At 44.3% G+C, this 72,089-nt stretch overlaps 1 protein-coding gene across 3 annotated transcripts; it reads left to right on the top strand.

The window, feature by feature from the left end:
* Positions 1-24,508: 24,508 nt before the first annotated feature.
* Positions 24,509-61,324, top strand: LOC146340505 (transmembrane protein 45B-like). Of its 3 annotated transcripts, XM_084807270.1 has the most exons (8): positions 24,509-24,569; positions 30,619-30,689; positions 32,168-32,249; positions 45,969-46,171; positions 47,450-47,662; positions 54,482-54,666; positions 57,704-57,849; positions 59,643-61,189. In XM_084807270.1, exons 4-8 carry the CDS (start codon positions 45,988-45,990, stop codon positions 59,755-59,757), a joined length of 843 nt encoding a protein of 280 aa, XP_084663396.1. In that variant the 5' UTR covers positions 24,509-24,569; positions 30,619-30,689; positions 32,168-32,249; positions 45,969-45,987; the 3' UTR covers positions 59,758-61,189. The 3 variants fall into 3 exon arrangements, with proteins under 3 accessions (XP_084663396.1, XP_084663395.1, XP_084663394.1); XM_084807269.1 differs by lacking the exon at positions 30,619-30,689 and having other exon boundaries at positions 59,643-61,191; XM_084807268.1 differs by lacking the exons at positions 30,619-30,689; positions 32,168-32,249 and having other exon boundaries at positions 59,643-61,324.
* The last annotated feature ends 10,765 nt before the right edge of the window (positions 61,325-72,089 follow it).

The following is a 72,089-nucleotide window of genomic DNA, read 5'->3' as shown; positions in this document are numbered from 1 at the left end:
CACATTCCTTTCCTACACAGTGATTCCCCTCCAGTGGGAAATAATGCCATGCATGAAATGGATCTTTGTCCTCCTTTTCCCTCCCACACCCTGCAATGTATTCTGTGGGCATGCAGGTACATCTGGTGGCTAAATGATGTACTGCAGGTAATACCTTGTTTACACACCACAACAGTTTAATCGTGGACATTTTTATATAGGATAAAGGGAAAACAGTGCTCGCTCTTGCTCTCCCCACATGGCCCATTTTTTCCTTAGCCATGTGCAGATGTTCTAATTCCATTTGCCATCAATGATTGAAGGGGAAGTGGGAATGCGGTGGCAGATCCCATTGGCAAACACCATGCACAATCCAGGACTACTGTTTTCCAAGGTTACCATTTCTTCTTGGAAGACAAAGGAACCAGTTGCTGTGTTCAGGGTGAGAGGAAACCAAGGATTCCCTATGCAAGATGTATGGTGGACATATACTATGGGAAATGCACTGCAGCATGGAAACCCACAGGGAAGGGCTCTAGATTAGTGATAGAACGCCTCCTTTGCACGTGGAAGGTCCCAGGTTCAGTCCCCAGCATCTCCAAGTAGGGCTGGAAGAACTCCTTCCTGAAACCCTGGAGAGCTGCTGCCATTCAATGTTCACAACACTGGATTAGATAGACTGATGGTACAAGGCAGCTTCCTATGTTCCTTTGCTCCACTTTGGTCAGAGAGCCTGGTCTATAGTTTCATGAGCATAATGGTTGTTCCAGCCCTGAGTAGCATATTTGATCATTCACAACTGGAAGTGGATGTTGTTTCCCATACATCTTACCATTTACCCACTTTACCGTTTATACAGTAATGTGCATATCTGTGTTTCGAGCTGACTGCACACACGCACATGAATGCCAGAGCTAGCCAACATTTCAATTTCTTTTCCCTAAAAATCAATTCACCACAATTTGAGGTGAAACCAACAAACACAGGATGTATCCAAGGAGTCTCAACTTCACAAATATGTCTTCAACTTGCCGTCAGCATGTTGCGGCAGACAGGCTAAGCCAAGAGGAAATACTTCAGCAGTGACATCAGTTTAGCAGTCAGTAATGCAATGAGATTTGATTGAAGGCTTCTTTGATAAGCAGAGTGACTGAACAATGTTTTTAAAATAAGCAACCAAAGCTCTTAATGCAAAGGGATCGCATCTCTGTCACTCACAGGATTGTTTCTTCTTCATTGAACCGATGAGTAAGCATCATGTTTGGACCCAAACTTTAAAATGACATCATCATCATGATCATCATCTACATAGCACCATCACTGTACATCAGGGTTGGGCAATCTTTTTTCTGTTGAGTGTCACATTCTCCTTGGGTAACCCACCACGAGCCCCATGCCCGCAGTGAATGAGGCTGAAGCCACTGGTGGACAAGGCCACTGCTTCTCCCCGCCCCCCTCTCTTTCTCTTTGCCTTCCCCTCTTCTTCCCCATTGAGCAGGCTACCATGAGAGGGACAGGTCACTCTTACCAGAGATCTGAACTGATCGCTCGCAGAGTGATTTTAAAATCAGACCACAGGTTGCCAGGAATCAGGGTGGCCCTGTGTCCTCTTTTAGAGAGGGCAGTCCTCTATTTTGAAGGCATCCTCTATTTGAAGGGTTGTTTGACCCAAGTCCAGTTTAAAGATAAAGAACCATCAGAAGGAAGAGTCGAGCCTTGAAGTTGCCCATAAACAGATGGTAGGCTGAACAGACAGACACACAGGTCACCTGTTCACAGTTTTCCATGTCAGGGCAAGATGTACTGTATTTCTATTTAAATTATAATAATAATTTCTAAATTTGCATCTATGCATATAGATTAGTACATAAAAATTAGTGTCCTCTTTTGTCCTGGGGGGGGGGGGTAATGCATGGGCTCTTTTTTGGCAATTCACAAGTGGCCACCCTGCCTGCTGTACATGGATGGAGTAACATTAGCAGCAGTAATGCCCTCTTCTGTCCTCTTTTGAGTGATGTGTAAATGGCTACCTGTCAGTACATGACGGTTGTCTCCACTACTTACCTCCATGTCAAGAAGAGCTTCGCATGCTACATTTTTGCGTATCGGGCTGTTGGTAAAGATAAAAGGGGCTGGGCTTGTAAGAAATGGTCATCAACCCTAATACCACCTCACCTGATGGAACCCCTCTGCCTGTCTTATATTTTAAAGTAATCTGTGTTTTATGGGGTCATTTGAAAAGTGGCTGTGGTGGGGAGGAGCTGCTTAAAAAGAAAACCAAAAGCCCTCTCATGTGTTCTTGGATGGCTGCATAATTCAAGAGGAGGGCTTTTCACAAGTTGCCACCCTGCCTGCTGTACATGGATGGAGTGACATTAGCAGCAGCAGCAACTACTACTACTACTACTAGTTAGGTCCCTGTCCAGTGGTGCTTACCATCTAATTTGTATAGGAGGAGACAACAAAGGAAGAGATGGATAGCAAAGGATGGATTTCAGCAAACACGCCTTACACAAATTTAAGCTTGGTTTCAGCTGGGGATGAGAGCTGAAGGGTTTATACAACAGGCTTTATCAAAAAGATAGTCACAGTGAATTTGGTTACATGCAAATTAGGGTGGCCACTTATGAATCACCAAAATAAAGGAAATACATCACCCAAAAAGAAAATAAAAGAGGACAGCAATTGCATAATTTTTGCATATGCTAATGCATATAGATGGATGCACATTTAGAAATAATTTAAATAGTAATACAGAACATCTCACCATAGTGTGGAAGACTATGACCAGGTCATCTGTGTCCCTGCCTGTTCAGCCTGCTGTTCATGTGCCAACTGTAGATGGGGAACAGTTCTTATGGTTCTTTACCTTTAAATTGAAATTGGACAGGATGGTTCTTCAAACAGAGGACATCTTCCAATAGAGGATGGTTCTCTGGAAGCCCTTCAAATACAGGTCTGTCCTCTGTAAAAAAAAGGACCCATGGCCGCCCTCTATCTGCACTCTCTACATCTGTTGTTGTTGTTGTTGTTATAAACATGCCACAAACTAAACCACCATTTGTGGACATGCTGCACTTCTAGTAGCAGTGAGCTCAGAAGATACAGTGTCGCATCCACTGCCAACTACAGCTTTTTGAGGGCTCTTGGGCAAGACGCCCTCAATGGGCTCCCCTCCTTCTGTGAGTCTACCTTTTCACCATCACTGTCACCAGCTGCTATTGCCCCTCATCTTCTCTCTCATTATTTCTACCACTTCCTTGCTTGACAGACTGAAAGCCAGTGAGCATGTAGGCCATGGCATCTACTGGTCTGCTCCTCCTTCTCACCAACACCATTTTCTGGGCCAGAAACAAGTGAACAAGCAGGTTGCAATGGTGAAGAGGAGATGCTACTCCAGGGGGATCTTGTCAGTGGGCCTCAGCAGGTGCCCAACCATGCCTACCCCTTGATCCCAGACCTGATCAAGTCCTGAGATATTGAAACAAACAGAAACTGGTTTAGAAGCCACTGATATGGAGACGAAGAAACAAAGCCAACATTACACCTCTGATTGTTGAAGATGGCCATCCACATTTACAGACCAACTTCATTCTGAATTCTCCTTTTTCCCAGAATGGTGTCCTTATGGGGGTCAATCCATGCCCTCTTTTTGTTCCCAAAGTCTGTTGCTGTGCAATTGATGGCAAAAGTAGGCAAGGTAAGGCAAAAGTAGAGGCAAGGACTATACAGGTAGTCTCCTTTAAACAAGAGTGAGAGAGCTCTATGGCTCTCTCCAGGCTTCCTGAGATGGTTGAGGTTTGGGGCTCATATCTGAAGGAGCCAGGTAATGATCCCCTGCCTGCCTGTCTAGAAAAGACAACCAACCTTCCTTCTTCCTTAACAACCTCTTTTCTTCCATGGCCTAACAAAAAGGCCTGACAAATGGCTGAAATGGTGTCCAAGAGGGAAGGCACTAATCACTGCAACTTCCAAGTTGTGGTGGAGCCTTGGGCAAGATGCTCTCAGGACTCCCTGAGTGCACCCTCCTCCTTGTCTTCCTTTCCTTGCTACTACCCATTTGCTTGCCTCTCTCTCTCTTTCTGGGCCCAAGTGGTACTGTCTCCTAGAGCTGGTGACCCCAACCTTTTTGGGTCAGTGAGCACATTTGGAATTTTGAGAGAATGTTGTGGGTTCCCACACAAAATGGCTGCCAAGTTGGGCATGGCCAGTCACAAAACAGTCATTTCCCAGAAGGCAAGCTGTTGATGCTAAAAGAAAAATAACTTGCCCCGATACCTAAGTACAAAGCAGAAGGGTGGTCTGAGCTCCAAAACACAAAACCCCTCTTTTGAACCCAAATAAAGATGGCACTAGAGGGCAGAACTTCACTTTGCAGCATTAAAAAAAACCCTCAAGAAATAAAATAAAAATTAGTAGGGGCAGGGCATCTGGTGGGCACCAAGAGAGGTATCTGCAGGTACATTGGTGCCCATGGGCACTATATTGGAGACCCCGGTCCTAGAGGGAAAGGACAAGGTGACTGACTGGAGATTACTGCTCCCACTTCTTGCTCCTTGTTCTGCTTGCTTGCTGAGAAAGGGTATATGAACAGGCAGCAATAGCAAGGGGGGACAGAGCAAGAGTGAGGCCCTTGTTGGGGTGTGGGCCTCAGCCAATGCCCAATGATACAAACGCTTGACACAAGTCCTGGCCAATGGAAGTCTCTGATAGCTGCCTTCTTGGCCAGAATCCTGGACCACTGTCTCATTTCTCAAAGAATGGGCTGGTCCTGAAACTAAATAAAGCAGGCAAATATATTTCCTCATGTGTTTCACTTTAGTAATGAAGCTGTCATGGTGCTTGGATGCCTGCCTTTGCAAGGAAAGAAATGAATAACTAAATGATGATCTTTATCTCTTGAAATTACCTAAAATGGCGACAACAAGGTGTCATCTGCCTTGATAGTTATTTGCCAAATTAAATGAAGGCCCCAGAATAAATAGCATTCCTCCTCTCAGTCTCTCAGGTCATGACCTTCATGAATTTATACATACTAAGTTGTTATTTATGAGAATCCTTCCTAGAGAAGTGGTTTTTTTAAAAGCACATATCTCGCATCCCAGTCTGCAGAGCCCCAGGCTTCCATCCAGTCTGGTTTCATCCTCTCACATGAATGAGAGTAAATTCCTCTTTGTCCTCCACCATCCTGTCTGCCAACCCATTGCCAGGCACCTCACTACATCCTCCACCAGGCCTCTCCTTAAAAGTTTGACAATCTTGGCCCTTTGCTGTAGTAAATTGTCTTGGAAGTGTAGTTTATATAAGGGCACAATCCTATGCATGTTTAGACAGAAGAAAGTCCTACAACTCCCAGAATTCCCCAGCCAGCATGGTTGGCTGGGATATGCTGGGAGTTGTAGGACTGTTTTCTGTCTAAACGTGCATAGGATTGCACCCTAAGATCATTACTTTGAGGGGTGGCGTGCATGGAGTGAAAGCTTGCATATCACAAAGAGGGTGGCTATATGTCTTCTTTTAGAGATGACAGTCCTCTCTTTGAAGGGCTGCCAGAGGACTGTCCTCTATGCTGAAGATATCCTCTATTTGAAGGGTTGTTTGATCCAAGTCCAGTTTACAGATAAAGAACCATTAGAAGGAAGAGCTGGGCCCTGAAGTTTCCTGTCAACAGCACCTGGACAGCAGACTGAGTGAGGCACACAAGTCACTTGGTCATGGCCTTCCACACTATGGTGAGATGTACTCTATTTCTATTTAAATTAGAATAATTATTTCTAAATTTGCATCTGTACATGTAAATTAGCATGTGTAACTTTTATGCAAACTTTTAGAGGCTTCTTTTGTCCTCTTTTGGGTGATGTGTAAATGGCTACCTGTCAGTACATGAAGGTTGTCTCCACTACTTACCTCCATGTCAAGAAGAGCTTCGCATGCTACATTTTTGTGCATCGGGCTGTTGGTAAAGATAAAAGGGGCTGGGCTTGTAAGACATGGTCATCAACCCTAATACCAGCTCACCCGATGGAACCCCTTTGCCTGTCTTATATTTTAAAGTAATCTGTGTTTTATGGGGTCATTTGAAAAGTGGCTGTGGTGGGGAGGAGCTGCTTAAAAAGAAAACCAAAAGCCCTCACATGTGTTCTTGGATGGCTGCATAATTCAAGAGGAGGGCTTTAAACTTCCCATGGGAGTAGCCTTTCACAGCTCTTTCCTAATCCTCTGGAAATAGCCTGTTCTCTACAGCTGTTGATTCTCCTGATAAACTATTTGTTCAATTATTCTTGGCCGAGATATTGCGGCCTGCCTCAAAGGCTCCCTTACCCATAGTTCGGCCTACTTCAATAGCACCAGGCTCTGACAAGATGGCCTATGGGGACAGTGGCCTGTTTGAAGCCTTGCTGTATTTGCCTCAAGATTGTATGCCCTGCTCCTACTGCCACCCTTCAACTTTTTTCTTTCTTTCATTTCTATGTGACTAATATACCAAAGTGTCCAGAGGGCCGTCCCGGCAATGGCTGAGTTGTGGGGGAAGAAAGGAAATGCCATGGTCTAACACTGCCAGAGTGCTTGTGTGATAAGATAATTATAAATGAAAGAGAGATTAGCAGAGGCTGTTGGGACAAATGCTTCCAAAATGGTTTCTGAAGTGCTGGCGGTTTGTTCTAACAGAAAAAGTCAGCTGCAGCTGCCGTCTCCATGGTGACAGCGAGCAACAAAGGCCCCTCTGGGATCCCGTTATAAAAATGTAAAATCCAACAAGCAGCTAGTCAGGGAGAAGAGATGACAGACTGGGTCAGACCTGCGTCATATAAATGGACTGGTAATTAACACAATTTTTTTCCACATTTGTCTCTCTCCAGTCTCTGGCCACCCATCTGGGCTTTTGCGGAAACATTAAAACCCAACTAATAAATGGCTTACAGCTGCTGAAAGATGAGCCGTGTCTGGCTGCAACGCTGACGATCACCTGCTGCCCCGTCCCCTCCGCCACCCTCTATTGATCTTCCAAGGGTCCAGCCTGAAGTTCTTCAAGACAGAGACAGGGATCACGACATTGCGCAGAAATCCATACATTGTACGGATTCCAGGAAGGCACACCACATCCCAGATCCCAGACAGTGCAGCCATGGGAGCAGAAAACATGTAATAAAATGATGGCTGCCATTTTACTAGCAGCTCACCGATGTATTTAATGCATATTTCACCTGTGCCGTTTGCATGGCCCACACTTGAAAACTTGTGTAAGGCTATGCAAATTAGCACATTGAAAGCTTATTTCCAGGCTCAGAGCCTGAGCAGGAGGAAAGCAGATGCAGGAGGGATTGCAGAGAGGGCAAGGAGCAGTAGGGCAAAGTGGCAAAACACATGCTTTGCATGCAAGGGATTCCAGTTCAATCCCTGGTTCATCCAGGTAGGTCTGGGAAAGAACCCTCTCTGAAATCCTGATGGCTCACGGCTGACCAGTGTAAACAGTGTTGAGCTATAAAGGACCTCCCTATGTTCCATCCTCCTGCCTACCCATGTACTCCCTTCCAGCCCCCATTCTGTGTTAGTGACCCACCTGCGAAGGCTGGGTCTCTTGCCATCACATATCATTCTGTCCAAAGAGAAAGTGAGGAAAAGGATAAATGGGAAGCAAATTTCTTAAGAGGGTGATTTTTTTGAAACATATCCAAACATTTCAGTTTATTTTATCTTCCAAACCATTATGAGAATTATAAACCACGTGCTTATCTGAATTTTATTGGAGCTCCTCTGACCTAGTCTCTCTACAAAAATAAGGCAAAACATTTCTAAAATAGTATGGCTTTTTGTGGACAATTTCTGGTCCCTGTTGGGAACAACTTGAAGGTTTCATTTGGGACTTTCTGAACAGAGAAAAACAAGCTTTACAGACATATCCTTCAGGAGTTTGCTCATATTTTCAACATTTGAGGGCATCCATTTTCAGCACATTGTAGAAAAAGGGGCACCTGCCATATTCAAGATGATGGGAATGTAGTTTAAATTAATTACAAGGAAATTAGTTAGGGCCCTCTGTCAGGACTGTAACTAGGCGTGGGCAATAGACAATACCCAGTAGACTAGGCTGGATAATACTAGGCTAGATAGATAGTCTGACACAGTTTCCAATGTTCTTCTGTGGGCATCATAACTCTTTTGATTTTCAGTGTCTCACCACAAAGAGCAGCAGCAAGACATTCCTGCATGGCTGTTAGCAGATGCTCCTGACACAATTGGGTTTGGTAGCAGCACCTCCTTTTACCTCAACGGGTGTAGCATTTGGGGCTTTTATTTCCAAATGTTATATTTTAAAATATTTTACATCTTTTTAAATTTCAGTGGTTGTCACTGAGCCCAGATAACGCCAGATCCTGGATTTATATATTCACTGATATTCTGATCTTACAAGTGAGCACAACGGTATCTAGCTAAGACCCTTCCCTCTGCCATTTATTTATTTCCTTATATTCATATCCCACCTTTTTTTACTCTTGTGAGGAGCCCAAGTCAGCTTATGTGATCCTCCTCTTCTCCATTTTATCATCACAACAACCCTGTGAGGTACATAAGAACATAAAAAGAGCCATGCTGGATCAGACCAAGGGTCCATCTAGTCCAACATTCTGTTGACACTGGCCAAGCAGTTGCCCGCATGAAACTCACAAGCAGGACATGAGTGCAACAGCACCCTCCCACCCATGTTCCCCAGCAACTGGTGTACATAGGCTTACTGCCTCTGGTACTGGTAGGTTAGGCTGAAAATCAGTGATTGGTCCGAAGCCACCCAGTGAGCTTCATGTCTGAGTGGGGGCTAGAACTTGTATCTCCTGAATGTCAGGCCAACACTCTGACCACCACACCACGGTGTAGTGACCAGGGTCCACTGAACCAATTGGGTCCACTGCAGTCAGCAGCAGTTTAAAGATGCCAGCATTGACAGCAGTAGATGAAACTGTTTAATGCAAAGAGGGAGGGAGGGAGGGGAGAAATTTAAGACCAGTGGGGCAGCTAGGGCTGGACTATGACGCCAAAGTCCAAGAACCCGCAGCCCAAGTAGATGGCAAATTACCACCCAGAGAATAGGAAGTGATGAGGCATAAGGGCAGCAGAAGCAAACTCCTATTTTATTCCTGTAGTCATGATGGTGCAATGATTTAAGTGAGTTTAGAATGGAAAACTACACATGCTCAGATGATTTTTTAAAATCAGGGTTGGCAAACATGTGAACGTATCAGGAATGTAGATGTGTTATAAAGCATGTAATGGCATTTGTGGGCTAGGGAGAAGAGAAGCATTAGTTGTTAGTTTCACAACTGAAGTAATGCACACACGTCTAAAGGGGGACCCACAAAACCATTAAGTCCAGGATCTATAATTATCTCACTGCAACACTGTTTAAGAGTAACATCCTAGATTTTAAGATCATATTATGACTTTTGAGTGTTAGAAATGTTGACCCTCTCAAATTGGCTCTCACTGGACAGGGCAACCTGTACTAGGGATGTATGAATTGTGTAAAATGTTTCACAGATTGTCAGGCAGCTTTTATTCTGTCCCCACGTCGTCGACAGAGTCAGATTTTTTTTAGTTTTCAAATTTGCGCAAATTCTCACTTGTGCAATTCACACTCGCATAAATGCGCAACTCCCCGCAAATGCACACTTCCCCTCTTTACCCTATGGGGGAAATGTGCATTTTCAACCAGTAATTTTCTATGACAAAATTTGTGCAAAATTCTGGAAAGTTAGAAAAATGGTTTGCGGAATCTGCCCGACTGGGGAGAACCTGGTCCTCTGCAGAATCCAGTTTGGATTCATAAAAATCCAAACGCATTTGATTCTGTTGTGGATTTCTCTGACATCCCTAATCTGTACTTGAATATCCCAGTTGTTATGCCCAAATTCAAAATCTCACCACATCGGAAATCAAGGTGGATCTGGAGTGATTCATCACCATGTCTTTCTGATTTCAAACCTTCACTCCATTTATCATTTCAAAACCCATACGGATGTTAACACACATTCCATTTCCATCACATGATGAAGTCCTGCTGAGAGCAAGGTTGGCGATCCAATTTCATTCTTCCACTGCTGACCTCAGTGTGCAAGAAGCCCATTAGCGGCATCTCCTGTGATTCCAAGATTCCATTTTTCCAACAGGTTCTGTGCTTTGTGTGGATTTGTAACATCAAAAACCTCAGCCGGCCAAGCTTGTGGCATTTGCCGATGGGGAAATAGGCTGAGATCAGATGAGCCATGTTGATCCAGAGGGCAGCATGCTGAAGATTGCTTCAGCATCATTTCATAGGGGGAGCTCCATCTGGCAAGCTGAGTTACTGAGTAACACCTCAACTTTCAGTGACCTCTTGGAAGTGCAAACATAATAATGCCAATCTGCTTTCTTGTTGTCAATATATATACTGTATATATAAAGATTCCTTTGTCACAGGCATGTATATTGCCATCTTCCCTGCCAGATTCATGCGCATGCCACAGCTCTCAAAGACCACCTCGTAGTCAAGTGTGCTGTTTGGGATTATACCACTTTGTATTCATGCAGTCTGAGTTCAGCACCACTTAAAATGGGAGGAAAGCTTTAGAAAGGGGTGGTGGGAGAGAAGGGGGTGGGGGAAATATGAATGGATTTCTTTCTGGAGGCAAAAGACTTCTGAAAAGCAGAGAAGGCATTAAATCTGAAGGTGTCCCCACCCCCAAGCTGTCTAAGGGATATTCAGGCCCAGCTTCCATTAAAATTAATAGGCTGGATCTTCCCCTTAATGTTATAAAAGGTTTTTCTTCTTTCAACTGGTCTTGAGGGAGAACATTAAACCAGATAAATAGAAACTCTTTTCTTCCAGATCAGGAGAGGTAAAATACAGTTCTTATTACAATCAAAAGCAACCTGCAATTGAAGAGCTCTGGCTTAAGAATGAGACACACAGGGGTGATCAGTTTACAACACTTATTTCACAAGTGGCTCTGGCAAACAAACAAAGAAGCAGACACAGTTCTGTGGTTCTCAGAGTGCTGACCCAAATGTGTGATGTCTGTGTGACCATGGGAGCTATCATTGCTCATGCTGTAATAAATGATTAATAGGTGAACCCTCCTCATTTGACTTAATGGTTGACCCTTCAGATTCTAGCAAATTGATAGTTATGCATATTTGGGGTGATCTGTTATTGGTGGTTGGACTGTAAAGAAAGATGTAGTGGCAAGACTAGGCAAGGTGTCACGTATGTCTGCCAAATTTATGAGTCTCACAATTTAGGTGCATCCCCCATTCTAATCACTGGGTGGAACTTTAGTATGACACATGATAGGTTGCCCTTAGATAATAGCAAGACAATTGACAGATCCATCATCCTTACCTGAATATTGTCCTTTATTGAACCAATTTTTTGTTTATTTAAAATGTTCATATCCACTCTTTGATTAAAGAACACAAGGTTACATGGTGGGCAATCACAATGTTTTCTGATAGGATGACCCAAATGTTAATGGTGTCCAGTGAACTAAGCAAACGTTTCCTTTGATGTTTTCCCTTGCAAATCACATTCCTGTATATGGCTGATTCACACCCCGTTGGCCCTGAATGCATGATGAATTCAAAGTGCATTACTACTGGGTGTGTGGTAAAGCAAATCAACCCACTGCTCCATCTCATTGCCAGGTCAAGCGTCAATGCAGGATTTCAAGGACAATGTTCTGATGGGACATCACTTTTGTGTGATGTCCCATCTTGCGGTGATGTGCACATAATAATTGCAAAGATCATGATAAAATGGAAAGCTATTGCACAGGGATGACTCTGCCTCATGTTCCTTGTTACTAACATTGCAGATTGAAGAGACTCAAAGAGACTCAAGAGTTCCTCTTCCTGATCAAAGAAGACTGATGGGCTCTGATACTACAACCCAGACTTCCCCAATCTGGTGCCATCCAGATGTTTTGGAGTGCAACTCTCAGCATTCCTGACCATTGGCCATGCTGACTGGGGCTGATGGGAGCTGAAATCCAAAACATCTGGAGTGCACCAAGTTGAGGAAGGCTGCTACAACCAATGTCATTGAGACAGATTGTTACTAATGACACTTTTGAAAGATTTCTTTAGAAGAAAAGGGAGAAATGTGTGGAACATTCTCCTTCTCTGTCTGCTCACACAGCAATCCGTCATCCAGCCTTCTTTCTTTCATGGACCTTCCCATGTTATCTTGGCTAAGAGTTTTAGCTGAACAAGGCTTCCTTTCTCTTAATGCCACCTGCAAAAGTCAGGTCCTGACCCAACCAAGCTGGAACTCTTCCTAATCATGTCATCACCAGCCTCCACAGTTCTACAAAATGCAGTTGGTTGTCTGAAATCTTACCCTATTGGCATCAGGGTAAGAAATCACTGCATAGTTCAGAAACACGTGCACTGCGAACACACACACATAGACACACACAGTGGTATATGGGGTTTAAAAGCTTATGATGGGAGCCCTCTGCGAACTCAGATGCTCAGCAAACTCCATTGGCTTGGTTATGCCTCTAAAACAGAAATTGTAGGAATAACGTTGTTTGCCAATACATCCATCTTTCAGTCTTTAGAAATAAGCAAAGCCAACCTTATACACAATATTTGTTGCCATTGTTTGAAAATGCCAGGTAGCTTGCAAAAATCCAGGAACAAAGCCAATTAAATAGAACCCCCATTTTACAAATAATAGGACTGGTTTAAAAGAACACAGACCTCGTGCTGAAAAGAGATGAAACAGACTGGTAGAAAACAGCACTAGATTTATCTAGGGTTGCCACATTCTTTTCTCCTATATCTTTAACACCTATATGTAACATGCAGATATTCAACCAGGTAAGCTTTTCCAGGGATGGAGATGCAGTGATGGGCTATGGTGTAGCTGTTGAATTTTTGCCTGCCATGTAGTTGTGCCAGGAGTACAGGGGCCCTGACTATCGAAAAGAAAAGAAAAAAACTTCCCTCTCAAGATATTAAGTTTATCCAGATGACCAAATTCTAGTGTCAAATAGTTTCATAAACCTGAGAAAACACATGATCCGTGACCGTAGAAGAGCAAAGCGCTGATGGCAAAGTTTCTGGAATGTATTTCTGGCATTAAAACCATCTCTTTCCTGCTTTGTAGGAGCCTCTTCCAAGTTGGTCACTCAGCAGGATTTGCCTCTTAACAGTGTCTCATTGCATACTGCCTGAGGCTACATAAACTTTTCACCCCTAGCTTATAAAACTGATGCTCCCTTGTATTGTACATCCAGAAGCATTGAATTTGGAGCCAGGCTGTTGAGAGATTTTGGAAGGATGATCTGGCTCAAAGAATGGAATTAAAGGTGGATATTGGGAGAGGGAAAGATAAGGAGGCAGCTACTTTCTGGTTCCCGCAATGGCTCCTTGCAGCCATTTCTCCTTGGAGAAACAGGAGCTGGCTCATCCACTCTGCTTCCACCCTAACTCTCCTTCCAGTTTAAAGCAGAACAGTAAAGTCTTCCTCCTAGGGTGGCCATGAGTCCTCTTTTACAAAGGACAGTCCTCTGTCCTGAATCTCCCATGGAGCTGGTTGGTGAGAGATTCAGGACAGATAAAAAGAAGTCCTTTTTCACACAGCACACTGTTAAACTATGGAATTTGCTACCACAAGATGTAATGATGGCCACCAATTTGGATGGCTTTAAAAGGGGGTTAGACAAATTCATGGAGGATAAGACTGTCGATGGCTGCTAATCATGATGGCTATAGGCTACCTCCAGAATCAGAGGCAGTATGTCTATGTACACCAGTTGCTGGAGAACATGGGTGGGAGGGTGCTGTTGCACTCATGTCCTGCTTGTGGGTTTACCATGGGCAGCTGGTTGGTCACTGTGTGAAAAGAATGCTGGACTAGATGAACCCTTAGTCTGATCCAGCAGGGCTCTTCTTATGTTGTTCTGTTCTTATTTTCTATTTGAAGGGCTGCCAGAGGGCTGCCCTCTAAGTTAAAGGTGTTCCCTATTTGGAGGGCTTTCCGGGGAAGTTATTCTGTGTACCTCAATCTCCTCTCCCTCCTTAATGGTTAAGGGAGGTAGGCCGGCAGCAGGGTGGAGTGACACCACCCACGAAATAACTGCGCAGGCATTTACTTGAAGAAAAAAAGGTTTTCCCAAAAATGGCCCATGTGACTTCAAAACAACCAACCACTTATACATCTAAAAATAAAACCACTGCAAAAATGAAGAACCCACTTCTCATGTACCTCCTACTTTAGACATGTATTGTGTGCCATAGAATTGCACAGTACAAATTTGGGATGCAGCACGATATTCATTGCCAAATAGATGCTGAGTGATGATTCCACTGAAGCCAAATAGCAACACAAGGAAGCCTCAGAAATGAAAGGGCTTCCAGTGTACACAGGCCAGACTATCTGCCCATCTAGCCCAATACTGCCTGCTCTGACTGGCAGAGGCTCCCCAGTAGCTCAAGGTTTTCTACAAAACCTGCTACTTGATCCTTTTAACCAGAGATGTCAAGAACTGAATCTGGGAACCGTCTACAATTTGGCCTTCCCCAACCTGGCACTTCCCAGATGCACTGGACTACAACATCCATCATCCCCAGTCATCAGACTACTGGTGCTTGCTGGGGATGATAATAGTCCAACTTATGGAGGGCATCAGGTTGGAAAAGTCTGTTCTATATGTGAAGCATGCAGTGGATTTTGACGGGGCTGTGATTCCATTCTAGTTTTTAGTCAGAACCAGCCAGAACTCCAAAGGAGCTATCCATGGTGCTGAACCCTCTCCCCAAAATATGTTCAGCACCTTGGGTGGAAAAGACGTGGAGGAATTTTAAATGGGAAAATGGCAGAAAGAGAAATGGGTAAGCACCCATCCCCTTTTTCCTTGTGCTGTTCTTCTGATCATGAATTGAGACTCTGAGGCTGCTTTTCAATTAAAAAATAAACCCACTGGGAGGCTGTCTGCCCCTGGGTAACACTCATTTTGGCCTTGAAACATATCTGTTCCTCTGGCTTTGTCTTCCCCATCCCACGCCTCCTTTCTAAGGGAAGAATAACGGTGCAGAATGGCTGATTTCCTATTAAACTACTTAACAGTCAAGGGAAAGGCTATCATGTGAAAAGGCATTAGACCTCCCATTAATCTGTACTCCCCTCTGCCTCCATTTCACCCCTCTCTCTTCCATCATCCAGCATCAGGTTCCGAACAGCTGTTTCCGAGCCCTTCCGAGCCACACAAATTGTGCTTGAAGCAATACGTCAAAACACCATTAGCAAGGCCTCTGCTCATTCCCTGGCCAGACCAGCCGCTCTGTTCTCTCCTCCCTGCCCTTCCAGCCAGGACAGGCTGGCGCTGAGGCACCCGCCGTGGTTCTTTGAAGAGTCCATTTGCGTTGGGCTCAGACAGCTGGGCCTTACCAGAATTCACCCCTCCCTCCCTCTCTCCCTCCCTCCTGAACCTCAGGGCTAAACTGATGTTTTAAAATAGCACAACAATGGGGTGACAACTGCACAATTATTTTCAATGCTGTTTGCAGGCTCTTTGGATAAGCTGAACCTCCATGTGATACAAGCAAATTCCATGGAGTAGGAGGTGGGAAGGACTGGTACCCAGGGAGTGCAGGGAGTGGAGGGAGGAAAAGGGGCGCTTTCGGCCCAATTTGCAAACTTTCACTTTTCAAGCTGGCCACTGGTAGCCCATGCAAGCAAATTCTAAAAACAAAACCACTATAACAATGAAGAAATCACATAAAACTGCTCACAGTAGAGCTGTGCACCAGTGGCCTCTTGCAATTCTCCACCCTCTTTGTGGACAGAGAAATTGGGGGGACAATTTCACCGAATTTCTCCAAGGGGAGGAGAAATTCTCAACAACTCCTTACATGTACTCACTAGTGGCAGGGGCTGGCACAGCTTCTTTCTCTTTCTTGTTTTGCAAGGTTTTGCCGGGAGCAGGGGTTGTGCTGCCACAACAGCATCAGCTGTGTTGACAGCCTGACCCACACCCCCTTTTGCATCCTCCGCAATGCAGGCGTGAGGGGGGCAGTGCTGTGTCCAGCTCCAGGGCAGAGGTGGGGCTAGTGCTGTGTCTGAATCTACCCTCCAATGTCCTGAACATTTTCTTCTCCCATGGAAGAGGCCTCCATTGTTCTGCCTCCTTCTCATGATGTTTTGTAATTTAATTTTTGCGGTGTTCTGGAACTTACCAAGTCAATGTGAGGCAGCCAGTGGTTGAGGGAAAGGGGGCATCGCTTTCTGTGGAACTCCAGGGCAGTGGAGGCTGGTGACTCCGATTTCAGTGGGGCTGTGAATCCATTCTGGGTTTCACTCAGAACCAGCCAGAACTCTAAAGGAGCTATACAAGGTGCTAGACCCTCTCCCCAAAATAGGTTTGGGACCTTGAGTAGCTCCCTTAGAGTTCTGGTTGGTTCTGACTGGTCCAGATGGTTGGATTAGGACCCCAGGTGGGCCGGATTTGACTCTCAGGCTCGAGGTTCCCCACCCCTGGCATTTATTTATTTGATTTGTCCCCTTCCTTTCTATGAAGAAATATGGCAGTCAAGGTGGCTATACATACATAGCTTGCAGTCTATGACCCATGGAGTGCATCGAATGTAAAGGCATGAGCTTAAATGGAAGTTCCATCCTAATTACCCAAACAGCTTTTCTCTTTCACGTGGCTTGACAGGTTCAGGAGACCATGTATGCTACTTCAGGGAGAAACGAAGACATATCAGGGCCAGCCAGTTTTTGGAAGAATAAAGTGGTGACTCTTTTCCTGGACTGTAGCATTTTAGGCTTCAGGTCTGTGTATATATGTGTGTGGGGTGCATGTTTGAATTTTCAGCCTTGAAATTAACTCTGTGCACATAGAAATTAACACATAGAAATCTGTGCACATAGAATTAACTCTGTGCACATAGAAATTAACACATAGAAATCTGTGCACATAGAAATTAACTCTGTGCACATAGACCGTGTGTACTAGATCAGGGAGAAATGAAGAGATCTCAGGTCTGGCCAGTTTGGGGCAGAATAAAGTGGTGACTCTTCTCCTGGATCATAGCATTTTAGGCTTCAGGTCTGTGTATATATGGATGTGAAGTGCATGTTTGAATTCTAGGCCATGAAATTAACTCTGTGCACATAGAAAAATAGCATGTTAGGAAGAAAGAGCTTAAAAACCATCAAGCTCCCTGATGCATGGTGTTGTTGTTGTTTTAGAGAGGAGACTTTTAAAACTTGCATTCTCCTGCTTGCTGCCTGATGTACAACAGACCAGGAAAAGTTTTGGTTCTTGCTTCTGCTGAATGTACATGTGGGAAGGACTGTACCATGTGGTAAAGTAAGTCAGGCATCTTAGACAGTGATTTGGGGTTGCCATTGAAGATTGGCAAATTCTCCGTTATTTCATGAATGATTAAAGGCACGATGTAGCCAAAATTAAGTATTCTGAATTTCCAATTTCAATAGTGAGTTAAGCACATGCTTCAGTCTCTCCCATTGAAATAAATGGGTGTTTAAAGTGTCTAACCTTGGTCAGATCATGTCACAGGTCAAGGGTGGGCAGACTTCAAACTTGACAGATCTGTTTTAGTGTTTTTTACTAGAAGCTCAAGGTCCACTGAAATGCAGAATAGTGGCTCAGGCAGGCTTCTGTTCTAAGGACTAGGGTGCCTCTGAGCACATGCTCAGCCCAAGAATTTGCTTTCATTATCAGAACTGAGTTCACAGGCCTTTCATAGACCAAGGTTCAAGCCTGTTTCTCCCCAAGCTTTCTTCAACAGAGCAGCCTAATTTAGGGGAGTGGGGAACCTTTTATTTGTTGCTGTTATTAAGCTATTGGGACCCAGAAACTCTTGCCAATCTAGTGCACCCTGAGATGTACCAATAGATCCCTGCCCCCTGCCATAGACAGACAGAAAGTAGACAGATAGATATTGCTGTGCGCTACCTACTTTCCCAAACAATAGTGGTGTAGTGGTGAAATTTGAAGTGCAGTTACTCATCATGACAATCCCCATAATCATCACTCCATGGAGGGTCCAAACACTGAGGCACCTGTATTGATCCATATCAACAAACCAGTTCTAGCAGTTTTCATCTCCACTAGGAGCAGGTCTTTTGTATTGTTAATGGGTCTTAACTGCCCGTTCAATATCAAGCCACTGCAAAATATTTTGCACTGCAGCAGGGAACAATATGCCATTGTTGGAAAAATTCATTTTCCCCCAGCATTTGTGAGGGTTTCAGCTAAACTCAGAAGGATCAGGGAATTCTGAGCAGGGTGACAGAGGATGCCAATGTCCCTGCTAATACAGAAGTGCCAGCCCTGTCTCCACTACACCTCTGGAAACAATGACCTGGTTAGCATGATCAAAACAGCCCACCATGGGTTGTTTAAGCCCCTATGAGCCTAAGCTCCTGTAAGCCAGGATGTGTGCCGGCATGTGCCAGCCAGCTTTTTGCATATTCAACTCCCAACTAGGGGGTTGTTTTTCACCTGAACCCGGCGAGTGTGGGTTAAACAACCCCCACATAACCCATGGTTTAACCCCCACATAACCCATGCAATGACAAACCCCATTCGGGGTTTGAATATTCATAATGGCGGCCATCATGCATGGTGGCTCCTTGACACTAAGTTAACCCTCAATGGACTGTTGTATCATGTTAACCAGTTCAATAATGGGAAGTTTTAGGGGCAGCACTTCATCAGGTTTGTTTTCTTTTGAAGGAAGGATCATTGGAGACTTAAAGTCTTTATGTAACATTTGGGTTCATCTACAAATATACAGATTGAGCATAGGTAGAGGCTTAAATGCTCTAACAGCAAACCCCACTGCTTTACATCAGATCTTCAGAAAGCAACAGCCCCCCAAATGGCCCTTTCCCAAACCCAAAACAAGCCCTCTGCCTCTTTCCTTGTCCCACTGAAAAACTGGCTGGAGTGGTTACTTCCAGTCATTTGTGTATTTAAAGCACCATCTAGTGTTAATCTCAGCACCAGAAAACAGACATTCCCAACGTTCTTAAAAGGACAAAAGTGACGATTAAGACTAATCATGAATTCAATACGTATGATGCCATATCCAGCAAACTTCACAATAAACAATTTTTCCTTCAATTTCAAATTTATTTGTTTTTAAATGGTGGAATTCAATGTTCCCAAAGCTTTATGAGACAATCAAGTACTGAAAAGCTTCAGGGGCTGAACTGTTTTTATTGGGGAACTTCAAATATATATTAAGGGCACTATCCTATACAGAAGATAAGCCAAGTGAGGTTTGGAATAATCCCTGCTATGCCAGAGGAATGCATGATACCACCATGAAAAATATGCTGGCAGAGCACCCCAGATATGCTGTTAGAATATGCCAGCAAAGATATGGCAGTGGAATAGCTAAAATGGGTGGAGTTGTGTGCAAGATGTGGGTTGGACAGGGGCAGATCACACTTATATCGTGTCATATACCCTAGCCTTCCTCAACCTGGTGCCCTCAAGATTTTTTGGACTTCAGCTCCCATCAGCTGAAGGCAACATGGATAATGGTAATGGATGCTGGGAATTGTAGTCCAAAGCATCTGGAGGGCACCAGGTTGGAGAAGATTGCTATGGCCCTTCAGTCCACAGCCATGTCCCATCAAAGGTGTAACTTCACTCCCGCCCCAGTCCTGGTGCAATTGATTTCCCTCCTGTTGACTTCAATGGGATGAAAATAATTTAAAATAGTCAACCCCGTGTTGATGACCTCCCTGCCACAACAGAGCATAGGATATGGTGTAAGACCCCCTGAAGTACGAAAAGTGAATTGCATTACTTCTTGCACCATGTGACAGAAGAGAAAGCACTAGGCCCTGTCTGGAAGAACCTCTGGATACTCTGTAAAAAGTGAGTGAGCAAAGGGTGGCAATTTCAGAGAAGGGGTCTAATGCATGTGGAAGTACTCGAAGATGGAAGTACACTATGGAATTCACTACCAAAGGATGTAGTGAAGGCCACCAATTTAGATGGCTTTAAAAGGGGGTTGGACAAATTCCTGGAGGAAAAGGCCATCAATGGCTTGTAGTCCTGATAGCTATGTGCTACCTCCAGTACCAAAGGCAGTGAGCCTATGTACACCAGTTGCTGGGGAACATGGGTGGGAGGGTGCTGTTGTGCTCATGCCCTGCATGTGGGTTCCTGGTCGACAGCTGGTTTGCCACTGTGTGAACAGAATGCTGGACTAGATGGACCTTTGGTCTGATCCAGCAGGGCTCTACTTATGTTCCTATGTTCTCAAGATGAGGATGTTCAACAGATTACGGATCTGTTGTTCTTCCTTCTTAACACAAGGTGGAGCTCATAGCACACATCTTGTCCTTCAGGATTCCTTTGCTGAATAGCATGCAGCACCTATCATTTCAGCAAATCAGAGCTTTTTTGTTCACAGCCTCAGTTTCTTCAGCATCCACCCTTTCTCAAGGCCTGTAGACGGAGGGGAGCCAGTTAGGTACACTCCCCTAGAAATATACAACTTAGCACTAAGAAATCAAGTGTTGTACATCAATGAGTGAATCAGCTCTTTGTCTTTCTCTCTCCCCTATTTTGTCTTCTCTTTCTCAATCTCTTTCTTTTTAAAAACTTAAAGAAATTGATGCTGGGGCCACTGGTGTGACCTTCTGCAGTTATTTATTTATTTCTAAGATGTATTAATCACCTCATACAGCTAATAATAACTCTCCAGGTGACATCTCATAAAGACAATAATATAATCCATATAAATCAAATCAAAATCACAATAAAAACAATCGGTGAAAAGCAATCAATAAAAAGCAGCAGAGGCTAAAACAGGCATCAGAAGATAATATAAAAATAGCACAGAGACAAAACTAATTAAAAACATGACAGAGCAGCAGATCCATACGAGGATTAGAAGGCCTGAGATAATAAAATTCTTTTCCTGGAACCAGAAGGATAACATAGTAGGCACCAGTTGGATCATTCTGAGGAGTATATTCCATAACTGGGAGGCTGCTACTGAAATGGTCTGCTTCTGAGTAGCCATCCACTATACCACAGCATTCGAGAGCGCTTGGAGCAGGGCCTCTGATGGCTTGGATAGTTTGTCAGGATGTGCCAGTTTATCAAAGCAATGTCATACTTTGTCACTACAGTTCTACATTGCCAGATGGCACGAAGACAAACTGTGCCTCCATAAATGAGAGCCAGGTATCTTGGGCATGGGTTCAAAATTGAGGTGGGGGTGGTAGAATGGCCAAGAGTCTTTTTCTCTCTCTTTTCTTCTGAAAGAAAGCAAAAGGTTGGTACTACCTTATTGTTAGAGTCTGAATTACTCCCCTGGTTAAAGAGAGCAGTTGATGAAAGGCTTCCCTCCCCATTTGATGTACCATTTTCCTGTGTGTGTGCATTTAATTCCACTTTAATGGGCCATCTGGATAGGTTATAACACCTTCATAGAATGGCTGGGTGCTGGGAAATAGTGTAGATTAAAAAGGAATCCCCCCATCAAATGCTCTTCGACAGGTTTCCAGCTAAGTTGGCTGTCCTTGCAGTTCCTTAATGACTTGGGGCTGAGCTCTTAGCCGCTAAAAATCCCTGTCATACAGATACCTTGGGAATCCTTGTGTCTGAGCTACAGCCCATGTCATGGTCTGTTCTTTAGCTGACCTTACCCCAGTAGAAAGAATTAGTATTTCAGAGGAGTTGGAAGAAGTTCTGATTGTACAAACTTAAGTTTCGGGCGGGGGGGGGGTCCTTTTCCTCTGAAAACCTTGAAATTGTATCATCCCTTTTTGCTCAACTAGGATTTGCATGGAAATAATTTCCCCTCTGGCTCTAATGGAAAACTGGTAACACAGACCCAGTTTGGGGGGGGGGGAGAGCTGGTGTGGCGTAGTGGATACAACCCATTTCAACCTGGCTAGTGGAGGCTGGTGGCTGCGATGTCAGTGGGGTGGAGAATCTGCTCCAGGTTTTACTCAGAACTCTAAAGGAGCTATCCAAGGTGCTTCTCTGGGAATCCTAATCCTTCACACCTTGATAGCTCCTTTAGAGTTCTGACTGGTTCTGACTGAATCCCAGAGCAGGTTCACCTCCCCATTGACATTGGAGCCACCAGCCTCCACTGAACCTGGGTTTTGAAGCTGAACCCACTTAGCAGTGGCACCATCAAAAAAGGACTTTGGGGCATAAGCCAAGAGCCTCACTCAGTAGAATGAGCTGGAAGCAGGGGTGTCAGAGAAACCCTCAGTGGAATCAAGTGAGTTCAGATTTCTGTGAATCTGACCCACAGATTCCACAGCAGAACGGCTTTTCCCGAGTCGCACCGATTCCAGGCTTGCAGGCTGGCTTTTTTACTTTCCAGAATTTTATGCAAATTTATTCACAGAAAAATGCAACAATAACAACAAAAAAACATTGGCTAAAAATGCACAATTCTCCCATAAGCTAAAGCATGAAAATGCATATTTGTGTGTGTGGTGGGGGAGGGAGGATTTGCACATGGGGAGGGATTTGTGCATTTTCACAAGTGCAAACAATGTTCTTAAAGGACAAAAGTAAAGATTAAGATTAATCATGATTCAATATGTATGGTTCCACATCTATCAAACTTTACAAAAAATCAATTTTGTTCTTCAATTTCATGTTTGTTTATTTTCAAATGCTGGAATTCAGTGTTCCCAAAGCTTTATGAGACAACCAGATATATTCCAAACTTTCAGGGACTGACTTGTTTTTATCAGGAAACTTCAAATATATATTAAGCGCACTATCCTATACAGAAGATATCCCAAGTGAGGATTTGGAATATGCCCTGCTATGTCAGAGGAATGCATGATGCCATCATGAAAAATATGCTGACAGAACACCCCACGTATGTTGGTAGAATACGCCAGCAAAGAAATGGCAGTGGAACAGCTAAAATGGGTGGAGTTGTGCACAAGATGTGGGTTGAACAGGGACAGATCACACGAGAATTTGTGCAAATTCAGGACATTGGGGAAAAAACAGGATTCCATCAATGAGCAGATGATGGAACGAAAGGCACCGGACAATCAGCAAAACACAGATGGAATGGATTTTACAAAATCTATTCATCCCTAGGTGGAAGGCCAACCAACATAGCAAGGCTTACCAGCTTTTGAAACAGGTTTTTGAAATAGGTAATAGGCATTACCATATAAAAAGGGAAGGGGGATAAGGGCATTTAGTTCAGAGTCTAACATTATCTCACTGCACCACTGTGCCCTGGTTGATAGTGACTTTCACCAGGACATAGACAAGAGGAATTGAACTCTGTTGATTCTTTTGAGTCAACAGGGTTGCTTTGGATACCATCAACCATAATGTCCTTCTGGCCAGTTACCTGTATTGTGCCTTTCCTCTTCTCCTTCTGGTAAAGGGGAGAAAAGGTTAAGCACCTCCCTGCCTAGTACTGCTATCCCACCTACAACACACTGGTCTCTATTTGGATTCAGTCCACTTCAAACGAGCCCTACTTGGATCTGAAGTTGAAGTTTCCAGACCATTTTTAAAGGAAGCCCCATGTATAATACATTGCAGTAATCCAGATGAGAGGTTATCAGAGCATGGGTAACTGTAGCTAGGATATCTGTGTCGAGATAAGGGTGAAGTTGGTGTATCAGCCAAAACTGATAAAAGGTGCTCTGTGCCACTGAGTCCACCTGTGTCTCAAGTGACAGTTCTGGGTCCAGGAGCATCCCCAAACTTCAAACCTGATCCTTTAGAGGGAGTGCAACCCCCTCCAGAACAGGTTGAACATCACCTAGCTGGGCAGATCAACCACCTACAAACCACCAGCTAACAGTATTTACCACTATCCTTCATATTTACAGAAGCAAACACCAGCATACTTACTAGCATACCTATATAAAGTGTGAAGCAGCTCTGAGTTCTGTCTACATTAATAAACCTGGGAGATATATGATATAGGTGATTAGATAGATAGATAGATAGATAGATAGATAGATAGATAGATAGATTCTGTGTTTTTACTTTCCTTCCATGTTTTGTCTGAAAGAGAACTTTTTGTAAACCTGTAACTGTTGGCCAGTGACATGGAACTAATGATGAGAAGAAAAGAAGTTCCCTGATTCTTTGTCATGGAGTTGACCAGGTGTTCTACTATCAGCTATGGACAGAAGCTTGAGAGAAAACACATCCGGTACTACCAGACTGCATGTAAAGGGGGGAAAGAATGTAAATTAATGTGCAAATATCCAGACATTAGGAGAAAGAAGAAAGGAGAAAGAATTGTCAAAGAAGGAGGAGGAGGAGAAGAAGAAGAAGAAGAAGAAGAAGAAGAAGAAGAAGAAGAAGAAGAAGAAGAAGAAAGTGTAGCTGCTTTTTAAATTAACCAGGAATCCATCCATGCTCCAATGAGTACTTCTTCAGCAGTGGAGAAGTGACTGATGGAGAGCTGTTAGATTTCCTCCTCCCTCTTCAGAAGGTGTGGCATAAACTGTTTTATATCCTGCTGCCTTGCCAGCTGCTGCATGAACAGGTAGATTTTGTGTTCTGCAGGAGCTGGCAGCAGGAAGCAACCACCTTATCCAGGTAAAATCTCTCTGTTTTATATGGGTATGGGACTGAGTGGGATGGTATTTATTTACTGGCTGACTGTATGTAGTATACACTGCCTGATGGGCCCACAGGTGGCTTACCCAAAATATAGTAATCTATATTCCAAAAAGACCCGTTGAAAGTAAAGGCAAAACATACACGAAATCTACTTTGTCATTAACTGCCTACATGTCTGCTCAGAAGTAAGTCCACTGAGTTCAATTGGGCTTACTCCCAGGTAAAGTGGGTAGAGGTTTGCAGCGTCAATCAGTAATGAAAGAACCATAAAACTAAAATGTTAGAACAGAGAAGCAGATAACACATCTTCTGGCTCAGTTAAAAAAGAAGCCTTTGCTATCCAAATAGCTGCATGGTGATTTCAGTAGCAATGAGCTTGTGTTTTTTTGGTTGATTGGTACAAAGGGAGTCTGGGAAAGAAGCAAACTTAGGGCCAAACTACGCATGCATCCAATCACGCAGGACTCTGCTATGTGTGATTGGATGAACATTTAGTTTGGCCCTGCTATGGGTAGAAGGGGGAAAATCAGTCATAGAGTTGTTGTTTTCTTTCTGGGGAGGAAGGTTTTCAACTTCAAGAAAGTATCAGAGAAAATAAATCTGATATAGGGTAGTGGTTAGGAGACTGAGTTATGGTCTAGGAAGCTCTTGGCTTAAATCTTGTCTCCACTTTGTCACTAGGTGGCTTTAGGCAAACCACTCTCTTAATCCCACTGTACTGGAGAATTTCTAGCTAGTCTCTGATATTCCATTTTGGGGCAAAGTGCTCAAGCTCCAGGTTTTCTTGGTTGAAATTGATTAGCTAGACCCATCTCAATCCAGTTTAAGGCCCAGTTTTGGTATCAAAATAGCCTTGGTCAGCTTGGTGGATGGCCTGCACTGGGAACTGGATAGAGGGACTGCACCCCTGTTGGTTCTGCTGGACCTCCCAACAAAGTTTGATACCACTGACCTGGAGATCGTCTGAGCCGATTCACCAGAATTGAATTTGGGGGATTTTATTGTGGCTCAGGTCCATCCTGGAGGGCTTGTTCAGAAGATGGTGCTGGGGAAGTCAGTTTGACACATTGACCATTGGTATCCCACAGGGTTCCCTCTTGTCCCAGGTACTATTTAACATCTATATGAAATTTCTGGGGGAGGTCACCTGGAGTTTGGGGGTTCAATGTTGCCAATATGAAGATGACACCCAACTCTATCTCTCCTTTCCCTCTCAGACCAAGGAGGCAGTGGAGGTCCTGATCTGTTGTCTGAAGGTAACAATGGACTGGATGCAGGCAAATAAATTGCAGCTTAATCCAGACAAGATAGAGTTGCTCATAGGACTACTTTTGAGAGTGCTCAGAAATGACAATTAATCCATAATACAGCAGCCAGGTGTTAATAGGGGACACGTATAATGAGCATGAACCGCTGATGAAACAACTGCTTCTCCAGTGATCTTTAGGGACCATTCCCAACTGGCCAAACAGAGGTCTTGTTAGCAGACCACTTTATGAGTCTGACGCAGTATAAAGAAAGCTTGACACGCTAAATGGGTTACTCTTCAATGTTCCCATATAACATGACTCGACTCTTGGGTTCTGCATGCCTGGCAAGACATACAAATGCAGGAGGGCAACGAAGATGATCAGGGGACTGGAAACAAAGCCCTATGAGGAGAGTCTGAAAGAACTGGGCATGTTTAGCCTTGAGAAGAGAAGACTGAGGGGAGATATGATAGCGCTCTTCAAGTACTTGAAAGGTTATCACAGAGAGGAAGGACAGGATCTCTTCTTGATCATCCCAGAGTGCAGGACATGGAATCATGGGCTCAAGTTACAGGAAGCCAGATTCCAGATGAACATCAGGAAGATGTTAGAGCAATATGAAAATGGAACCAATTACCTAGGGAGGTAGTGGGCTCTCCCACACTTGGAGGCATTCAAAATGAAGCTGGACAGCCATCTGTCAGGGATGCTTTGACTTAGATTCCTGCATTGAGCAGGGGGTTGGACTCAATGGTCTTATAGGCCCCTTCCAACCCTACTATTCTATGATTCTATGAAATGCCTTTTGTGTCTAAACTATAAGTTGGAATCCTGCATGGGACTTTCTGAAAACATCAGGACACCCATAATAGGTTACATAAAAACAATGGGACATTCCCATGCACTTACCATTGGGGAATGCTTTGATACTTACAGCCTAAACTCGTCCCTTGGGAGTTCACTCTTGGGTGCAGCTTAACAGTGCTGCAGAGATGGAATGAGTAATTGCATGTGAAAATTAATGCCTAACCATGATCCTTTATCTGTGTCAGTTCCCAACACTCAGGCTGCAACCCTATGAACACTTCCATAGGAATAAATTCCATTGAACTTTAATTTGACTTACTTCTGAATAAATATGCATAGGACTGCTCTGCAAGTCACAACTGCAGCATGAGCAGAAAAAATGGGACCCAGGAGGGAGGCATGACTGTGAATAAACAAGTGGGGTTGATTCTTAATGATGTCACCAGGGGCAGGGAGCATTCCTTACTCATTCTGCTGCATATATTTCTGTATGTGGACTTTAATGCAGATGTTCAATACATGAGAAATGTGCCAAAACTGTACCTTGCCTAGCATGCCAAAATAACTTGAGATGGTCCTGGGTTCATTTTGTGCCTGTGAGTCCCATCATGGTCTCTTGTCAAACCAATTTTGCAGATGATCATAGTTCATCAAGGTGCACTCTGAGAAAAGCCCAAACAATGTGCATAAGCATTCATGCACGTGTGTGCACATATACCAGAGTGACAACAGCACTTCTGCAATTCTGTGCTTACATTTTGGAATGTTACTGCTGCAAGTTCTTCTGTTAGATATTGCCCATGATGGCTAACACATTCCTACCGCTCACCTAACCACCTCCCAGAGCATTTGTGACACTTTTATTTAATTACTTGATTTCTTCCTTACATGAAAGGAAGCATGTCTATTAACATGCATGCTCATCTGCTCTTGGAGGGGGAAGGTTTAAAGAACTATTTAGTTAACAACATATCAAAAGGCATTGAGTTGGATCCAGACTATGTTAACTGAATTTAGTTCCCACCGAAATCAGTGAGACTTAAGTCTAACTTGTCCCATTTATTTCAATGGGATCTAACTTACTCTGAACCCAGTCCATTTAAAATATCAAAAGACATTGAAGATATTTTAAATAATCAACAATACTCAACAATCAAGCAGTTGAAGACATTACCTGAGGGCTAAACTAAGCATGACTTTTATCATGTTGGGGCCAATAGGAGTTTTCCTCCCATTGCAAAGAGCAGGCTGATTCCAAACACAGAAACAAAGGGTTAAAGCACATTCTTGGACCAGCAGCATGTTTTCAGTGGTAACCATTGCCTGCCAGCCTGAATGTGCGATGAAACCTCTGCCAGTGGCAAGTTATATTCATTTATATATGTAAAAAATTTCTTGGCTGCCTTTCAGGGCAGAAGCCCTCCAAAGGTGGCTCATAGCAACAAAATACATAAAAACAGGTAAAATAATAAAAAGCGCTAAAAACATAAAAACAACAATAAATACCAACAATAAAGCCAGTGACAACAACAATGGCAGTAACAGCAACAACACCAATCATAACAAGAGAAGGCTATGGTAAAATAATACGTTTTCAAGAGCTTCTTAAAAGCCTGCAGTGACGGAGCATGGCGGATTTCTGATGGCTACTTGTTCCAAAGGTGTGGGGCCACTGCGGAGAAGGCCCTCTCATGTGTGATCACCCACCTAACTGCTCTCACGGATGAGCAAATGAGAACAGCCTCTCTTTATGATTTAAAGTGTGGGCAGGCTGATATGGGTGAAGGCCGTCCTTCAAGTCACTTGGTCCCAAACCGTTTAAGGCTTTAAAGGTCAAAACCAGCACTTTGAATTGGCCTTGGAAACACACCGGTAACCAGTGCAGCTGGTTAATGGTCCAGGGGGACTGCCTGATGCCAGGAAGTCTCTTCTATGGGTGGAACCACATGCCATGAGGAAAACACAGGATCTACACTACACTTCCTTTCCAAAGCAGGCATGGATGCTGCCAGCTATATCCCAACACTGGCATTAGAGGGGGAGCAGAACAGCATCTCTCTGACCTCTCTCCTAAAACTTTTGATACGTGTGGACACAGCTGGACTCTCCTTGGGGGTGTGGCTATGCAGACTGTCATGAAGAGTGCCTGAACTTCAAAATTTGCCACTATACCACTGAACAGGGCAGTGAAGGTATAGTTATTATCCTCCAAATCTAACATGGATTGGCGGGAGTCCACTGACAGATGGCATTCATGCCTTCCAGATCTCGGCTGGTGGGAATGGAAGGTACCACTTGCGTCCTGGATTATGTTCCTTTGTGGAACTTCACCCACCCATCACTCACATGAGGCCCAGTGCTCTGTAAGAGGGCTGGGTGGATTTCAGGCTTGTGGGATCCACTTTACTTTTTACTTGATCCCTGAGACCCACCAACTAGAGCCTGGTGCAAAAGTCATACACTTAGAATGAAAGAATTCTGAGCCCAGGAATTTGTTTTGGGTACTAGAACTGAATGGAGTTCAGAGTCCCTTCCCCACAAAATCCAGGCCGGGTGACTCCAAACTTTCATCCTTTCAACAGTATAATTTAGGGGTGGAGGAGAGTCATTTTCTTGTTGCTACTGTTGAATAATTGGGAGCTGGAAATCCTTGCTGATCTATGAGAAGTCACCTGGAGATCTACCGGTAGATCGGGACCTACCTCCTTCCCACCCTTGCTCTATAATAATTGCAAAGCTGTCCATTTTTGAGATTTCCTTATATTTCAGAGCAGGCCTATTGATGATAGGTTACAAATCTCCAGTTCCGCTCCAGCGTACCCCTGATCCCAAGGCAGCTCAGCCACGTTTTTACCACCAGCACCTGCCCCCAAACCCCTATAGCTGGTTCTACACATGTAGTAGAATGAAGTGGTACAGTCCTGAAGGAGTAGAATAGACTGTACCACATCAGACTACAGCTAGGGAAACTACACCTTTCTGAACATTCCCCAATGTAAAACAAAACAAAACCCCTCCTTGCAAGCAGAAAAGTAGCACAGCAGGAAGAGGACTATGGGCAGTCACTCCCACAGACACTCAGAGCTCTGGGGTGTGTTTCCACACTATCACCTTCACTTCTTTTCCAATTTTGTTGCGCTATTTCCCCAAGCGCATTTTCTCTTGCGCATGTTTCCATGTCCCAAAAGGACCCAGTCTATCGTCGGTGTACCCTGGCAGGCTGCGTTGATTCCACGGAGCCCTAATCGTGTTATTCTCTTGATGGCTGGGTGGAGCCTTCTTGGAGTGAGTTGGGTCTGCTTACCCCATCTGTTTTCCCTCCTCCTCCTGTTTCCAGTTCCCCACTCCCTTGCCCCCTCTGCCCCGCTGAAGTTTCCTGCTCTGGCCAGTCTCCTCCTTGCCTTCCCAGCCCTTTTGTTTTGCTTTAGAGAAGGAGAGAAAAATCAGAGCACTGTGTCTGGAGCACCCCCCCCCAAACCTTCCTTGTTGCCCCTGAAACGGGTGGTTAAGATGCTGAACTGCAGACCGGAAGGTCGGCAGGACAGCAGTTTGAGACCCGAGTGCTGCGTGACGGAGTGAGCTCCCGTCTTCAGTCCCAGCTCCTGCCAACCTAGCAGTTCGAAAGCAAGAAATTGCAAGTAGATAAATAGGTGCCGCCTCGGCGGCGGGAAAGGTAACAGCGTTCCGTGCACCTCGGTGTTCAGTCATGCCGGCCACATGACCACAGCGCTGGCTCTTCGGCTTAGAAATGGAGATGAGCACCACACCCTAGAGTCAGACACGACTGGTTGGGGACACCTTTACCTTTTTGTGCATAATGAAGTGGTGGATAATTAAAGCGCTGTGTCTGGAGCATCCCACACCCCTTTAAACTTTCTGTCTTGCCCCTAAAACCGGTGCTTTTGTGTGCATCTTTTCATCTCTGCCTGACTGCTCCCTCCAGGATCATCTCCCCCTCTCCTTCACAGAACTTCAGTGTTCCCGCTTCCTTGGCCGTGTTTCCAGGACAACAGAAGGAGAAGCTAATGGAGGAGTACAGGTTTTTTTAAAAAGGCTTTCCCCTTCTCCCCCCTCCCTTTCTCCTTTCCCTTGAAAATCCAGATGCACTTGCATTTCAGGAGCAAGCTTCACTGAGCACAATGGGAGTTACTTCCGAGTAACACACATATGCTTGTGCTGGGAAAGAGTGCGGGGGGGGGAGAACACAAAGAGGGAAACTAGCCCCCATTTTAACCCAGAGGACCTCACTGACCACAATGGGAGTTACTTCTGACAAGACAGTAATGAATTTGTTGTGGGAAAGAGAACAAAACCAGCCCCCATTTTAACACACAGGATCTCTATTTGGAAGCTGTCAAGAAGCCTCGAGATTGCGCTTAATCACATTTCAAGAACTGAGGGCTTTGATACGTGCCGTGTCAATTGAGGGGCTTCTCTGTCATTTCTGTGGTCATTGATAGGACAAGCCTGATTCTGCACAATGGGAGAAAACACCCCTTGACTGGGGTCATGGGCTGTGTGTTCTAGTGCTTATTTTCAATGATATTTTAAAAGTTGGTCCCTCCGCATCCTGCTCCAAAACAGCAGTGAACAACAGTAGTGGGCTCTCCCACACTGGAGGCATTCAAGACGAGGCTGGACAGCCATCTGTCAGGGATGCTCTGACTTGGATTCCTGCACTGAGCAGGGGGTTGGACTCGATGGCCTTGTAGGCCCCTTCCAACCCTACTATTCTATGCTTCTATGATTCCGGAAAACAGGGAGGGAAAGGGTTGGGTCACTGAGGTCAGAGCGACACACCCACAAAGGCTGGGCTACACGCCCCATGGGCAGGACTATGATACCAAACCCAGTGCAGTTGTGGAAACAGGTAAGTAACGAAGCCGCCATAACCGGGAAAAGTCGGACTATAAGAAGTCTCAGAAGAAGCATTTTTTCAGCGACAAAATGTGACACTGGGGCTGAATGGCCACAACGTCATGGAACCACAGAGATCTCATGGTGCAGGCAGGCTGGAGTAAATCGCTGGTGGAAACACAGCCCTGGTTACTCCCTCTCAGAGCAAACAGCCACCGTTTCCAAAGCTAGCACCTGAAACCCTCCCTCCACAATCAGCTTTTATCAGCAATGCCTGAGCCCTGTCTCTCCTCAGGCTCACCTGGGTCGTAGCCTCCCCCTGCTTTCTACCATCTCCATTGCTGCCCAAACCTGATGTGATAGCTTTCTGTTTTAATGCCAACATGTTTTAGTGTTTCAATTTTATACTGTAGTTTTATTGCTATGATAGTTTTTAATGTAAGCTACCCTAGGAGAGTTTTGCCCTGAAAGGCAGCTTCTTAAAATGTTTGAAATAAATAAGAAATATTACTTGCTGAGAATGTTTACATGGGAGAGCATTAAAAAATAATATTCCCCCACCAACAGTACAACACCTGGACCTAACTAATAATGGAATGATGCGCTCCACAGTTTGCAAACAGCTAGAAAGGAGTAAACTCTTTGTGTCTCTTCAAACAGTTTATGAGAACTTTAGCATGGAGCTCAGCGCATTTGGAAATAAGCACCATGTGCACGTGACAAACTTGAAAAGGCCTTGAAGGTAGAGATTTCAATACAAAATGTTCCAATGCTTTAACATATGTTTCACCTGCAGTTACCATCAGATAAAACTTATCATTATAGCCTAATTGTATCTGCAGATAGAAGCCAGTGAAATGCCAATTAAAAAAAAAAGTTTAGCTCAGCAAGAGTAGGCAGGCAGGCGTCAGCACACTCACTCGCCCACAATTACTCAGGGTTTAAACAGACTACACAGAGTTTAAAGTGTGCTCAGTGATGCAACCTATGAACATCCAATGAGCAGACAGATGGAACCAATCAGGCTGGAACATAGGAAGCTGCCTTATATCAGTTCAAACTATTTGTCCGTCTAGCCTAGTAACACCTACTCTGATACATAGCTGCTCTCCAGGGTCTCAGGATGAGGTTTTCCCCATTATGTGCTACCTGATCCTTTGAGCTGGAGATGCCAGGGGTTGAACCAGGGATCTTCTGCATGCTAAGCCTGCGCTCTCTCACTGAGCCATGGTCCCTTCCCAAAACACACACGTAGGAACAACCTGAGAGGGGAGAGTTGCCCCCTGATTGTAGTCTCCAAGTTTATCAAACCCAGGGTACCTTCAATCCCTACCTTCAGCACAGGACTCACTTTAAATTGGGTATTGCATATGTCCATTGGCCAATGCAGTGGGAGCAAGCAGGACTCCTGAAATGTTAGCAGAAGAGGGAGTTGCAAGAGGGAGTCATTTGCCATGCAGGGGTGAAAATACGTGACTTCTTGGAATCATTTCTGCTGCACTATAATTCAGAAAGTCAGAAATATTCGTAGAGCTGTGCACAAATGGCCTCTCAAAATTCTCAAAAACTTCCTGCTCACTTAACTGAGATCACTAGGGGGAAAGGAGAAGCAGGGTCGATCCACGACATTTTACTGCTGAGGCAAAGTAACAAATGGTTGCCCTCTGCCCCTTACTGCCAGCGCCAAAGTCAAGGCACACAGTACCCAAGACCAGCCAAGTTGTTATGGCACCTGAGGCAGAAAACCCCACAAACAGCCCACTCCTTGGCAGTAAAAAGATACAGTAATAAACTAAATGATGAACAATTAGCAACCGAACTCTGCTGCCTGGGGCAATCATCTCACTCTGCCAAATGATAGGGCCAGCCTTGAGAAGGAGGATTAGCTGCCACCCAGTTAGTATCCCCAAGCGCAGTCCTTTCCTTTTCCCCATATAAGCGAATTGCTGCCTTTCAGCACCATGTAGTTTGCCCAAAGGAAGAGGATATATAGGGAATGGGAAACGTACTGATGAAAGGCTGGTGGACCTCACTCATCCACCTGGTTATGATGACTAACAGTTTCACTCTCCCATTTTGGGAACCAGGAAAACTTGTAAATTAGTCAGATGTTTCTGTATTTTTCTTATCTGGCATCCTAGCAATAAGGTTTAGCTTCTCCCCATCCTACCCCGACCCCTTTCCTCTCTCCTCTCTATGGCTTCTTCTTGCCTAGTGATTTCCTGATCAATTCATCAGCTCTCAGGTAATTTCCTAATCACTGGCCAGACTACCCTGTGAGGGTTCAAGGAGAAATCTTGCTCTTCCTGGTAATTTGAGTCAACCTATATTAGAATGGGGAATAGGTATATTAGCTTATATTAGCATAGGCTTCCCTGATTGGGTGCCTGGTATTATTATAAGCTTCCTAGACTGGCTTTTCCCAAGTCCTGCCTCTAAGTCTCTTTTCTGCTTCTAAAATATTGATTGTTTCATATTACAATGGTTAGGAGCACACCCTTTACCCAGTATTGGTGGGTTCAAGTTTTGTTTTGTTTTTTAAGAGCTGTACCTGGGCACTGCTTTTTTTCCTGCTTATTCTTCCTGATGCTCACAAAAAGAATATGTGTCTTAGCTTGAGCTGTTTCTGAGCCCAGAGCCTATGTGGCTGGTGCCATCTTGGACACTGTGAAATGGCCTGGACAAGGATGTTTAGAAACTGAGCAATTAATGTGTGTATGTACATTGCCTCTTTACACCATAATGGGACAAAGGTTTGTTTGGTTAGTTAGTTAGTTAGTTAGTTAGTTAGTTAGTTAGTTAGTTAGTTATTACATTTCTATTATGCCTTTCTGCCAAAAATGGCACTCAAGGCAACTAAGGGGCAATCTACATTACAACTTTAAACTGGTTTCAAACCTGTTTTTAGTGATTATGGCTACCAAATACAGGAATTCTGGGAATTGTAGCTCTAGGAAGAGGGACTGCTTGGGCAGGGGACTGGGGTCTCTAGCAAAGAATTCTCAGTACCCTCATGAAACTGCAAGATCCCTTTAGATAAACCGGTTTGAAACCAGTTTAAAGTTGTAATGTAGACTGGCTCCAACAATAATAAAATGCAGATAAAAATAGAAATTTGATTAAAGCATAAGACCAGTTCTATTAATACACAATTAAAAACACAGCAATAAAAACAGTACCCATCCAGTTTAGAAGCCCTTGAACAACAAGCCAGCTTACACCCCTTGAGAGAGGTTTCACTTTAAATACCCTCTTTCATTTTACATTATGATTTCCAAGTGAAATTAATAATATTTATTTATTGTTTATTATTTATTCAATTTCTAACCCACCAATATACAAATACTCCAGGCGGTGTACGAAGATAAAAGCAATTTAACAAAAAAAGCCAACAATAAAAACAACACAGCATAAAAGCAGTATATAACAGTCAACAAAGGGGAATGAAAATTCTAAAAAGGGAAGGCCTGCCAGAATAATAGAGTCCTTAAGAGCACAATCCTGTGGCCGCTAGTCAGCGGCTAGACAGCCATAGGATAGGTCAGTTCCCGGGAACCAACTTCCACCCCCTTCCTCACTGCCTTGTAGGCAGCGTGGAACGGCCCCGCACTCTGCTCTCGGAAGAGGAGCGTGGAGCGGCAAAAATGGGGCATTCCTGGGGAGCATGCCAGGGAGGGGGGAAGTGCAGTTCCGACGCTTCCTATGCATCGCCCAGCGTCCCCGTCCCCCCGCTCCAACGTCCCGCAGCTAGACAACCAAAATGGGCTGTCTAGCTGTGAATGCAGGGTGGCTGAAGTGCGGAGGGGACGATCCTCTCCGTGCTTCTCCTGCCCTGCACTGGATAGGCAGTCACCTCCGAGTTCAGAGGCAGTCGCCTATCCCGACAGGATTGTGCCCTAATTTCCATTTTAAAACCTTCAAAGAGGTCAGCAGGAACATTTCAACCAGCAGGCCATTCTATGTCCTCTTGCGTACTATCATCGTCATCATCATCATATACATAGTTTTTAGCTATTCCAGTAAATTGCCTCTGAATTTAAAGCTGCTGTGCCTACATATGCTTAAATCCTGTGCTGCATTGTATTCTATTTGTTATTTGTTTGTTTGTTTATGACATTTCTATACTGCCCAATAGCCAAAGCTCCCTGGCTGGTTCACGAAAATTGAACCCCTAAAATAGAACATGATGAAACATAATATAAAATCTTTACAAGTTTAAAACAGATTAAAACCAGAGTAAAAAATGGATGTCTTCGCTTTATATGAAACTTGAGGCACATCCAGATGTTTAAAGGCAGAAAGAAAATGGCACACTCCTTATGGCATGATGGGAGTCATGATAATTATCACTGTTGCAAATACAACTGTTGGGCATGGGCAAGAAGCTGGTTAAAATTCCTGCTTGGACTCAGATTCCCCATAAAATGGCTAGACAAGTTGTTGGCACAGAGAGCAAATGGTGCAGTGCAGAACTGAGATGCATTTTTGCTGATGGGAGAAAGCAGGGGCAAGCAGCAGCGCTTTGGGCCCACTGCTACTCCAGGGAGAAATGAAGCACTCTTCCCAAGCTTAAAGAGTGAATTGCATCTGCAGTGCTAATGACAGAAGGGGCAAGTAAATGATTAAGCAACTGCATGACATTGTACACTAACATACAGATGACATTGAAAAGTCTCTCAGTGAATGTGGGTAAAGAAATAAAGTGTGCTACAGAATAGATAAAACAATGGACTAAGAACATAAAAGGCCATCGGATCATACCATCTAGCCAAGTATCCTGTGTCCATGATGGGCAACAAGATACCTCCCGGAAGGCCACAAGCAGGACATGAAGGCAATTGCCCTCTCCCATTGTTGCTTCCTAGCAACTGGTGTTCAGTGGCATATTGCCTCTAAACCTGGAGATTGTATCTAGCCTTCAAAACTAGCCTATGCACTTTGAGAGCTTCCGATTCAAGGACAGGGCAAGTAGGAAAGAAGTCCCGTGGCAGGTCCTTTGGTCTTCCCTGCTGCTGCAGCCACCTAATAAAGAAAAATCTTCTGAAAGCCTTCATCTCAGTTCTAGATAACATAGATTGGTGATTTAGAATTATATAACAGGAAGGAGTAGAGAAGCAGCATGGCCAAGGGGCTCCAGGGATTGTCAAAAGGCTCCCTGATGGGATGTGGACCTTGGCCAGTGCCTAGCAATGCTAACCCCTGGCTGCAACCCTGGATAGAAGCAAGAGTGGGTCTGGGATTAACGCCATTGGGTAGAACCCAGTGTACTTTGATGGGTACAGGGTGGAGTCCAGTGATTTGGGATGGATTTGGGCAGAGAGCCCACCTGGTAATTTGCTTTCTAATGCAGCTTCAAATGCAAATCTTAAAGGATGGTTAGACTCTTGCTTTTCTGGCAATTGCTGGCCCCAAAGCAAAGAAAATCATAGAAAAGCAAACCTACTGAAGCTGTTCTTTCCCGCGACCCGCCTCTTCCTTTTATTGATTGGCTTGGCAGTCTTACCTGTTCTGTCCATTAATATATAGCGTAACCTTATCTATAGAAGATCATGATGTTCAGACATGCTTATGGAATCAGCCATGCCTCAAGCAGCAATGTGATGGGACAAATATTGACCCATCTGCAGCCTCCAGTACATGTTGGGATCAGGAGGATTTGATTTCCCCTAGAGGAGACTCCAGGGCAGATCCTATGGATGCACCACTCTTGGGCCCTACTGGATCCAAGGACTCAAGTATATATTGTTACAGAAGAGCTTCAGACACATGGGCTGGCTGTTCATGTGTGCTATGGGTCATCGATTTATTGGACATTACCCAATAAAAACTCAATTGGGTTCCAAAAGGCATAACTGGAATAGCTGCCAGGATCATAAATGCTCTGGAATGCTGCAAGAGTTGTAGGATGCACTCAATGCACACAGTACTGTCTTGATTTAGTGGAAGTGAGTGTTTCCCATGCAGCTCAGAAATACATGCAAATGCCTACCTAATTGCCTACACCAGCTAACCAGGGCTGACGTCAAGGGTAGGCACGGTCGGGAGCCTGCTGTAGGCCCACAATCCAACAGGGATGCAGTGACAAGAGCCCCCTGGAATTGCTCATCCTCTTCACCATTGTAATGTGCTTGTTCTCACTCTGGCCCAGACAATGGAGGTGATGAGAAGGAGGAGCAGCAGATGCCACTGCCTAGTTGCTCATTGGCTCTCTGCCTGTCAAGCAAGCAAGTGGTAGCAATGATGAGAAAGAGGCGGAGGAGGAGCAATAGCAATAGCGGTATCTATAGCTCCTCCTTCTCACTGCCACTGTTGTCTGGGCCAGAGCAAGAGGCAGATGAACAAGCGGGTTGCGATGGTGAAGAGGAGGAGCAACTCTAGAGAGCTCTTGTCAGTGGGCCTCTGCTGGGGTGTGGGCCCTTGGCAGATGCCCAACCATGCCTAGCCTTGATGCTAGCCCTGCATAGGGTCATCACCTGTAATGAAGGTCACACCTCCTGAAACCTTAACAGTTTGGTGCTGAAAGCTGTATCCTTCGCAACTGTGAAGGGAGGAGTGGGTATGCTCTAGCTCCCTACAGTGTAGGCAGGGATAAACAATAACCAAGTAGGCTGCCATCAGCCCTTACGTCCACCACAGCCTGAGCCAGGGGACCCTCAGGCCTTGCAGAACACTCTTGAGGCTTATGAAATTGGGTGTCAAATCACTACACCCTATTTTCAAGCCCCAAGCCTGAAATGATAAACAGTAGCAATTAACCAAGCAGAAGGCTCTTAGCACTAAGGCTTACTTGGAAAGAAGCACACAGCTGTTGAGGTAGGTGTTAAGTTTATTTACAAGGGAAAGGCGAAGAGGAATACAAAGGCATAGAAGAACCAGGGTAACCTTGTGAAACAATATTCCAAGCAGTAAACAACAAAATTGTCCTAAGCCTGCCCTATACATTACCTAAGCATGAGTGTCCCAATAGGACAGGACCCAGTCGAGGATCTGAAGAACCAGAAGCATGAAGGCAAGTTGAAGCATGAAGACGAGGACAAACAGAAAGCTCTGAATCCCCTCCTTTTATGCTCAACCCCCTAACAACTCAAGGAAGATCTCAGTTAGCCAATAACAGCCTGACTAGAGCAGCATTCCCAAACCCCATAGGGGAGGGTGAAGTTCCCACAGGAATGCAGCTGAGATCATTCAGTCCAATTAGCTGAGACCTTCTGGCCTTGAAGACTAGAGACATCTTGAGATAACAGATGGTTGCATCATTATGTGCCACTTCAGCCTGGGCACACAGAGCACAAAAAGAAAATTGAGTTCTTGACAGCAACTACACAGGAGCCCTGGGGTGCACCTTTTGCATTTGATTACCCTACCACCTCACCATTTGGAAATCATTACATCAGTGCACCGCTGTAGCTTATGTACTTATTGGTGCAAAGCAAGTGAACAGACCTCTTAACCATATATTGGCATGTTGTGCAATTCATGAGCAAATTCACACCTTGCCAGTTACTCTTGGTCACTTCATAATGCTGTGGAGGATCTTCAGATATACACTGTGCAGTCCAAGACATGTCTACTCAGAAGCAAGTCCCACTGAGTTCAATGGACCTTACTCCTGTATAAGCTGGTTTAGGATCAGAGCCTTTACAAACAGGAAGTCCTTTTATGAAGATTAGAGAAGTTATTTGTAGTGTGGAAGCCAGCCAGCCAAATGATCGAATTACGTCCATGCGCTCTAGCTGCAGGCGTTCTGAATAATTTTTGAATTATTATTAAATGATTATGATGTTTACTATTTAGGCAGTACATTGCCTAAAGCTGCTAGGCACTGTGCACCACTTTTAAATGTATTATTATTTTATCCTGAGCAACACATTTGATCTATGCCTTCAACAGGCACCTGCCCTCAGGCTTACAGTCTTGCAATTATATAAACTTAGAAATGCACATTCGTCCATGCAACCCAGAGAGTTCACGTTTTCACAGTTGGAAGTCACAAGTGCAGTAGTGGCTGGTGCCCACTGAGGTTGGTCACCATAAGTGGAGACAGGAGGTCACCTTAGATGGACCAAGCAAGACACAGAAAGGGGAAACTGAGGCTCATGAATTTTAAGACCATGCCTGCAAAGCGAAGTGTGTGTGTGTGTGTGGGGGGATATTCTCAGAGCAATACAGACAGCAATAATCAAAAGGCTACCTTCCTCATTCCTCTGGTGACTGGATTTGATGAGCTGGCACTGCTGGCACCTGGCTAGCATGCTGGCGGGCCTCAACACGCACAGGGCATCTCTACATCAGCCTAAAATCCTGCATTTCAAATGGGGTTTTCTGCTTCATTTTCCCTTTTTCACCTGCTTCCTTTCCCCCCACCCCCTTCCCCCTCCTTCTCCCCGTATCTGAGGCTTCCATTATCTTTCATTGATCTCGCTCCTTTTCTTGCTGCTTTTCCTCTTTTCACCGAGGGAACTCAAGCAGAACACAAAAGGGTAATTTGATAGTTCATTATCTGTGATCTATTTTAAAATGGAACAAAGGGCATTTAGGTGCAGGAGACACCTTGGAGGCTCACGGAGTCATGTAAAGAGCCCGCAAACTTCCATGAAGGAGCAATCTCAATTGCGGGATAAAAGCTCCGTGTGAAGGAGCCCACACTCACTGGGGGTAGGGGGAGTTTCAGACTCTCTGTCTTTCACTTTCTCTGCTGCTGCTGCTGCTGCATTGCCTTACTTTGAAAAAGGGTCCAAGGCTGGAGCTTCTTCACCACACCACCACTGCTGCTCAAAAAAATGTGCTCTGCTGCGCTCATCATCATGAAGCAGGGAGAAGGAGAACAATACAATGCCCAGCTGCCAGTTTGCTTCCTCTGTGCACGTGAGGGAGCTGTCTGATTCAAGTAAAAGCACTCACTGACTGGCTGTGGGTGTGCTCCTTGGCACCATTTTCCTCAATGAACCCTTTGGTCCCCTGAATCTCGAGAGGGAGGGGAGTGGGTATGCCCGTATATGGCATCTAGGCAGTGTGGGGGACCCAGTGACCTGCCTGGTGCCAGATCAGATGCTTGGAGCAGAGAAGGAGGAAGGCGGCTGTGCAGAGCTCTTCTTCTTTTGCACATCTGTAGCTGTGCTCCAGAAGACAACATGGAATTCTGGTTGGACTTGGAGTGGTCACTCAGATATGGTATGTGCACTGGAAAGAGAGAGAGAGAGAGAGATGCTTAAACAAAAAGCATCAAAGGATACCCAGAATTTGACATGGGGAACACAAAAGGGGCTGTGCAGGCACACATGCACACACCCCAAATGACAGACACAGGAAATACATTTTCCAAATACGATTTTTTCTCATACATTTTCCAAATTTAAAAATTGGATTCACTGAAGTTATGATAAGAATCCCTTTTGAAGCAAGGTTGGCAGCAGCATGCCAGCCAAATGGGTACACTTGACAGGCAAGTTTTCCCATTGCAGTACACCAAAAGTAAATAAATAAATGGAATAAGAAGACATCCTGCGATCCAAAGAACTGTACAATAGCATTGCATGCCGAGGTGGCCTTTAGGTTTATACCCCCGCCCCCAATGCCACAGTTCAAGCTACTTATGAAACTATGGGAGCTTCTAAAACTTGTTGACATGGCATGCATCAAATATGAATTCTCCAAAGTTGTCAAATACTAAAGGCCATTGCATGTCATCTATGGAATACTGCCAAATATCAAACACAGAAATCAAATAGACTAGGTTGTCAAATACAGATATCAAACCATCCTGGGATGTTTGGCAAATACTTGAGTGTTCAGAGAATAGCTGGAAAATGTTTGACATCAAAGTTCTCAGAGATTAGTTCTGGGAAGCAAATCTATTTCATCTCTAATAGATGCCATCAGTGCCATTTACAGCCATGAATGGAAATCTAAAATAATTGTACCCAAGTACGTACAAAGTCCCTAATATAACATTATCCCAAGTTTACCAGTGTGTTCCTACTACCCATAAATAGGGCTAAGGCAAAGACCAGCCTTCTCCAACCTGGTGCCTCCCAGATGTGTCGGACTGCAAGTCCCACCATTCCCAGCCAGCATGGCCAACACATCTGGAGGGCACCAGGTTGGGGAATGTTGGGAAAGAGCAACAGATCCTTCACCTTACTAGATATAAACGAGGAACCAATTTTCTGGGAACATTTTAATGACTGTCATTAACTTAGTTAACTTTGGTAACTAATCTCAGGACATACAGGGAGCCTCCAAGCCTGTGCATGAGGACTGTGGCTATGGAGCACTTGGCTGCATAATCATCCATCATCTCCATGAACAAGTGAAAACCCTTTCCTAGAATACTAAAACTTGCAATGATGGGTGAAGGTCGAAGCACATATTCATGCTTTTAAAACAAAGAAGCAAGACGATGGTGAAAACAACATCTAAAGCACCCATCAACAACCATGAGTGAGGAATGGTGAAAACACGATAAAAACCTCATCTAGAAAGGCCCTGAGTGAAGACACACCTACTGGCACCCCTAGGCACAGGCCCTGCCATAGTGCACCCCGATAGCCTTCTGAGGGAGGTTCTATCTGCCCCATTCCCCTGAGAAAGGGCAGCAATATAACTCTACCCCTCATTCTGTTCTCCCCCTGGCTTCAGGCTGTATTGACTGCAAAGCTATGTTGTTAGGGAAGTCTGTCCCGTAGTGACTGAAGGTGGTGGTACAGGCTTCAAACACACAGGCACATTTAAATTCATTATGATTATTTAATGCATTTTAAAGCCCAAATAACTCTGAGATGCACACCTGTAGGGTCCCCTTAGCGTGCCTGCCAAGTTCCAGGTGTCTAGGTTTCACCATTTTGGTGTTATGACACTGACAGGCAGACTGACAGCACACATCCTCTATTATTATTATTATTATTATTATTATTATTATTATTATTATTATTATTATTATTATTATTATTGTTCACTGGGGAACACCAGCAGGAGAGGGCAGTGGCCTCCATGCTCTACTTCCCTGAAGCATCTAGCTAGCTACTGTGTGAAGAGGAATGCTGAGCTAAATCATGACACCGCAATTACTGCAGATCTGCTTTGGATCAGAAACAAATCAGGGTGCTTCAGAACTGGTTTAAAACAAAGCAGGAGGTAAATAAAGAGATGAAGTGGCTGGAACTTGAGAAGCAAAGCTTTGTTGCTTCATTGCATTTTTTAGAGGCACTTTTTTTTGCCTTGCCTTGCCTATGCTGAACTTTGTAATAATTTCCAGCCTGCTCTGGAGCCTTTTACATATAAGGAAGATGTCAGGAAGTGGGGCTGAGGAAGGGTGTCTGAGAGAAAGCTAGCATGTAATTGACAGGTTTATTTGTCGATGGAATGATGCCTGATATTGCCTGTACTTAGCTCAAACAAACAAACCAGAAAACAAACAAAGCAGGTCTTGTGACAGCAGAAACTCTCCAGCTTCAAGTGCCTGCCTAGTGCAACCCTACCCCCACCCCAAGACCTATTTGTCCAAAATTTGGCTTTGTCCATCAAAAGAAGCTACCAATACCATCCTTGCAAATTCCACCCAATTCAGTTTTTTACAAATACATTTTCCTATCTAAATCAATGGGAAATGCAAATGGAGCGTTGCTTACAAAGCAAACCAACTGTACAAAGCAGGGATGAAATGTAGCAACATAAGCCCAGAATGTAACAAAACAATGTGGTTCTCCAAACACAGCAACAACTACGGACCAATTCATTCATTTCTTTATTGCCTAGCTCCTACTAGGACCAAAGTTCATGCATTTTACAGTGCAACACTATAGATGCCTACTCAGAAACAAGTCCTACTTAGTTAAATGGAACAGACTCCCAAGTTGCAGCCTTAGCCTAGTACACTAGCTAAAGTAATTCAGTTGCTCATGGACTAAGCTGTGTTAACTGACTCCAGAAAGGATAGCCCCTGGTAAGAATGAAGTTCATGGCTATTCTGCTCTCTCTAGCATTCAGCTGAATCACTCTTCTCCCTTCACCATGACAGATATACTTGGCTATTTCAGAAGCCAAATACTGTCTCAATGAAACGCATGCCCTAGTACTTCGGGGAAGCGTATGGTTAATTGCAAATTATTGAGTCCTGCCCTATTTTACCATTTCCTGAAATTTTCCTACACAATTGAAAGTGAACAGGGTACTTTAAAAAAGGAACACTCGTGAAAATTTTACTCTTATATTGTTCACAGGTAAAGAATTTGTGGTTCTTTTCTCGTGTGTGTAGACAGAGGAGGAGATGTCATAAATTCATCTACTGATGCTAAAATTTGAATATGATAATGTAGCCATGAATACAAACTGCTTGATTACTTTTGTGATATGGCAAATTGATTTCGAAGTGTGTTCTGGATAACTCCAGGGTTATTCAGAAACTTCCCAGGGTTTACTAGATGAGATGATAAGAACATAAGAAGAGCCCTGCTGGATCAGACAAGGATCCATCTAGTCCAGCATTCTGCTCACACAGTGGCCAACCAGCTGCCTGGGGGCAACTCACAAGCAGGGCCTTCCGCCCATGTTCCCCAGCAACTGGTGTACATAGGCATGCTGCCTCTGATACTGAAGGTACCATGTAGCCATCAGGACTAGTAGCCAATGATAGCTTTATCCTCTGTGAATTTGTCCAATCCCCTTTTAAAGCCATCCACACTGGTGGCCATCACTACATCTTGTGGAAGTGAGTTCCATAGTTTAATTAGGCACTGTGGAAGAAGTCCTTCCTCTTTTGTGGAATGCACTGTCTGCTTCTGAAGGCTGATGGTGACAGCCAAGCACCTCATGCAAACAGAGTAGGTGCCCTATAACATTTCCCAGAATCCTGTGCAACATGCAGTGGCTCTGTGGCTGTTGTTCAGACTTTCCTGTGGAGATGACATTTATTTGTTTGTTTGTTTATTACATTTATATCCCATCTTTTTTCCTCCTTAAGAAACCCAAGGCAGCTGAGGCAGAAAGAATCCTGTGAAGTTTGAAAAACACTCTCACATAAATGGGGGGAGGGGGGATGAGGATGGAATCAGCAAATCATGGCAGATAGGGTTAACATAAAAACCAGTGTTGTAGTGGAGCCAGGGCTCAGAGGGTCAAAATGCCAATTCCTTTTCATTAGGAGGGACAATGATATCATCTGCGAACCCTCTCAGACTCCCCTATTCCTTCTGAGCTTCACTGCAATCCTCACAGTAGTGGGGCGGGGGGAGGAAGTATTTTCCCAGCCACAATATATAGTTGTGACTACCCCTATTGTAATGCAAAGATTTTGAGGGTGACTCCATCTTAAATGCGCAATTAAGACTCATTAGCTTTACAAAGGCTAATGAGTCTTAATTTACCTGCTTCTGGTAGAAATAAAAACTGCTAGAATTGGTTTGTTGACTCTGAGATAAAATGCTTCTCCCTGGTGCTGGGTTAAGAAACTTCTGAGAAATCTTCAACACACACACACAGAGACAGAGACAGACAGACAGAGAGAGATGTGGATCAACACAGCTACCTACGTTACTGTCACGATGAGTGCCTCTGCTTTAAACTTTACCACTACATCACTGGTAAAACCATAAGAGCCATGTTGGATAAACCCAAAGCAGGGACCATAGCTGAGTGGTAATAGAGCACATACTTTGCATACAAAAGGTTCCAGGTTCAACCTCTAGCATCTCTGATTAAAGCATCAGGTAGCAGCTGATGGGAAAGACTTCCACCTAAAACCCTGGAGATCTGCAACAAGTGAGGGTAGATAATAGTGGGCTAGATGGACAAATAGTGTGACATGGTATAAATTTGTAGAACTGACATCTGTAGATCGCCCCCAAAGATTCCTGCTGTGAATGTGCACAGGAGTACACAACCCATGTGTGTGTTCCTGCAAGAAGTTGGCAGCACAGATCAGCAGTGGGGCTTTCCACAGCCCCACCAAATGCCTGATACCATCCACTTCTGATGCCAGCTATGTTGTAAATACTTCTAATGCTAAGCTGGCCTTGACTTCCCATGGGGTCTCCTAAATATTCAGCCCTAAAGAGTCAACACAGCAAAGGAAGGCTTACCAAACTGGGCAGAGAGAAACTGTAGAATGATCAAGTCCCAAAAGATCCAGGCAAGAGATTTACTGCAGATTAGCCTTCTCCAACCTGGTGCCCTCCAGATGTTTTGAGCAAGAACTTCCATCATCCCTGTCAATTGCCTGTGCTGGCTGATGATGAGAGGAGTTGTAGTCCAAAACTTCTGGAAAGCACCAAGTTGGGAAAGGCCGCTGTAGACAAAGACTATAGTAAAATAATGTTTCCTTCAAGTCACATCACCAGGAAAAGCAGGGGGGAACCCATTATTTCCCCAGTAAGTTCCTGCTGCCACCAGGTTTAACAGGTCACAGTTATTATTTGCATTCTTTTTATGTAATCTACTTAAACTAGCTTCTGTTTACCCCACTCAGGTTTTGTGAGTTGGCCAGAATGGCAAATTTTAAAGGCCATGCTCTTCCAGGAAGTTTCTTCATACTCTTTGGCCTCTGGTGGTCCGTGAAATACCCGCTGAAATACCACTGCAGGAAGTTCAACAAAAATGGTCAGGTGCACCATAGTGTTGAGAATCTGGAGATTATTGAAGGGTCGGTCAAAGTTGCCTTTTCAATAATAGGTGAGGCTCAAAATATGATGATTTACCAAGCATCTGGGTAGAGATGGATGAATTTGTTACTTTCAGTTTCTCTCAGTTACTTATTTTTCCAACCCTACATTTGGCTCATCCCAAAATGCTGAGAATTTGTAAAATGAAAAACCTATGTGCATTTTTGGTGCACATTTCTCCTAACACATGCATTTTTGGATGCAATTTTGCCTAACAGACCCATTTTGGGGCAAGCAATTTTCTTTATTTATTTATTTATTATTGCATTTACATCCCACCTTTTTTTCCTCTTGCAAGGAACCCAAGGCGGCTTACATTATCCTCCTCCTCTCCATTTTATCCTCACAACAACAACCCTGTGAGGTAGGTTGGGCTGAGAGTGTGTGACTGGCCCAAAGTCACCCAGTGAGCTTCCATGGCCAAGTGGGGACTAGAACCCGGATCTCCCAGCTCCCAGTCCAACACTCTTGCCACTACACCACACTGGCACCACATACACCACATGCATATTTAGCATTATTTTACTAATAGAATTATGTTTGGTGCATTTCCCCTAATATAGACATTTTTGTACACATTTTTTTGATTGGAGAACTCCACTGCAAAATTCTGAGAAGTGTGAATTTCAAAGAATAACTGAATTTCAGTTTGCGTATCGGTTCAAAAGTGCAAAATTAGGTAAGTCTACATTAAAATGAAGACTAGATTAATTTCTCCTGCATCCCTACATCTGGGGTTGTTGCCATTTCTATTAGCTCTGGCATTATGCCTTTTAACTAAGGCTATCACAAGTTAAAGAAATCCTAAGATGCAATCCTATGCATGTTTAGACAGAAAAAAGTCCTACCACTCCCAGCGTGCCCCAGCCAGCACTGCTTTTCTGCTGTGCTTTTCAATTTCTTTTCCATTTTTTTCCTATTTCTGCTGTGCTTTTTTTAAATACATGTTTTGGACTAGATGTTAGCAATTGTTAGCTACCTTATGGATTTTTTTCAATTGAATGATAAGGTGCAGACATTTTAATAAAGTAAAATAACTAAACAGAACATTGCAACACTGCTTTTAAGGCAGTGTGACACACAGAGATGTGGAACGTCTCCTGCCATGGATATAAACGATAGGAGAGTTTGTGCTTGCTTTCAACGGCAACAAGCATGGAGAACTCAAAATGGAGCTTGCTGCACTCTTCAACGCTCCCCAGTTCTCAAATGGCATTGTGACTTTTCGCTCCCTTCAGGAGAATTTGCCTTTGGGCAGATCTGCTCATCTTTTGTCTCTGTTGCTTAGGGATCCTTGCTGAGCAGTTTGTTCCAGATGGCCCTCACTTGCATGTCTACAGTGGAGAACAACATGGTTGGGTGAAGCTGATGAACTGGCAACATTCGACCATGTACCTGTTCTTTGGCATCTCAGGAGCGATGGACATACTCACCTATTCCCCAGCCAAAGTGCCTGTAGGACTGGATCGCCTCATGCTTGCTGTCGCACTTTTCGTTGAAGGTATGTACTCATATAGAGACTTGGGATGCTTCCAGAGAGATGGATCCATGCAAGCACTCCCCATCCAAAGACATTGTGCAGTGGTTCCATCTTTTCCTCCTTAATGGATTCTCTGTGGTAAGGAAAGATGGAAGAAACAGCGGGACAACAGGGGAGGATTACAAATGGATGACATCATTGTCTGGACCTCCCATAAAACTCCATGGATGAGACAGGGCAATTTATCAATACAAGCCTCATCTGGAAGCACCCTTGGAAAGATAACAGGTAGATATAGGAAGCTACTTACCACAAAGGTCAGAAATCTCCTCCTTCTCAGTATTGTCAATATTGTCTGCACTGACTGGCAGTGGCTTTATACCGTGTCAGACAGAGATGTAGGGCACCTGCTTTGCATGCAGAAGGTCCCAGGTTCAATCCCTGGCTTCTCCAGGTAGGGCAAGGAGAAAATCCTGCCTGAAACCCTCGAGAGCCACTGCCAGTCAGTGTTGACAATACTGGGCTAGATGGGCCAACAGTCTGACTCAGTAGAAGGCAGCTTCCTAACCCTATCTGGAAATGCTGGGGATTAAACTGGCACTTTTTGGATACTGCAGATCTCTGACAATATCATTGCTTAATGTTATTGTGGGGGGAGACTGGAAGGAGTTGTGGTCCTCCTAAAAGATCAGGTTCATAGCCTGGGCATGTTCCTTTACCGTATCCTGTCCCTGGATCTTCAGATGGCAAGGAATAGGTTTCCACAAATAAGTTTCCCTTACCAACCTGCCCGGTCACTGGGGTCATCAGTGGGCTCGCTCCTGGTAGCTCCACATGGACCTATGGCCCAATTGGAGTCTACCAGGAGAAGAGCCTTCAGTGTGGTGTCCCCATTTCTTTGGAATTCCCTGCCCCTGGAAGTCAGGCAGGCACCAGCACTGCATTGTTTCCAGCACCTCCTGAAAACAGCACTGTTCCAGGAGGCATTCCTTATTGACCAGTCACAGTTTCTATTGGCATTGTGTTTTTTAAAAAGTATAATTTTACTGTGGTGTTTTAATATTTTTATTCTTTTACTGTTTTATCTTTTGTGTTCACCACTCTGAAATCTGCTCTAGATGTGGAGCAGTATATATATAAATACTATAAATCAATCAATCAGTCAATACATACATACATACATACACTTGATGCACCAGCTGCAACCCTTCCTGAGTTTGTCTGACTTGGCAACAGTTATCCATGCCTTGGCTGCATCATGTTTAGACTATTGCACTGTGCTCAGTGAGGGGATACTCTTGAAGAGCATCCAGAAAAAAAAAAAAAAGATCATTTGTCTGACTCAGTACAGGACACCCTCATGTTTTCATATAGCGACAAAGGTCCGTCTAATCAGAGCTATGGTTTTCCCAGTAGTAATGTATGGCTGTGAGAGCTGGACTATAAGGAAGGCTAAGAGCTGAAGAATTGACGCTTTCGAACTGTGGTGCTGGAGAAGACTCTTACGAGTCCCCTGGACTGCAAGGAGGTCAAATCAGTCCATCCTAAAGGAAATCAACCCTGACTGCTCATTGGAAGGACAGATATTGAAGCTGAAGCTCAAATATTTCAGCCACCTTATGCAAAGAGAAAAGTCACTGGAAAAGACCCTGATGGTGGGAAAGATTGAAGGCAAAGGAGAAGGGGACGGCAGAGGATGAGATGGCTAGATAGCATCACGGATGCAATGAATATGAACTTGAGCACACTCCGGGAGAGAGCGCAGGACAGGAAGGCCTGGCGTGCTATGGTCCATGGGGTCACGAAGACATAACTTAATGACTGAACAACAACTGAGGAAGACAGTGTGGCATTGGGGGTTTTTCAGGGAATTGAAGACAATTTGAAAATGGTATCATTGGTCATGGTCACAAATTCTTCCCACTTTCACCACTGCTTAAAGATTTTGAGTATTGTTTTATAAACCTTGCAAAACCCATTTAACTAGGAATGCCAGACCATGGGGCAAAAGCAACATGTGTGTACGCCTTGGGAAGTGAAGCCTCTTTCAAACCAACTCTCCTAAAATCCATTGCCTGCCTCCAGCCTTAACAACTGTTTCCTGAACTCTTTCAAATTATACTTTCTCTTGCATGACCATTACTAAATATTGGGCAAGCAAGTCGCATGAGTGAATGTAGTGCTCAGACTGTAACCAGCAAAACTGAAGATTATAATTTGACACAAGTCAAGCTAGGGATGCTGGAGAAATCTGCAATCATGGATTCAAATGAGTTTGGATTTCTATGAATCCGACCTGGAGATTCTATCCTGGACTGGTGTTTTCCGAGTCATGCGGATTCCGTGGACTTACAGAATGGTTTTTCACTTGGTGTGTGTGTGTGTGTGTGTGTGTGTGTGCTACATTGTATTAGCACTAATTCACATTAACTAATGCTCATTAGCACATTTGCGCAAATGTGCATTAGCGCAAGTAGAATGAAATTCTGATAAAAAGAATCCGATTCCGTCAATGAGTGGATGACAGAATGAAAGACACCTGCCAATCCACGAAACACTGATGGGATGGATTTAACAAAATCTGTACATCCCTAAGTCAAACAGCTCTTCTTACATCATGTGCTAATTAATGGCAGGGAGCATAAAGACTCCCCAGACAAGCTGCAAGCTGGCTGCTACGGATCCCTCTGGTGATGTAAGGCAGCAGCCTGCTGTCGTGTTACAATAAATGGCTAGCAGAGGTTGCTCTTGTCTTACATCTATCAGTTTTCATCCCTGTGACTTGCTTATCCCCAGAGAGCAATTAACGCCTATCTAGGCAATGTCAGTCTTGTCTGCTTTCACCTGGCAAGTGAGATCAGAGCCGTAGGTTCGCTGACTGACACAGTGAGAATAATGCTGCTTCCTTGATTAATTTCCATGGAAGTCTGCAGCCTCAGTTCCAGGCGCCCCTTGTCTCAAACAGGGCAAGTTGATCAGGGCATGAGAAAGGCTGTTTCTCCTGTAACCGTTCCTCCGTGATCTGCACTCAGTCTCCACCAGAAAATCTTTTGAGGTTTCATGGTGTGGGTGAGGGAGGATGAGGAGAGAAATATTGCAGAATAATTTCACTCCATCTCACCCCAGAAACTTATGGGACAAATAGTAGAGGGTCTTTAGGTCCAACCCAGGCATTTTTCACTGGAGATGCTCCTGCACTGTATTAAGTTTAACCACAATCAGCAATTAGAATATGGATCCAACAAGGGGTTTATAAATGTAAAGAACTTGCCAAAGATCATGGGATAATCTTATATGATGAACTTGCCCAGAAGATGTCAGACCAGAACCCCTCATTTTTTAGGATATACAAATAAAACAGTTTATAGCTAGGATATTCCAACAGCTCCCTACCTTAAGATGCTAATCAATAACATAGAATTGTGATTTACCCGAGTGCAGAATACCCACATCCCTGAAACAGGTCCGCACTTCCTTGGTTTAGATTGACATCTGACCAGTCTTGTGTCTTCTGCTATTCACCACACACAAAAGCACACTCACTTTCCTACTCTCTTTAACAAAGGGTCTTTCCATTCAGAGCTTGAAGCGACCTACCAGAATCCAGGTTATTTAGAAGTCATTATTTATTGACCATGTTCCATCCCACCCTTCCTCCAAAACACTCAGGCAGCAGACATGAGCTGAGTCCATTTCATCCTCGCTGATGTGAGCTGAGTCCATTTCACCTATTTCACCCATGAGGACTGAGAGTTAAACCTGTTCACACCTTCAAAAGTGTGTGGTTGCAACATGTGAAGGACAAATGGGATCACGGGTTGAACAGATCCCTCTGCATGGACATGTAAAGGTCCTTCTGCCCCATGGGCAGGGTCCCCAAGAGCGTGGACATGGGACTGTGCTCAGAACTTTCACTGAATGTGTGTGGGAGGAAGAGAAGAGATCAGGACAGTGGGCATGCTGCCGCTCCCCCTCTGCCTCTTGAGACTGCACACCCTCAAAGGTGTGAACAGGCCTGTGGCATCTTGCCTATCTGGTGGGCTTCAGACATCGTCATGGATTTTAATCCAGATCTCCTCAGTCTGAGTCCTATACTCTAACTGCAATACCACACAGGCTTGGTCAACATTTTAGCCTGCAGGCATCTCTCACACTGAATTTCCCTCAATGTCACTGCCTCTAAAGCAGCAGGGCAGAATTGTTTGGGATGGGTGGGTGGGCCAGATTGCCCCACATGCCAGATGATGTCAGAGGGTATGACCCTGGCCCTGTTGTCATGTTGGGGGCATGGTCCTCCCCCTGATGTAAGAACATAAGAAGAGCCATGCTAGATCAGGACAAGGGTCCATCTAGTCCAGCATTCTTTTCACACAGTGGCCAACCAGCTGCCCAAGGAAACCCACAAGCAGGACTTGAGTGCAACTGTATCCTCCCTCCTGCCCATGTTCCCAAGCAACTGGTGAACAGAGGCATACTGCCTCTGATACTGGAGGTAGCATATAGCCATCAGGACTAGTAGCCATTGATAGCTTTATCCTCCATGTAACCTCCCCTTTTTATTTGTTGGTAGCTGGGTTTGGGACTCATCCAGTCATCCCCATGCACAGGTGAGTCCGAACCCCTCCTGCCTTTCACCCCTGCTGCTACCTCCATGATCGGAGATAGCAGTGGGGATGAGAGGCAAGGGGACTCTCCCATCACACAGGTGACTCCCAACCAAGATTGGAGCATAGCAGCAAGGATGTGCTCCAAGGGGTTTCCTCCAGGAATGGAGCTTGGAGCCTAAGCCCCACCCCCTGGAGGAACCCCACAAGGCAATGTGGAGCAGATTGGGGTACCCTGCAGACTGGATTAGGCCCATGATTCAGAGGTTCTGCACCACTACTCTAAAGCTACAAACCTTTAAATTCCTATTTAAATTTTTGATTTTATTTATTTATTTATGAGATTTATATACCACTTACCGTATTTAAAAATATATATCTCCAAGCTCTTTAAAAGGCTTGAGCACACTCCGGGAGAGAGCGCAGGACAGGAAGGCCTGGCGTGCTATGGTCCATGGGGTCACGAAGAGTCGTGAATGACCGAACAACAACAAAATGCATCCAGTACAGTAAAGTACATTGTGATATACATTAAAATACAATTAAAATACAGAACAATTGCTAAAATATTTATATATTACATTGAGAAAAGCATTAAAATCAACTCACAACACCATAATTTTAGCTGTATTTATGTTGATCTATACATGCAATAAATCTTTGATTTGGCAACCACATGGTGCTGGGCTTTGAAACATTCCTGTTAAAAACCTAAGCCTGCTTTATACCATGACTGCATCATCACTCTTTTGGTCTTTCTAGACATATGCGCAAAGAGTGGTCTCGCAGCCTTGGGCCATTGAAGTCAGGTTGTTGTTGTTGTTCAGTCGTTCAGTCGTGTCCGACTCTTCGTGACCCCATGGACCATAGCACGCCAGGCCTTCCTGTCCTGCGCTCTCTCCCGGAGTGTGCTATATTAGCCTACTGGATCTTTATTGCATACTGGATCTTAATTGGTTTTCATGAGGCTGTCTAACTTCACTGAAAATTCTGACTCATGAATCCACCTTCCCAAACCTGGTACCCTCCACATGTGTTGACTACAACACCCATCACAGTATGGTATTCCAACATAGTAAGGTGAGGTTAAGGTAGTGTGAGGATGGAACCCAGGCGCCTTGGTTTGATTTCAGGTTCTGAGTCAGATTTGGAGGCAATGCTAGATGAAGCCCAGTCGAGACAGAGAGCGGAGGACGAAATTCCTCAAGACTCTCCAGGAGTCAGGGACGAATCTTCCCAGAAGCTTATCGAACAGGAGGCCCAGGTTCAGAGACCATCTTCCCCATTCCCAACCCACTTCACCTGTGTCAGCCGTAGGCAACTGCCTTGCTTTGTTTACCTAATTAGGTTTAGAGGACAGCTCCTAGCCTTCACAGACACTATAGGTGTGACGACGTGTTTAAACTGAATAAGGACTGTGGACTGTTCAGCGAGTTTCTGCTGCCTCACCGTTCAGTGAGAGGGCTTGGGACCCTGACAGGTAGGTACAATAGGGTTTGGATTTGACTGGGCAGAAGTAGCCAGGACCTTGGACAGATCACTGTAAGAAAGCTGGCTGGAGCATTCTCACTCATGGAAAGGAAACTGCTGCTTCAGCAAAGTGCAGGTGCTGTTGGTTCCACCCCCTCAGAGAAGCTTTCATGACACTAAAGAGCCACTGCATGGTTCTAGAGCAGTTGCTGCTATGGCACAGGAGCTACAGGGGCTGCTCTGGAACTGAGGAAATTACTATAAACTTCCTCTGGCCTGGAAGGACTCGGAGTGGGTGACAGTGCCCCTTTGGGAGGTACCTCCACCCTATCCATGCCCTCTTCCATGCTTGAGTGTGGATCAAGGCCAGGGAACATGGCAGGGGCATCTAACCCCCCTAAGCATATTTGGTAAAACTATGATCCAGAAAGGTACTTCTTTTCAAATACCCTGTGAGAGGTCCATCACTGTTTCTAATTCACATGTTCTCATTGCTTTCATACCTAGATTTAACACATTGTCTAATTTTTCCCTCGACATTGGGGCTTAAAAACCAATGGTATGAGTTCCCATTGGGGAACTCTACAATAATGAGATGCCAATTCTGCATTGTTCATTCTTTCATAAATGACACTGTGACGGAACATGGTATGTTCCTTTACAGTTTGATATGTATGCCTTAGAAGAGCAAAAATGATATATCCTGATGTGAGCTAAATAATCTTTTTTACGACTGCAATTTTGAACATGGTATGTATTTCAACAGGCTTCCTCTTCTACTTCCATGTCAGCAACCGACCAATGCTGGATCAACACATCCATTCCCTGCTGCTGACTGCCATCTTTGGTGGAGTTGCCAGCACCCTAATGGAAGCCTTCCTTCGAGACAACATAATCTTGGAGCTCTTCCGTGTCAGCCTTGCCCTCCTGCAAGGAACTTGGTTTTGGCAGGTTGGCCACACTTTGATTTCCTTGTTAAGATAGGACTGTCACTGGGGATGTCCAAGAGATGATGACACTGTGGTAAAGCCCAGAAGGCCAAGGTTTTCAGCTGCACATTGGATGACTCTAGGTTGAAAACCTGATGTAAAATGTTTGAACCATTTATGCTGGGAAACAAAAGAAGTTAGATATTGGAGGGATAGATTTGAAATAGATAATACGAACTTCCAGGCTGGGTGGGCTTTCCATGCAGTCTTTTTATGTTTTAATTATGGTTGTTTCTTCCAAAATCCTCCTCATCCAACTTTCTCTCCAAATTATCTAGTCTTGTTTCTGAAATGGAATTGATGCATTAGAAACTCCATTATAGCTTTTTTAAAAATTCCATATTTTTTCTTTAAACAGAGCAATGTGTGTATTCAGTTTTCCCCAGGATCCAGCTCCTTCCATTCATCTGTGTCTTCCTCCCCACTGCACTCTACATTGCCCATATACTTATGTGTGCATTGATAATTTAAAACACTACCAAAAGCCATCTTGATGTCATCGTACCCATGAGTGCATCAAGATTCTTTTTGAGGTGGTGTTTCACACCAGTGAAACATTGTGCAAAAAGAATCTTGATGAGATCATTTGCATGTTTTATCAATGCACACATGACTATATGTCACAGACTGGCAAAGCCTTATTCCATGAATGGAAAGGAAAACAAGCAAAATAGTGTGTCCCACTCCTTTTTGCTCTTTCCTTCCTGTGGCCTTTTCCACTGCCAACAGGTGGAAGTAATTAATTCTCTGGCTGCCTCCCCCAAACCAGACTCAAACATTTCAGGTCTCAGGTATCTATTTTAGGTAGTGTGGGTTTGACTATTAGATACTGGGAGAGCCAGCATGGTGTAATGGTGAGAGTGTTGGACTGGGAGCTGGGAGGTTCGCCTGGCACCTACATTGTATTCCTTTCAGCACCAGGTGAGGACCTTTTTATTTTCCCAGGCATTTTAGTATTTTAGCTTTCTAGACTTTTAGCTTTGCTGTTTTAAATCTGTATTTTAAACTCCTGCACTGCTGCTAGGTTTTATTGTGTTTGCATTGCTATATTGTGGTTTTAATGTTCTATATATTTTAAATGGTTTTATTGTGTGCTGTTTGGTTTTAATTTTTGTGAACCGCCCAGAGAGCATCGGCTATTGGGCGGTATAGAAATGAAATAAATAAATAAATAAATAAATAAATCTGGCTCCCCTCGGCCATGGAAGCTCACCAGGTGACTTTGGGCCAGTCACAGACTCTCAGCCCAACCTACCTCACAGGGTTGTTGTTGTGAGGATAAAATGGAGAGGAGGAGGATAATGTAAGCCGCCTTGGGTTCCTTGCAAGGGGAAAAAAGGTGGGATATAAAGGAAATAAATTAATAATAATAATAATAATAATAATGATAATGACGATGATGATGATGATGTAAGGTGGGTACCCAAAGAAAATGAAACCACAAAATTTTGAAGAATAATGTTTAAAGTTTACTGTAGGAAAATGTCAATAGTAAAAATGTCTTTAAAATCTAAAAAGATACGCATACATATACTATATGAGCAATAGGGTAATAAAACAACCAGAGACAGACACACTGAGATAACCTAACTAGACTGTGTTGCTGTTTTGTCCAGGTTCCCTTATCCAAGCATTATCTTACTGTCCTTGGTCCAGCCTTCTGAATCAGAGCTATTGTTCCAGGAACTTACTTTCCAACAGCTCTTTGGCCTCATTTTTTTTCCTTCTCTGTTTCTCTGCCTCTGGATTTTATCTTCTGAACTTTCTCCTCTTTCCTGCTCGGACCAATCCCTTGTTTATTCCTGCCAACTAGGTTACTATATCCTGTGATAAACTCTCTCTTTTTTCTTTTGCTTACCTCCTGTTGAACTTTGTAATATCCTGCTTTCTTGATGGACTTTTTGACCTTTGCTTAACTTTTCACCCTCCTGCTTCCTGTGCTAAATTTCCTGTTACGTCCTAAACTAAACTTCTTTCACACCATATTATGCCAGTGCCTTGCCATAAGCACCAGCTTCTAGTCTGTTTCCCGCCAAATTCAGGGTGTTCATATTAAGCTTTAAAGCCCTAAATGGCATGGGGACAACTTATCTGAATGAACTTCTTTCCATATATCCATCTGGACTTTAAGGGCGCAATCCTATGTATGTTTAGACAGAGAAAAGGCCTACAACTCCCAGCATGCCCCAGCCAGCAATTGTAGGCCTTTCCTCTGTCTTAACAAACATAGGATTGTGCCCTGAGATCATTTCTGTGGCCCTTCTCCAGTTGCTACCACCAAGTGAGGTGCAGTGGGCCACTACTAGACGGAGAGTCTTTTTCAGTGGTGGTGTCCCAATCATGAAATGCCCTCCCTAGAGAGGTTTGCCTGGTACCTACATTGTGGTCTTTTCAGTGACAGCTGAAGACAGTTTTATCTTCCCAGCATTTTCAACAATATTTTTTTATGTGTGTGTTTTTAATTCTTTATACTAACGTTATCTGCTGTTGTTGGTCATGAGTAGGGATGTTGGAGAAAACTGCAACAGAATAAAATGAGTTTGAATTTCTATTAATCCATCCCACAGATTCCACAGTGGACTGGCTTTTCCTGAGTCTCATGGATTCCCGACACTTGAGGACTGGGTGTTTTTTTTACCTACCAGAATTTTATGCAAATGTAGTCACAGAAAAATACTAAAGGTATAAGAAACACCAGCCAAAAATGCACTTTCCCCCCATAGACTAAAGCATGAAAATGTGCATTTTGGAGGGATTTGCACATTTTAGCGGGATTTGCGCATTTTGTCGGGGAGTTGCACATTTTTGCCAGTGCAAATTTGTACAAATGTGAATTTGCACAAATGTGAATTTGTAAAAATTCAGGAAATAGGAAAAAATCAGATTCTGCCAATGAGCGGATGATGGAACAAAAGGCACCTGACAATCCACGAAATGCAGACAGAACAGATTTTACAAAATCCATACATCCCTAGTCATAAATATTTCTTTTCTACCAGATAGGTTTTGTGCTATACTCACCATGGGGAGGACCAGAGTGGGATGAGAAAGACCACAACAACATGATGTTCATTACCATGTGCTTTTGCTGGCATTATGCCACAGCTATCCTCATTACAGCTACGAACTATATGCTGGTTCATTGGTAAGTTTTCTGGAATCTTAAAATCATTGGCCCCAATCCACATATAGTTGCACAAGATGGCATTGCACATGACCAGTCATGCACAAGACATGCATGACTTTGTAAAAAGAAAAGTGCAGTGTATAGCAAACTCCAATAGGTAACCAGGGTGACTGGCTTATAAATGATTGGGTTACAAAACTGGGCAATTCATGCAAAGCAAGGGAAGGCAAAGCAAAGCAACTGCTCTGTTTTATTGTTTCTGTATTGTTTTTAATGTTTTTGTATTGGCTTTTATATTGTATTTTATATATTTCTTACGTAAACCACTTAGTGATGTTATGATATCAGGCAGCATATAAGTTGTTTAAATAAATAAAGATAAATAAACCACAGAAGTCATGTGGCTACTCTTAGGCAGTCTGTGCAGCTAGCTACTCAGTGGGACATAGGAAGCTGCCTTATAGCAAGTCGAAGCGTGGCTCCTTCTAGCCTGGTATCATCAACACTGACTGGCAGTGGCTCTCCAGGGTTTCAGACAGGAATATTTCCAGCCCTTCCTGGAGATGCTGGGAATCAAACCTGGGACGGTCTGCATGCAAAGCAGATGTTGTGCCATTAAGCCACCTGTTGCTCAGACTGAAGAACTAAGCTTGAAGAAACAGGTTCCTGCTGGCTCCCAGAATCACCTGGTCTGGGCTGATAAGCTGCCATTATTTGTCTGGCCATTGTCTGTCTGCTGCTGCAGCACAGCAAAGATCAGATCAATAATTCACTCTGCCTTAGAGCTCCTTAGTGGCACAGGAAGTTAATTGCCTGGGCGCATGGGGCCATAGTTCCTGGTTTGGGTCACTTGCCACCTTACAATAGGGAAGATCCCCCTATCCACCCAATCTGGTGTCTTACAGCAAGGGTAGGGAACCTTTTGTATGTGAATGGCTGCATTCCTTCATGGGTAATGTGTCAGGAGGCTGCATGCTGATGGTAGGTGAGACCAAAGCCAGTGGTGGGTGGGACCAGAGAAAAAGTGGATGGGGCCACCCCTTCTCTCTCTCTCTCTCTCTCTCTCTCTCTCTCTCTCTGTGTGTGTGTGTGTGTGTGTGTGTGTGACACCCCATTCTCTTTCTCTCTCCTTCTTTCTTCCCCCTTCTCTCTCTTTTTCTGCCACCCCTTTTCTCTCTCTCCCTTCCTGCCACCCCCTTCTCTCTCTCTCTCTCTTTCTCTCTCTCTCTTTTTCTTTCTTCCCACCCAGCCGGCTGCTGGTGGGGTGAGGGGGACAGATCACTCTTGCCAGAGGTCTCAACTGATCACTGAGGGCTTTTGAAATATGCCAAGGGCTGCAGGTTGATCACTAGGGTGATCACTTATAAATCACCAAAAGAGAGGAAACGCATCACCTAAAAAAGAGGACAAAAGAGGGTAGTGATTTGCATAAAATTTGCATATGCTAATTTGCATGTAGATATGGAAATATAGACATACTTGTTATAATTTAAATAGAGATGCAGTACAGCTCACCATAATGCAGAGGAGTGGGACTACGAGATCTGTGTGCTTGCCTGTTCAGTCTGCTTTTCAGGTGCAAACTGTTGATGGACAACAGTTATTTATCTTTAAACTGGGATTGGATAGGACAGTCATTCAAATAGAGGATGCCTTCAAATTGAGGATGGTCCTTTGTAAGCATTCTCCTCTGTAAAAGAGGACACCTGGCCACCTTTTTGCCCACCCCCGCCCTACAGTAAGATTAATAGTCACCTTAACAACATCAGTGTGTGTCTGATTACAAAAACTGTGCTTGTCATCATTCACAGCTGCATCCGGAGCTGTCAAAGAAATGATGGACAAACAGAGATCAGGCTCGGGATCAGGAAGAAGCATGAGAAAAGTGCTCACACAGCCCTCTTAAATGGATCGGATGAGGAATGAGCCGAGATGGCTTCTTCAGTTGGTTTCTTTCATTTTCAGAAGACTTGAGAATCAAACCTTCTTAACATCCCAGAGATTAACCCTATCTGGGAAGATTTGAGAATACATTTCCCAGTGCTCTGCTGCATGTTACAAAGACACCTGTGATGAGAGAAGGCCACCATTCCTGAAATTCCTTTGAAATCCTCTTATCTTGAAATGTATTCTTACACTCACCCCACCTCCCCAAGCGGGTGAAAAGCTCGGGGTGTGTGTGTGTGTGTAACACTTATCCAGGTTTAGTTTCCTTTTGAAGGAAGTCACTGGAGGCTTATGACACGAGCATAAGGGGAGGCAGACAGTTTAAGCCCTTCAATAGAAAACCCTGCTGCCCTACGTCAGATCTCTAGGGAGTGGCAGCTTTAAACCATATTTAAAATGTTATGGTTGTTCCAGAAGAAAACCAGATAGGGCTAATGCCGTATAGTGTGTAGAATGCTGGATTTGGATCAGGAAGAGTCCCTGTTCCTGATGTCACATTCCCTCAGCCTACTCAACTTTGCAGGGTTATTATCAGTGTAAAATGGGACCAACACATCTATGCCACTGTGGCATCTTTGCTGGAAAGAAAGGAAGCGAATGTAATAAATAACAAATTGATCCATTTTCAGCACTGGGAGTGATATCCAGGTTGCCTCTGTGGGAGTGCTGCAAATTTCAGCTGCCCTTCTAAAGGGCACTTACATCGAGTGGTGGACGAACTTACCCCAACAGAAATCGCAATTTGCTCACCAGTTTCTGTATTCCTGTATCCAATCCTGAGTGAAAGTTCTCCATTATCCCGAGTTCTCATTTTGTATATACAAACTGCTAGCAGACCAGCTTCCCTTATATATACCCAGAAAACTTTAAGGTCAGCAGAGGAGGCCAAGCTGATCATTCAGAAACTAACAGAATGTCACCATGTAATATCTTGATGACAGGCATTCTCAGTAACAGCTCCTGCCCTCCGGAAAACCCTCCCCCAGGTAGTTCAGGAGGCAGAAAACGTGGCATGTTTCAAATACCTCCTGAAAATGCACTTGTTCATCCAGGCTTTCCCTGGCTTGTAATTAAGTTAAACATGCAGCTCCATCTTATTGCTGTTTCTGTTACCTGCATTTCTGTATGTATGCTTGCCTAATGTACACATTTTTTGCAAACAATGTTCCTAATATAATGCATTTTTCATGTTATTTTCCCTAATATGCACATATTTTGATTGGAGAACTCCACTACAAAATTTGGAGAAGTGTGAATTTGGAAGGAGAGCTGAGTTTTTGGTTTACATAGCCGTTCAAAAAGTGCAAAATTAGGTAAATTCACATTAAAATGCAAACTGAATAGATTTCTATCCCATTCCTAGTGGTAGAACAGTAAAATAAAAAGGACTCAAATCCTTAGTTTTCCTACTCCACATGTTATGAGGTACTTGATCCATTTCAGTTGTTTTATGAAATTATCCAAGGTCAGGTCTTGCCTTCTTAAGTTGATTGCCATGTTCTCTGTTTCTCCCCCAACCATATTATAAATGGCCACATTTTCATACACGCCCTTTGTGTCCATAAAGCATCCTTTGAACACCCATCATTGTCAGCAAAAATACAGTGAGTAGACACTGATGCTGGAGAAACAATAAATGAAAAATCCATGTATGTCATTACAGCGAAGAGCTTGCCAGAGCTTCCTTGCAAATGGAAGACAGCAGGGTATGCTTTGCCCTTTGAGATGCTATAGTGCTTTATTCATTCCAGAAAAATGTATTTTTCTGCTTCATTGACTACGCTAAAGCCTTTGATTGTGTGGATCACAACAAACTCTGGCAAATTCTTAAAGAGATGGGAGTACCAGACCACCCTACCTGTCTCCTGAGAAACCTGCACGAGGGTCAAGAAGCAATAAGAACCAGACATGGAACAACCGATTGGTTCAAAATTGGGAAAGGAGTACAACAAGGCTGCATATTGTCGCCCTGCTTATTTAACATATATGCAGAGTACATCATGAGAAACGCCAGGTTGGATGAATCACAGGTCGGAATTAAGATTGCCAGGAGAATTATCAACAACCTCAGATACGCAGACGATACCACCCTAATGGCAGAAAGCGAAGAGGATCTCAAGAGCCTCTTGTTGAGGGTGAAAGAGGAGAATGCAAAAGCTGGTTTGAAACTCAACATCAAAAAAAAACGAAGATCATGGCATCTGGCCCCATCACTTCCTGGCATATAGAAGGGGAAGAAATGGAAGCAGTGACAGATTTTATTTTCTTGGGCTCCAAGAACACCGCAGACGATGAGGTGACTGTAGCCATGAAATTAAAAGACACTTGCTCCTTGGGAGGAAAGCTATGGCAAACCTAGACAGCATAGTAAGAAGCAGAGACATCACCTTGCCAACAGAGGTCCGTTTAATCAAAGCTATGGTTTTCCCAGTAGTAATGTATGGCTGTGAGAGCTGGACTATAGGGAAGGCTGAGCGCCGAAGAATTGATGCTTTCGAACTGTGGTGCTGGAGAAGACTCTTACGAGTCCCCTGGACTGCAAGGAGGTCCAATCAGTCCATCCTAAAGGAAATCAACCCTGGCTGCTCATTGGAAGGACAGATATTGAAGCTGAAGCTCAAATATTTTGGCCACGTAATGCGAAGAGAAAACTCCCTGGAAAAGACCCTGATGCTGGGAAAGACTGAAGGCAAAAGGAGAAGGGGACGGCAGAGGATAAGATGGCTAGATAGCATCACCGATGCAATGCATATGAACTTGAGCACACTCGGGGAGAGAGCGCAGGACAGGAAAGCCTGGCATGCTATGGTCTATGGGGTCACGAAGAGTCGAACACAACTTAACGACTGAACAACCACAGTGCTTTATTCATTAAGGAGTGTGAAATACTACACAGAGTGCTTCCTCATGGAGGGGTCCTAGTGCTACCAGTTAGAAAGCAGTTGTGTAGTTATTCTACCTTTTGTCTCCATAACAGATTTTCTGTGGTAAGAAAAAAGTTGGAAGAAGAGGTGGGAAAACACAGGAGGGTTATGAGTGGAAGATGATGACATCTGGACCCTCCTCATTCTGTGAATGAGGCAGGGCGATAGCATGATAAAAGATTCATTTGGAAGCACACTCCGAAATCTTAGAACACAGGGAATGGAATGGGAAAGGGCCCATTGTATGTACAAAATACTGGGTTGGTTCCTGATGGAGGGAACAATCCTATTGGGGTAGGCAGCCCTCTCCAAACTCAGAGGTGACCACCTATTCAAGGCATGGCGGGAAGAGCGCGGAGGGGATCCTCTCCTCTGGGCTCCAGCCTCCCTGCATTCGTGGCTAGACAGCCGATTTCAGGCCATCAGAGCCTAGGGTGGGGAGGCTGGATGATGCAAAGGAAGCATCTAACCAGCACTTCCACACTCCCTACCCCTCCCTGCCCCTGGGAATACCCCCTTTTGCCCCACTTCACACTGCTCTTACAAGCATGGAGCCCAGGGACGATCTGTGCTGCCTACAAGGCGGCAGCGGCGGGGAGGTGGTTCTTTGGGAACCAAACTCAGAGCGCGGGCTCTGAGGTCAGTTCCTGGAAACCAACCAATCCTATGGCCATCTAGCTGCTCTGTCTAGTGGCCATAGGATTGTGCTCTTAGCCATATTTACAGTAGACCCAACCCACTACAACCCAGGTGTGTATCAACACCTGGCAGCTCCACAAGAAAAGTGAGCTGATACATGCCCTATAGCAGGAGTGCAGAACCTCTTCCAGCCTGCAGGCTGAATTCCAGTGGTGGGTGGAGCTGAAGGCAAAAGGGTGGGGCCAAAAATGCCAGCACATTTTAGCTTAAAGGTCTTACTGTCAGTAACTAAGCCTTCAACCTTTTACAATGGGGAAAAAAACTGCACAGAAGCCGGGATACCACCAAATTACGGGTAGTTGGGGAAAAGGGGCGTGGTCAGGATAAGGGGGCATGGCCATCTGGTGAACCCCAGGAAGCCAGGTTGGGACCCCAGGAAGGCTGGATTTGGCCCCCGTGCCTGAGGTTCCCCACCTCTGCTATGTGGGAAGAGACTGTGGCTCCGTGGCAGAGCACCCACTTTGTATGCAGAAGCTCCAAGGTTCAATCCTGGCATCTCCAGTTAAAAAGGAGCAGGTAGCAGGTTATGTGAAAGACTCAGAGCCTCTGGGGGGCCCTGCCAGTCAGTGTGGACAATCCTGCACTAGTTGGACAAATAGCACCAGGTGATTTAACACACACACATCCTAGGAAATTCCTTATGCCAGATCAGACTATTTGTCTGTCTAGCCAAGTATTGTCTACTTTGACTGGTGGTGGCTGTCCAGGGTCTCTAGTAAAATTTGTTCCCATCACCTACTACTTGATTGAACTGGAGGTGTCAAGGATTGAACTTAGGACCTTCAACATGCAGATCATGTCCCCCTTTTTTTCTTTGAAGTCCCAAGCAGACCACCAAGCCAGGAGGTTTATTGAGTCCCTCCTGGGATGCCATGCATGTCTTCTTCAGCCAAAAGCTGTACCATCATGGGACCGCTTCCTCCTGTCATTACTGGGAAAGAGAATGGTTAGAGGAGCAATCCTGATGCAGCCTCTGCAAGGAATCCCAGAGTGGGGCAGGGGAAGGGAGAATTCTCACCTACCAAACATTATCCCAGGCATTTATCTAACCATGAATGAATGCAGCTCCACCTGTTTTTAAAAGGGTCTCATCGGCTAATTTTCCTAATGCAAAAGTCAAATGACCAAAAGAGGGCAGCAAATTCCCAGTGTAGAAATGAAGATCCTCCTGGCATTTATGGTGTACAACAGCAGCAGGCAGACTTCGGGCTTGATGGATCTACTTTGGAAGGGTTTTTCCTGGAACTTCAAGATCCAACAGATGCAAAATGCTGGCTTGGGGTGGGGTGGGTCTTCTGTACACTTAGAATTAAGGACCAGAGTGCCTCTGAGCACATGCTCAGCCCAAAAAACTGTTTTCTGCACCAGAACTAAGTTCACCGTTCTTTCACATACCAAGAGTCATGTCTGAGTTGCCCACTAGCTTTCTTCATTAAAGCAGAGACATCGTGTGTGTGTGTGTGTGTGTGTGTGTGAGAGAGAGAGAGAGAGGGAGGGAGGGAGGGAGGGAGGGAGGGAGGGAGGGAGGTGGGGGCTTCTTTTAGTTGTTGCTATTGTTAAGCCACTGGGAGCCAGAAACTCTTGCAGATCTACTGCAAATCACCCTGAGATCTACCAGTAGATCCTGATCTACCTTCTGCCCACTCCTGGTGTGCAACAGCAGTCTTCTTTAGCCTTCTCTTACCAGTGGAGGCTGGTGGCTCTGATTTCGGTGGGGCTATGAATCCATTCTAGGTTTCAATCAGAACCAGCCAGAACACTAAAGGTGCTACCCAAGATGCTGAACCCTATTCCCAAAATGGGTTCCACATCTTGGATAGCTCCTTTAGAGTTCTGGCTGGTTCTGACTGAGAGCCAGAATGGATGGATAGCCCCACTGAAATCAGAGCCACCATCCTCCACTGTCTCATACCCTGGGCTTCACTTAACCTTACCCACATAAATAACCCACATTTATGTTATTTTTTAAGGTATATGATTTTCTCTCTCAAAAAAGAAAATTGTGGTGGAGCCTTTGGTGCAGTCTACCATAGATGAGGCACAGCTAGGCAGTTGAACACCATGATGTACAATGCAGATTAATGCAAAGGTATAATCAGAGAAGGCTTGCCAGTCAACCAACCAACCAACCAACCAACTAACCAAGAAAAAACTAGTCTGACTGCAGAGTTTTGCTTTCAAGCCAATTGCAAGAAAAGCAAGAGGCAATGGCAGGTTGAACCCCACCCCACCCCCCTTGGCATGTCTCTTTCGCCTTTTTGTTGCCATTGTTTGGATCATGAAATGCTATTTTGAAATAAAGTTGAAAAGAATAGACAGCTTTCACACTGGACTCTACCCCCAGGGCCACCATCTGTATTCTGTCTCTAGATCCAGCAAACAAAAGGAGGGGGGAGAATGGGCCCAGCCTCCTAGATCTCTTCTGTTCTCTGCCTCCAGGCTATATCCAAGTAGTAGAATAGATGATTCTAAGACCAGAGAGATTTTGTAATGTGCACCCATCCAACCTGCTCCCAGTCCTCCAAAGTACACATGCTGTACCTGGAAAATCCTGCCCTCAAAAAGTATTCAAATGAAGTGGCTTCAAATACAACTTTATATATTTTATTCAACATCTAAAGTCCTCCTCAGAGTGCCTCCTCCAAGGGAAGCTCAGAAGGTAGCAACGAGAGAGAGGGCCTTCTCAGTGGTGGCCCCCCTCTGTGGAACAAGCTCCTCAATAAGATCCGCATGGCACCAATATTGTTATCTTTTTGGCACCAGTTTAAAACCTAGATCTTTTCCCAGACATTTGGCAGTACATGATGAGTTTTAATCAGTCCTGGATGTGTTTTAGTTATGACTCATTGTCCAAAGTTGTTTTTAGTTATATGTCATTTGTATATACTGTCTGTGCGCTTTTTTGTAAATGGCTTTTAAACGTTGTATATTGTATTTTAGGTTTAAAATACAATTTTAATATTTGTATTAAAATATTAATACAATTTGTATTAATATTTGAATTTGTATTTTAGGTTTAAAATACAATTTCATGCTTAGGGCCACGGTGGCTTAGTGGTTAAGACGCTGAACTGCAGACCGGAAGGTCGGCAGGTCAGCAGTTCGAGACCCGAGTGCTGCGTGACGGAGTGAGCTCCCGCCGTCAGTCCCAGCTCCTGCCAACCTAGCAGTTCGAAAGCAAGAAGTTGCAAGTAGATAAATAGGTACCGCCTCGGCGGGAAAGGTAACAGCGTTCCGTGCACCTCGGTGTTCAGTCATGCCGGCCACATGACCACGGAAGCGTCTTCGGACAGCGCTGGCTCTTCGGCTTAGAAACGGGGATGAGCACCGCACCCTAGAGTCGGACACGACTGGTTGGGGACACCTTTTTTTATATTGTATTTTAATGTTTTAACTTCTGTAAACCGCCCAAAAAGCTTCCGCCATGGGGCGGTATAGAAATGTTAATAATAATAATAATAATAATAATAATAATAATAATAATATTCGAAGATGCAGAACTTTAGTCAAGTAATGATGTGCCCAAGCAGAAGGGAGGAGGGCATTAAGAATTAGATGTATTATAAAAAGATAATGTATGTGAAGGACTTTGAACACTATATAGATAGGCACATACAAAACTACCTTATATGGCGTCAGTCCACTGGTCCACCTAGCTCTGGACCCTCCAGCATGGTGCTCCTAGACATTTCTCTTGGGTGCCTGACAGTCTCCCTATGCCTCCATATTTATTTGGTTTCAAAAGAGTAGTTTTGTGATTTGGAACCCAGACCCCACCTCTGCCCTGTACTTGGAAATGTTACTTTTCTTTTAGTCTCACCAGTTTGCCACCTAGGAAATGAGTGTTTTGTGATCAGCCATGTCCACAATGGCAGCCATTTTGTGAGAGTGCCCATGACATTCTCTTAGGTGCCCATGACATACCTTACGGAGCGCCTTCTCCTCTATGTCCCAATCCGCCACTTAAGGCCCTCTAAGGGCTATCTCCTGTGGTCGCCTAATGTGAGATTGGCAGCCACGCACAAGAGGGCCTTTTCCTTTGCTGCCCCTCAGTTGTGGAATGACCTGCCAGTTGAAACGTGCCTCCTGACCTTGTTGAAGGTTTTTAAGCAGGAATTAAATATTCTGCTATTCTGGCAGGCCTTCCCTTTTTAGAACTCTTGTTCCTTTTGCTGCCTTTTATATACTGTTTTTAAGCTGTGTTGTTTTCAGCTGTGTTGTTTTATTGTTGGATTTTTTTAAAAAAATGTTTTAGTTCAAAGTTGTTTTTAGATATATGTTATCTGTATATATTGTCTGTATGCTTTTATGTAAATGGTTTTTAAACTTTGTATAATGTATTTTAATATTTTAACTTTTGTAAACTGCCCAGAGAGCTTTGGCTATGTATATACATATGTGTGTGTGTGTGTGTGTGTGTGTGTGTATGTGTATATATATATATATATATATATATATATATATATATATTTGTTGTTGTTCAGTCGTGTCCGACTCTTCATGACCCCATGGACCATAGCACGCCAGGCCTTCCTGTCCTGCGCTCTCTCCCGGAGCGTGCTCAAGTTCATATTCATGCATCCGTGATGCTATCCAGCCATCTCATCCTCTGCCGTCCCCTTCTCCTTTTGCCTTCAGTCTTTCCCAGCATCAGGGTCTTTTCCAGGGAGTTTTCTCTTCGCATTAGGTGGCCAAAATATTGGAGCTTCAGCTTCAGTATCTGTCCTTCCAATGAGCACTCAGGGTTGATTTCCTTTAGGATGGACTGATTTGACCTCCTTGCAGTCCAGGAGACTCGTAAGAGTCTTCTCCAGCACCACAGTTCGAAAGCATCAATTCTTCGGCGCTCAGCCTTCCTTATAGTCCAGCTCTCACAGCCATACATTACTACTGGGAAAACCATAGCTTTGATTAGACGGACCTTTGTCGGCAAGGTGATGTCTCTGCTTCTTACTATGCTGTCTAGGTTGGCCATAGCTTTCCTCCCCAGGAGCAAGCGTCTTTTAATTTCATGGCTACAGTCACCGTCTGCGGTGTTCTTGGAGCCCAAGAAAGTAAAATCTGTCACTGCTTCCATTTCTTCCCCTTCTATATGCCAGGAAGTGATGGGGCCAGATGCCATGATCTGAGTTTTTTTAATGTTGAGTTTCAAACCAGCTTTTGCACTCTCCTCTCTCACCCTCAACAAGAGGCTCTTTAGATCCTCTTCGCTTTCTGCCATTAGGGTGGTATCGTCTGCATATCGGAGGTTATTGATAATTCTCCCAGCAATCTTAATTCCGACCTCTGATTCATCCAGCCTGGCATTTCTCATGATGTACTCTGCATATAAGTTAAATAAGCAGGGTGACAATATGCAGCCTTGTCGTACTCCTTTCCCAATTTTGAACCAATCGGTTGTTCCATGTCTGGTTCTTACTGTTGCTTCTTGACCCTCGTACAGGTTTCTCAGGAGACAGGTAAGGTGGTCTGGTACTCCCATCACTTTAAGAATTTGCCAGAGTTTGTTGTGATCCACACAATCAAAGGCTTTAGCGTAGTTAATGAAGCAGAAATAGACGTTTTTCTGGAATTCTCTTGCTTTCTCCATGATGCAGCGAATGTTGGCGATTTGATCTCTAGTTCCTCTGCCTCTTCGAAACCCAGCTTGTACTTCCGGTAGTTCTCGGTTCGCATACTGCTGAAGCCTAGCTTGTAGGATTTTGAGCATCACCTTGCTGGCATGTGAAATGAGCGCAATTGTGCGGTAGTTTGAACACTCTTTGGCGTTGCCCTTCTTTGGAATTGGAATGTAAACTGACCTTTTCCAGTCTTGTGGCCACTGCTGAGTGTTCCAGATTTGTTGGCATATTGAATGCAGCACTTTAACAGCATCATCTTTTAGGATTTTAAATAGCTCGGCTGGAATACTGTCATCTCCGCTAGCTTTGTTGTTACTAATGCTTCCTAAGGCCCACTTGACTTCACTCTCTAGGATGTCCGGCTCAAGTTCAGTGACCGCACTATCATGGCTATCAGGGACATTCAGATCTTTCCTGTATAGTTCTTCTGTGTATTCTTTCCACCTCTTCTTAATCTCATCTGCTTCTGTTAGGTCCCTTCCTTCTTTGTCCTTTATCATGCCTGTCTTTGCACAAAACGTTCCCTTGAGATCTCCAATTTTCTTGAAGAGATCTCTAGTCTTTCCCATTCTGTTGTTTTCCTTGATTTCTTTGCATTGTTCATTTAAGAAGACCTTCTTGTCTCTCCTTGCTATTCTCTGGAACTCTGCATTCAGTTGGGTATATCTTCCCCTTTCTCCCTTGCTTTTCGCTTCCCTTCTTTCGTGAGCTACTTGTAAAGCCTCATCAGACAGCCACTTGGCTTTCTTGCATTTCTTTTTCTTTGGGATGGATTGAGTTGCTGCCTCCTGAACAATGTTACGGACCTCCGTCCATAGTTCCTCAGGCACTCTGTCTATCAGGGCTAATCCCTGAAATCTATTCCTCACCTCCACTGTATATTCATCAGGGATATGATTTAGGTCATACCTGAAGGGTTTAGTGGTTTTCCCGACGTTCTTCAATTTCAGCCGAAATTTTGCAAGAAGCAGCTCATGATCTGAGCCACAGTCAGCTCCAGGTCTTGTTTTTACTGACTGTATGGAGCTTCTCCATCTTTGGCTGCAAAGGACATAATCAATCTGATTTCGATATTGACCATCTGGTGACGTCCATGTGTAGAGTCGCCTCTTGTGCTGTTGGAAAAGAGTGTTTGCTATGATCAGCATGTTCTCTTGGCAAAACTCTATTAGCCTTTGTCCTGCTTCATTTTGTACACCAAGGCCATGCCTGCCTGTTATCCCGGTGATTTCTTGACTTCCTACTTTAGCATTCCAATCCCCTATGATGAAGAGGACATCTTTTTTTGGTGTTAGTTCTAGAAGGTGTTGTAGGTCTTCATAGAACTGATCAACCTCAGCTTCTTCGGCCTCAGTGGTTGGGGCATAGACTTGAATTACTGTGATGTTGAATGGTTTGCCTGGGATTCGTACTGAGATCATTCTATCATTTTTAAGATTGTACCCCAATACTGCTTTTCCCACCCTTTTGTTGACTATGAGTGCTACTCCATTTCTTCTAAGGGATTCTTGCCCACAATAGTAGATATGATGGTCACCTGAATTAAATTCGCCCATGCCTGTCCATTTTAGTTCGCTGATTCCCATGATGTCGATGTTCAATCTTGCCATCTCATGTTTGACCACCTCCAGCTTACCTTGATTCATTGATCTGACATTCCAGGTTCCTAAACAATATTGTTCTTTACAGCATCGGATTTTCTTTTCACCACCAGACACATCCACAGCTGAGTGTCCTTTCGGCTTTGGCCCAGCCGCTTCACTCTTTCTGGCGCTACTTGGAAATACCCTCTGCTCTTCCCCAGTAGCATACTGGACACCTTCCGACCTGAGGGGCTCATCTTCCAGCATTATATCTTTTAGCCTTGTGATACGTTCCATGGGGTTTTCTTGGCAAGAATACTGGAGTGGGTTGCCATTTCCTTCTCCAGTGGACCACATTTTGTCAGAACTCTCTGCCATGACCTGTCCGTCTTGGGTGGCCCTGCACGGCATAGCTTATGGCTTCACTGAGTTACGCAAGCCCCTTCGCCACAACAAGGCAGTGATCCATGAAGGGGATATATATATATATATATATATATATATATATATGTAAATAATAATAGCAACAGCAACAGCAACAACACATATCAAAATTCCAAATGTGCCCACTGGCCCAAAAAGGGTTAGGGACCCTGATCTCGCTCCTTGCTGTCTACTCAGTGACTGGCTGTGGGTCTCTAGGAGTCTTCAGATGGGAGCCCAACCCGGAAGTCTGGAACCGTTTGCATTCAAAGTAAGTGCTCTACCACTGAGCTCAAGTGAAGCAGCAGGGCAATGGATGTGACACTTGTTCCACCAGGTTAAATGCAAGGTAGGATGGCTCTGCCAATATACATTTCGTTGTGTGTCATGGGAATTAAAAGATCACACTTCCTTAAGTAGCCAACAATACTTTCCTTCTCTCTTCTGAAATGCTGGCAACATATTTTTCTCTTGAAGACTCTGTACTATGGGTGTTCTTTAATTTACTTTGCATTCCGTCAAATTATGTTCTCACAAGACGCGTGGTTTTCACTGGGACGATGGTTTTGCTTTCCAGATGTGAGTAACCTGACACTTTAAAGGACAGAAAGCTGCAAATGTTGTTTACTATTCTAGAGGTGACGCAATCAGCCAGATTTCCAAATGTCTAAATCAGCATCATCATGCTGAAACACACTTCTAAATAATCAGTTACGTTATCACTGTAGCTGCCAAAGGCAAATCTATGAAAAACTCCTTCTTTTAGCTTGTTAGAGATGTTCAGTAATTGCTGTTGTTGTTTCTTTAAAACAGTTGTTTAAACTTCAAACAGTGGAGTTTTCTCAAGTTACAGTTTTCAGATAATCCCTGACCAGGTGTCCTATAAACAATAAACACGCAAGGAGGGGGAATGTGCTATCCCCACCCACCCCGTTGTTGCATTCAGAACGCTCCTCATGTGCAGCTTTGTGAAGAGGAGCATTCTGGATCACGTGGTGAACCCCCATGGGTACAGGAGGCTCTCTTCTTCAGAAAATAACTCTCCACATGTAGAAGGCAAC

Source organism: Heloderma suspectum, chromosome 6, assembly GCF_057233095.1.
Source record: "Heloderma suspectum isolate Gila_16-S chromosome 6, 16-S_ref, whole genome shotgun sequence".
Classification (NCBI taxonomy): Eukaryota; Metazoa; Chordata; class Lepidosauria; order Squamata; family Helodermatidae; genus Heloderma; species Heloderma suspectum.
The sequence above is the reverse complement of the archived record's forward strand: the minus strand, read 5'-3'. Positions and strand labels throughout refer to the sequence as shown.

Bases quoted from the DNA above. Each gene is read 5' to 3' on its own strand.
- LOC146340505 (XM_084807268.1), top strand. From the start codon at position 45,988: ATGGCAAATTTTAAAGGCCATGCTCTTCCAGGAAGTTTCTTCATACTC. The intron at 46,172-47,449 runs GTGAGGCTCAAA...TCTGTTGCTTAG, and splicing joins AGTTGCCTTTTCAATAATAG to GGATCCTTGCTGAGCAGTTT. The intron at 54,667-57,703 runs GTTGGCCACACT...CTTTTCTACCAG, and splicing joins AAGGAACTTGGTTTTGGCAG to ATAGGTTTTGTGCTATACTC.